At 53.3% G+C, this 53,687-nt stretch overlaps 2 protein-coding genes across 3 annotated transcripts; both read right to left on the reverse strand.

Moving 5' to 3' along the window:
* Positions 1-1,606: 1,606 nt before the first annotated feature.
* Positions 1,607-20,670, reverse strand: NT5C1A (5'-nucleotidase, cytosolic IA). Its single transcript, XM_056123718.1, has 6 exons — positions 20,441-20,670; positions 8,429-8,596; positions 7,862-7,991; positions 6,521-6,643; positions 3,447-3,631; positions 1,607-2,648 (listed from the first exon to the last, which is right to left on the reverse strand). The coding sequence occupies exons 1-6, from the start codon at positions 20,567-20,569 to the stop codon at positions 2,283-2,285; spliced, it is 1,101 nt and encodes a 366-aa protein (XP_055979693.1). The 5' UTR covers positions 20,570-20,670; the 3' UTR covers positions 1,607-2,282.
* Positions 20,671-26,894: 6,224 nt separating this feature from the next.
* Positions 26,895-36,206, reverse strand: HPCAL4 (hippocalcin like 4). Of its 2 annotated transcripts, none has more exons than XM_056122656.1 (4): positions 36,051-36,206; positions 30,693-30,862; positions 29,984-30,199; positions 26,895-28,612 (listed from the first exon to the last, which is right to left on the reverse strand). In XM_056122656.1, the coding sequence occupies exons 1-4, from the start codon at positions 36,196-36,198 to the stop codon at positions 28,415-28,417; spliced, it is 732 nt and encodes a 243-aa protein (XP_055978631.1). In that variant the 5' UTR covers positions 36,199-36,206; the 3' UTR covers positions 26,895-28,414. The 2 variants fall into 2 exon arrangements, with proteins under 2 accessions (XP_055978631.1, XP_055978632.1); XM_056122657.1 differs by having other exon boundaries at positions 35,847-36,180.
* Positions 36,207-53,687: the final 17,481 nt, after the last annotated feature.

Consider the following 53,687-nt stretch of genomic DNA (forward strand, 5'->3'; position numbering starts at 1 on the left):
GTGCTCAGGGACGATTCCTGGCTTAGTGTCAGTAGTGAGCCCTGGTGATGCCCTGCTGAGGACTAAATCAGGGTACGTACGAGGCAAGTACCTTTCTCCTGTTCTCTCTCTCCGGCCCTCTGTTCTTAAGTCCTGTAGCATCCCCCTCGCAACTGGGCTGGGGGCACAGGCAAGGGGCTCAACATCAGCCCTGTGCTGCCTGGTGGCCCAGGGATCCTGACGGTGCATGTATGTGACTTTATGCAGAGAAACTTCCTGACAGTGTTCCCCCAGGTACTCATCTGCCCCGGCCCCAGGAATGGACTCTCAGAGGCCCTGGATTTTTTTTTTTCTTTTTGGGTCACACCTGGTGATGCTTAGGGGTTACTCCTGGCTCATGCACTCAGGAATTGCTCCTGGCGGTGCTCAGGGGACCATATGGGGTGCTGGGAATCGAACCTGTGTCGGTCATGTTGGCTGCGTGCAAGGCAAACGCCCTACCTGCTGTGCTATCGCTCCAGCCCCAGAGGCCCTGGATCTTAACAACAAAAGTCCAGTCCAGCACTTTGCTTCTGCCCCAAACACTGCTCACCTGGAGAACCACCTCCTTGGTCTTCTCTCCTCTCCTCCACCCTGGATCATCCGCATCTACCATCCTGCAGGACACTGCCAGACCTGTCATGCCTATCATTGCTGAGTCCTCACGTCCAAGGTCAGGTCCCAGATGGCCTTTTTTCCTCCTTCCCTACCCCACATCCAGGCCGCTGCGGTCACTGCTTCCCAATATGGCATCTGTTCACCTTCCTGGGCTCTGGACACTCCTGCCTGCCCTTATTCTGCAGAGGGCCACAGCCGGGCATGGAAGGAGAAGGCAGACTCTGCCGGCTGTGTGAGCTCTCTGCAAGGGAGCAGAAGGCAACCCGCACAGGTGTATCTTAAGGCACTTCAGGGGGTCCCTGACATGGGACCTTGGGGATTAGAACTCGTGACTCCCTTGCCCCGGCTCATGACGGGAGAAGCTTGTGAGTGGGATGGCAGCTCTGTGCTCTCTGTCTGGTCTGCCCCACAGCCCTCTCCCACTCCTGCACACCCCTCACATTTGCCTCTGCGCTTTCTCCCCTGCATTAGTCCCACACAGTGCACACCACCCTCTGCCCCTTTCCCCCTAGATGAAGGAACATAGTAAAATAGAAAGGACAGAGTGAAGGTGGAGGAGTTGGCGGCAGAAGAAAAAGCGTGCCTCCCTGGGAAGTGCCTGCAGTGCCCCCAGCTGGCTAAAGGTAGGATTGCAGCTAAACGCTGAGGATAAAGATTCCAAACTCCCAGGTAGCAGTGAGGCAATCTTATCCAGGGGTTTCCACGGATGTGAAACTATAGCAGCTGTGGATGGTTGTACACTGCCTATACCCAACTGTTCGAACTGTGCACCCCACAGGGCCCTGGGTGCTCCCAAGGAAGGGTGGCTTGCTCCCTCACCCACTCCCCTACAGACAGCATCCTTTGTCATTGGCATGATGGTGCCGTGCACACCAGCAGCAGCCCTGGTGGCTCTAGAACGCTTCCTTCAAAGAAGGTAATCTGGGCTCGGAGGGATCAGATAGCAGTCAGGACTCATGCTATGTATGCGCCAGAACTGGGTTTAATCTTCAGCATCACACGACCTTCCGGGCACCACTGGCTGTAGCCCGGAAGCCCCCAAGCGCTGCTGGAGTGGCCTCGGTGGCCCTGGCACCACAGAGTCCATGCAGCACCATGCCCTGAACTACTGGCCCACTTGACCAAGCACTGCTCAGCAGCACCACCTGGAAGGCCCCAGACAGAAGCAAAACACACACACACACACCCCCCAAACTAAAGAGGGTGATCTTATAAAACTCAGCATCCTGGCGAAAGGAGAGTTTGAGAGCCACCTAAGAGACAGAAATGGCTCTGAAGGAGAGGGACTTCCTCTTGGGTGTAATTAATGCCAGGCCAGCCGAGAAGGCTCTTTCCTCAAGGCAGTGTTCTTGGAGACTGAGCTTGTGTTCCACACTGGCCTTTAAAACTCCCCACTTCATCTCCATTTTCCTCCCCTCATTCTTTCTACCTCTCCCCCAAATCCAGCTACACTGACGTCTTACTTTCCTGGCAAGATTGTGCCACTGTGTGTGCCCTCAGACGGGAAGGGGCAGGTGAGAAGGCTGAGCTGGTCTGCGCTATCTCCCACCCCGCTCCTCGGGGATGACAGAAGACATGCAGAGGGAAGGGCAACACGGAACCAGGAGGATCCGGTGCCAGGGGGCATCGAGAAAGCCTGGGCTCAGCTACTGTGCAGGTGGGGCCGGCTTCGTGGGCACAGTCCGCCGGGGCGCCTGGGCCACGCCGTAAGGCACATGGGCAGCCACAGTGCCCATCTCCTGGGCCCCAGCCACGTGGAACATCTGGTCATCGAAGAAGATGTGTGGGCGAATCTTCTCCAGGAGGGGGCCCTTGGGCGCGCCGGCGAGGAACAGCGCCTCATCCGTCTCCAGCCCCCAGCTCCGCAGGGTCTTGAGAGCCCGGGCCCCGGAGCTGGCGGCGCTGCGTGCCGTCACCAAGTATGTGCGGATCGGACACTCCAGCCGCAGACCCTTGGAGTAGAACTTTTTCTGCAGCCGCCCCAGAGCCTCCAGAAAGCCCTTTAAGGGGCCCTGAAAGAAGGAAAGAGAACACTGTGAGCTCCAGTGACTCCCCAGCATGTGTCCCTGCTCCAGTCAGAAGCCTGCCACGGTGCCAGCCCATGGGACCTGCCCACAGTGCCAGCCTGCAGCATCTACCCACAGTGCCAGCCCACTGCATCCACCCACAGTGCTTGCCTATGTGCCAGCTCACGGCATCTGCCCCCTGCTGTTTGGTGAGCGAATGGCTCAGGATTCCTGGATCTTTCCATTCTGCTGTACCTGCCTGGGCACCTGTGGGCATCTGTGGGGCTTTAGGGACCCGGACCAGGTCTGGTGCTCTCCACTGTGACTCAGGATGATCGTGTCAGTGTATTGGAGCAGGACAACTGTTGCTACGTATATCTATGCCTCTGCACCCCCAGGGAGCTGGGTGTCAGTCCTCATTCTGGGAGGGAGGTTTGTGCCCACACAGGGAGGCGATGAGAACTGATCACTGGCCTATGCGTCGGGGATCAGGATGGACTGTGGCTGTGATGGAGGCAGACTGGCCTGTGTAATTTCACGACATCACCCCACCCTGTGGGCATGCGGGTGGCCAGGGCTCCTGTCCTACTTACTAAGGCCAGGGACAGTGTCTACAGGGCCCAGAGCAAAGGCGCGTAATGAGGAGGGTAGGAGAATGAGTCGCTCTGCAGCTGGCAGGAAGCAAAGGCAACTCCTGCCATGGCTCAGGTTGGGTTCTAGGCTGAGCACTGAAGCCCAGTGCAGGTTCTGGGTAACCACCACCCACCATCTCCGTCCAGGGGCCCCGGGGTGTGTTCAGAGCACCTGGGCCAAAGGTTTGTTCTCATGTGCCTTCTCGTGTTCAAAGAAGCGGTCCAGCCCGTGAGCTTTGACGATGCGCTCGGACTCGTCGGAGAAGAGCACGGCATCGCCATCAAAGGCCACGCGCAGCTGGTTCTGGGACACAGTCACGTCTCTGCTGGGGCTGAAGATGGTGGCGGCCGCAATCCCTGGGCAGAGAGAGGAGGGCGGAGGGGTGTCTGTGCTCACGCAGGCCACAGAAGCCCCCGGCTTGGAGAGGAGAGGACTATGGGGGCAGGGGCTCTTCCCCTCCACACAGTCTCAGCCAGCGTCAGGGCTAGGCTGGTGAGGGACAATGTTTTGGGCACCTCAGTTCTGGGTAGGAGAGAACTGGGGCTTTGCTCTGTGTGGGGCTTCAAGGGTCTGACCAATGCCAGCTTTCCCCTTTCATTTACCTATTTTGTTTTGTTTTGAGCCACATCTGATAGAGCTCAGGGCTTGATCCTGGCTCTGCAATCAGGGATCACTCCTGGCAGACTTGGGCGACCTTATGGGGTCCTGGGAATTAAACCTAGGTTGGGCTACGTGCAAGGCAAACGTCTTAGCTGCTGTACTATCACTCCAGTCCCAGGGTTCCCTTGTTAGCTGCTACATTGTGAGGCGGGGTCCTGGAGCTAGGGGCCCCCAGAGGATAAGGGCCAGAGCCCTGCAATCAGCAGGAACAGGAGTGGGTCCCAGCAGCTCCAGGACTCGTGTGAGGACCTGCTGGACACCGGAAGAGAGGAGCTCCCGGCTCACAGGCCCCGGGCAGGAGACTGACTGCAAGTCCCTCCCCTCTAGGCCAGGGTCAGTTAGGATGTTTTGGGTGTAGCCAGAGTGACAGTACTGTGCAAGGGTGCTTGCCTTGCATGCGGCTGACGTTGGCTCCATCCCCAGCACCCCATAGAGCTCCCCGAGCCCCACCAGGAGTGATCCCTGAGCGCCGAGCCAGGAGTAAGTCCCAAGTACACCTGAAGCCTCCCCAGTAGTGTTGCAGGTCTTTGTGGGACTGTGAGGCGGCAGTCTGGGGTGTGGGTGATACCCGTCACTCTCATCTAGACCCCCAGGAACTGCTCCAGGCAGCTTGGGTCATTGAGGGAGCCAGTAACTGTAGGAGGCCACAGGCCATGTCAAATCGTGCCCAGAGACCTGCAGCCTGGGTATCTCCAGGGGAGTGGGGGGAGGGTGGGCAAGGACTCCTGCCGGAAGGAATGGGTGCTCAAACACTGCACAACTGAAACTCAGTCTTGAGCTACTGTGTAACTTTTTTGGGGGGGCATTCCTGGAGGTGCTCAGGGCTTACTCCTTTATCTGCATTTTGGGGATCACTCCTGTCAGGCTCCAGGGACCATATGGGATGCTGGGAATTGAACCCTGCTCAGTGGTGTGCAAGGCAAGTGCCCTATCCAATATACTATCTCTCCAGCCCCCCAAACTTTGCAACTTTATATCTCAATGTGGTTCAATACATTAAGGAGAGATAAAAAGACTCTCACCAGGAATCCAGGCCCTGAGCTCAGAGCTGCCCTGGATAGCTGAGATCCCAGCTGGGGCTCTGGGGGGTTGTGGGCCGTGGTTTCCTCCCTCCCTGTACTCCTGCCCCACAGGGCATGTTGGCCCGGATCCTGGGGAGTTAGGGTCAGGCTTCAGCAGCACCTGGGTCTAAGGAGCAGGGCTGAGGGTACCACAGGGGGCTCACGCTTTGGCCAGACACTTCGTCAGCTCTGAAGCACAGAGCCAAGATGACCCCCACCCAGTTGGGCCTCTTGGTGGACCCACCCCTGCTCCCAGCCTGAGCTGATGTCCGGGATATATAACTTCACTGGCAGGAGGGCAGACTCTGTGGGGATGAAGCAATGACTTCTCAGTTCAGGAGCCTCAGAGAGGCCCCAGGAAGCTGCCAGTCCAGCTTTCACTGGCCCTTCCTTCCTCCCAGGAGCAGGAACTTAAAAACCAGCACATGCCCAGGCTACAACTCTCCCTGGGAAGTTCAGAGGTGAAGGCACTTGTTACAAGATTCGATCCCTAGCACCACATATGGTTCCCCGAATACCTCCAGAAATGACCCCTGAACCCAGAGCCGGGAACAGTCCCTGAGCACTTCCAGGTGTGGCCCCAGATCCCCCAACCCCCACTCCAAATTTAATTTCATATTAAAATAATGATAGCACAGCGGGTAGGGCATTTGCCTTGCATGCAGCCAACATGGCCGACCCGAGTTCGATTCCTCTGCCCCTCTCAGAGAGTCCGGCAAGCTACCGAGAGTATCTCGCCCGCACCGCAGAGCCTGGCAAGCTCCCCGTGATGTATTCAATATGCCAAACACAGTAACAACAAGTCTCATGATGGAGACGTTACTGGGCCCGCTCGAGCAAATTGATGAACAACGGGAGGACTGTGACTGTGACCTATTAAAATAATGAAGAAAGTCTCATGGAGCCCCACAGCAGCTCCTCGGAGGGAGGCATTGTGGGAGAGCGGCTGGGCTTCAGGCATGAAAGAGGGAGAGAAAACGGATCAACTGGTGTATGAGGAAGACTCCTGCCACAGTGATCAACCCTGTCTCCTCTGTGGTCTGTTTTCGTCCACATGCAGCCAGGATCCAGCCCCTGTGAGAGGGCCAAGACTGGGCATGATCCACTCCCCCTGCAGAGTGATATGTAATAGGCAACTTTCTTTGTCAATATTTGCAGCTGGGGCTCCTTCACTGAGGAACTGTCCTGTCTAGCTGCAGAAACTGGCCATCGTGTCCCGGCCTGCTCGGAACTAGAGGGGCCACTGACCTGGAGGCATTTTAGAAGGGATTCTCTGGGCTAGAAGAAGGATTTCCATGGAAACACAAGGCTGGAGAACAGTGCAGGGTAAACATCCCTAATGAGGCTGGGCGGATGGTGAGACCAATGAACAGAGTGGATTAGTGGGGCCTTGTCCTCGGAGTTTGTGGGACAGGTGATAGAAATGTGGCTGCAATCCGCGGGGTCTGCTCAGGGCCAGGGCCAGGCCTTCCACCTCTGGGACCCCTTTGCCAGGCTCCCCTTTATCCTCCCCGTTCAACTCACCTTCATCAATGGCTTCCCGCACTTTGTCGGAGTCAGCGGACAGGTAGAGGTTGGTGTGATAAGCCTTGAGGTAGCAGATGGGGCTGTTCCCACCGGTCATGCAGAACCTCTCGATGAACAGGTCTGGGAAGAGGGAGAAAGGAGTAAGAGGAGGACTTAAGGCAATGCCCGTCCTACGGCCCAAGCAGCTTACATAGTTTGAATAGTACCCCTGCCCCCAGCAAAATGAAATCCAGATTTAAAAATGCCACTGGGACTGGGGACGTGGCTCAAGTGGCACATGTGAGGCCCTAGGTTCACTGCCTGGGTGCCACATGAGTCCCCTCCACCACAACCCCCTGCCCATCAACACACACACACACACACACACACACACACACACACACACAGAGCTCAATAGGAAATGGCCCCCACAAGAAACAAAAAGTCAAAGGGGCTCAGTTGGTTTCTCAGAAAAGGCACTTGAAAATGTAAACATTTGAGCCATAATCAGGAAGAGCCGAGAAACCTAGAGAGGGGGGTAGGAGTAGACTTTGAGCAACAGAAATCAGAGTCACGTAGCACAGCTGAGAATAAGACCCCTGGGAAGACGCCCAGTGCTTGGGCTGAGGCCTGTGTCAGCCCAATTTTGCTCCCTGTCCTGTGGTTTTGTTGTTTCTTGGGCCACACCCTGGTGTTCAGGGCTAGCTCCTGACTCTCTACGCTCTGGGACCATTCCTGGCAGGCTCAGGGGATCATATGTGGTGCCGGGGATCAATACATAAGGCAAGCACCTTACCTGCTGTACTACCTCCCGGCCCACTTCCTGCCATATGGTGCTCAGAGGCAACCCTTGGAACAGAACAGGAAATAGTCTCAATTTAATCTTGCCCTGGACATTATTAAGTTGCGCCAAAAGTTTGGACAGATGCTCAGACTCCTTGCTCTGACTACAGCATTCACTTCTCCCAGCAGTCATGTGAGGCTACTGGGCCCTGTGCAAGGAGAGAAACTGAGGCATGGAGGCAGCAAGTGCCTTGTCCGATCGCTAGGAAATAAGGCCTGCACAGGGTGTGCTGGAGCCGGCTCATTCTGGCCTGGAAAAGCTGAATGTCAAACACCCAGGGATGCCGTGAGCCAGTTAGACTGCCGAGCAGCCGTGGCAGGAATATTAACACCCAGAAAGTGGCACTGATACAAACAGGACTTTTGGGGTCATTTGTTGTGTTGAAGCAGCCAGTTGACCCACACGATGCTGGTCGTGGGGCTCTCGTCTTGCACCTTGCTTTGTAGAGATACAACCCCAGGCCTGGCAGGGGCTGTCCTGGCAGGAGCAGCCCCCAGCCAGCCCCTCGAGCTCACCATAGTGGTTGATGCTGTTGATGAGACGGACACCCACTTGGGCGTGGTTGTTGGTCATGAGGACAATGTCGAAGATGTCCTCACTATCGGGGTACAGCTCCCGCAGCCGTCTGTTCACAGCCTCCAGAGCCTGGATGGGAAAGGGGAGCCTCCAGCTCAGACCCCCGGCTCTGATTCCTGGAGGAGGGCACCAGGTTTGGGGACAGGGCGTGAGCCGGGAGCCAGGGGAGAGCAGAGGGGAGGTGAGATCAGGGTGCGGATCCCTCTCCCAGGGCCATTCTCTGTCCTGTGCCTGCTCAAGGGGTCTCTCTACAAGGGTGAGTAGGGGCTGGAGCCCACCCAGGCTCCATTCCCTCCCTGGTTCCTGGGTAATGGTGTACCCCTCCGAAGATGGGGCAGCCTTTTCCTCCCTGTGTGGCCAATGCCCCGGGCCAAGCCATGATCCTTGCAGGAACGAGGAACAGGAGGAAACACTAGCCCAGAGGGGGGCCCTTTTTGCCCTCCAATTCCCACTGGGTTGCTTCTTTCTCACCCCCATGAAGACAAGGCTGGCGAAAGTGGCCTCACCTTCACGAAGGGGAAGGCGGGGCCTGGGGTGAAGGGCTCATTCTCGTGGTCCAGCTGGTAGCGCACATACTCCTCCACGCCCTGCTCCGTGTAGATACGCTGCTCCTCGTCCATGCGGAACAGAGCCCGGGAGGACACGGCAATGGTGACCGCATTCTGTGGCTTGGGCTGCAGAGGTGCAGGAGAGGGGCCGTCACTGACTCGCCTGAGGCAGGTGTCACGGACAAGCCCCTCAGGGCGCTGGGAACAGGGACCCCCACTCTGCCTTGGGGCTCAGCAGACTGGGATGATAGCCTGAGGGTCTGGGGCACAGGCTTTGCATGGGGAAGTCCCAGGTTTGTCTCCAGCACCCCCAGAGCACCACACTCTACCCACCACCCCTGCCTCCCCCCCCCCAATAACTACTACAAACTGAAGAGGTCTAGCCTTGGGCAGGGACAGAGCTAGAGCCGCACTCTGTGCAGGGTGCAACTGGGGACCAAGGCAGGAGATGGTGAGGAGCCCTGTCCCCTAAGAGGTGTCACTCTCCAAGAGAGGCTCCCACTCTTGGCCACCAGCGCGATCAATGACACCAGTGTTCTGTGGCTGAGGCACAGCTGACACTTGAGAGGTGGAAGTCCCAAAGTTTTCTCTTTAGAAAGATGAGGTCATGGGACCCAGGGGCAGAAATTGCTTCTCTAGGTCTTTCTCCTGAACTCCAGACACCACAGGCCTAACTGCTAGTTGACTGATACACAGTCTCAAGGCTGATTTCCCACCCTCCTCTCCCCTTCCACACCAACCCCTTCCCCATCTGTGCTCAACATTTACTTCCCAGGCCAGAACCCCAGAAGACAACCCTCACCCTTGTCTTCCTCCATCCAGACAGCCATTACCAAATCTAGTCAACTCCACTGGAATCCATTCATCCATCCATCCATCCATCATCCATCCATCCATCCATCCATCCATCCATCATCCATCCATCCATCCATCCATCATCCATCCATCCATCCATCCATCCATCCATCCATCCATCTTCCATCCATTTCTTTTTGTTCCCTGCTAAAATCATCCACCATCACTGCCCCTCGCCCCTCCTACCTGTCCTCCAAATTATTGTTCAAGGGAGTTTCACAAGTTCAGGTGCACTCACTGCCACCCTTTCCCTTCAGCCTTCTGCACACAGCCTGGGGTATGGAGCAGGAAACTCCACAGCAGACCCCAATCTTCCTCGGTTCTCACCTCCACATTCCCCAGCCCGGCTCATCCTCACCGCCCCTCCCTCTCTCTGAGCTTTTGCGTGGCTGCTCCCTCTCTCGGTTTTGTTCCTTCCCTGACTTGAGGCCAAACTCTACCCATCCTTTGGCTTAGACACTTTGCTCTCTCTAGGAGCCTCCCTCCCTGGGGATGGGCTTATTATGTCCAATGTGGATTTTCTCATTAGCAAAAGATATTGTCAAATTATAGTGGCATATTTAATTGTTTCTTTTCTTTTTGGTTTTGGGACACATCTGGTGGTACTCAGAGTGTACTCCTGGCTCGATGCCCAGGGATCACTCCTGGTGGTTGGGGAACCATGTGCGGGGATTGAACTAGGGCCAGCCACATGAAACACAAGTGCCTGAACACCAGTACTATCTTCTAAACAGAGTTGTGGGGAGGCAGTAGGCGTCATGCATCAGCTCTGAGGGGGCAGGAACTATGGTCACCGTATTCATTGTTGTATCCCATGCCTACAACTCTACCTGGCACATAATGTACAGGTGCCCTATACATTTTTTTGTTTTGTTTGTTTGCCTGTTTGTTTCGGGGGAGGCATACATGATGCTGCTCAGGGGTTACTCTTGGCTCTGCACTCAGGAATCATTCCTGGCAGGCTCAGGGGACCAGGTGGGATGTCAGGGATTGAACCTACATTAGCCGTGTGCAATGCAAGTGTCCTACCCTCTATATTATCACTCTGACCCAAGCTCTACATTTTCAAGGTTTTTGAACTTTTTTTTTTTAATTTATTTATTTATTGAATCGCTGTGGGAAAAGTTACAAAGCTTTCAGGTTTAGGTCTCAGTCATGCAAATATCAATCACATTTCCCTTTACCAATACTTATTTTTCACCACGAAGAAACCCAATAAACCCCCCCCCACCACCACCCCCCAATGCCTGTGGGGCAGATGAATTCTAGTTAACACTCTATCTACTTTGACTAGCTTCATTGTTTCAATAAAAGTTGCACCATTATTATTTAGACTTTACCCCCCCCCCCAAATCAGCCATGCTGAAAAAGCACTGTGGAATGATTTGCTTTCTACAGCTGGGTTCAAGAATTAAAAGATGTTGTGCGGCCGCAATAGCGGCCGCGTGGTTTTGGATTTCTGCTATTTTATTTATTTACCCTGGAAGTATTTCTACTGAGGGTCAGATAATTAAGAAATTGGTTTCTGTGCTTCTGGGGCCGTAGCCGTGCCGGAGAGCCGCTCGTGGGGGGCAACTGGTGACTTCGGTAGGGCGTGAAGGACGGGCCGGAACGCCCCCCCCCCCCCCCGCCCTCCCATGAGGTTTCAGTCGCGCCCCCACCCCGGCTCATACCTGCTCTCCACAAGGCTCCCATGCGGCCGCCATCTTTCTTTCCAGAGAGGAGAGGGCGAATGGGGTTTTTGAACTTTTAAATAATCCAAAGCAGGTAGGTGATAAATAGGAGCTGGGGGTTGTGGAGCACCTTACCAATGAGTTCCTTGGATGTAATAAAACCAAGATGGGATTTGAAGAAATGATTCTGTCACTAGCCCTAAAGCAGCCAAAAGCATTCTTACTGGATCCACTTTGTGGACACTAGAAGAACTGATCCCCTCAGAGAGAAGCTGCAACAGGCACACAGAGGTGTGATAGGGACATGCAGGTGAGCACCAGAAGTTTCAGGCTCATAATTCTGTTTGTTTTGTTTGAGGACTACACCCAAAGGTGCTCAAGATATACTCCTGACTCTGTACTCAAGGATTGCTCCTGGTGGGCTTGGGGAACCATGTGAAATGTGGGATCGAATCAAGGCAAGTGCCCTACCCATCATACTATCACTCTGGCCCCTGGCTCCTCTTGACAGCCCATAACAGTAAACTCTTATCTAGGCAGAAAGCCCTGCGTGGCGGGTATGATGCCGCCAGCAGGTCAATTTGTACCTGTGAGGCGAGTGCATCAGCAGCCTGATGGCACCGTCAGGCTTTCGGACACCCCAAAATTGCTGCTGTGCCTTTGGCCAGACCCCAAAAACTTGGGGCAAAGTTTACCAAGAAAGTAAACGGCCAAAAGTTAGGTATGTGGGAGACACACCCACAAACCACTCCAGCTCAGCTACATAATTGGAGGCTTGGCCTCTCTGGTTCCTGATTGAACTGCTTAACGGCCATGATCCCAGAGACTCAGAAACAAATCTCGGAACCCAAAGGCTTTTGGCAGAAATGCATCTGGACCGCATACAAGGTGGCCGCCGCCTCAGAGCTTCTTGGAAAGCCAAGTATGAGCCAGTGGTGACGGGGCAACTGCAGTCTCATGGGAAGGGGGGCAGTACCGGCTCGTCCTTCACACCCTACTGAGGTCACGAGTTGCCCCCCACGAGCAGCTCTCCGGCACGGCCATGGCTCCAGAGGCAAAAGGACTTAATCCAGAGCCCGACAACTTGTGGCAGAAAAGTGAATGGACCATGCATTAAACTATGGTGCCATGCCTCCCCGGGAGGGAAAGGGTGTTGCTCCCTTCCATCTTCCCCCCACCCCCACACACAGCAAGGTGGCCGCTGCCTCAGAGCTTACTGGAAAGCTAGGTATGAGTCGGTGGTGACAGGGCAACTGCAGTCTCATGAGAAGGGGGACAGTACTGGCTCGTCCTTCACGCCCTACCAAGGTCACGAGTTGCCTCACATGAGCGGCTCTCCAGCACAGCCATGGCTCCAGAGGCAAAAGGATTTAATCCAGAGCCCAGCAGCTTGTGGCAGAAAAGTGAATGGACCATGCGTTAAACTACGGAGCCATGCCTCCCTGAGAGGGAAAGGGTGTTGCTCCCTTCTGCCTCTGCTCCCCCCACCCTGCCCCCCAGCAGCAAGGTGGAAACCACCTCAGAGCTTATTGGAAAGCAAGGTATGAGCCGGTGGTGACGGGGCAACTGCAGTCTCATGGGAAGGGGGGTGGTACTGGCTCGTCCTTTGCACCCTACCGAGGTCACGAGTTGCCCCCCATGAGCAGCTCTCCGGCACAGCCATAACGCCAGTCGCACAGAAACCAATCTCGTAATTATCGGGCTCTTTGCAGAAATCCAAAATTGTGAGGCAGCTATTGCGGCCAAGCTAGACTGTATGATTCTCATAACCAGCTATAGAAAACAAAGTAGTTCACAATTCCTTTTCAGCAATTCTGATTGTTGGGGGGGGGAATTCTAAACAATAATGGTGCATCTCTTGTCAAAACAATGAATGTAATCAATGTAGAGAAGAGTTAAGTGGGAATCATCTGCCTCACAGGCATTGGGAGGGGTGGGAGGGGGGGTATATTGGGGTTCTTGGTGGTGAAAAATGAGTACTGGTGAAGGGAGAGGTGTTTGATCATTGTACAACCGAGACTTAAACCTGAAAGCTTAGTAACTTTTCCCACAGTGATTCAATAAATAAATATAAGAAGAAAAATAAATAAAATTATGAAAAAAAAGGTAAGGTGGAGTTCATGCCCAATTCAATCAGCTAATCGGTGGCTGAATAAATAGCAGTACTCCTACATAAAAAAAAAAAAAAAAAGAAAGCCCTGCGTGGAGGCAGCTTGAGAGGAAACCGTTAAAGCCAACTCCACTAAAGCAAGTGCATGCCTCCCCATTCTGGGGGATGGCCCACATCTCCACCTGAGATGTGTACTCTAAACAAAACTGCTTTATTTCACTGTTCGACTCCTGAAATTCTTTTCTATGAGGGAATGGCAACGACCCTGGAAAACCTGGGTAAGGTCTAAGGCTTGCTTTCCTTTCCTGCAAAGAGCAATTCCCCGCGCCAGCCTGAGTCCACAACCGCCTGAGGGAGCAGGTGGGGGGATCATCTCCCAGATCGTGCAGAACTTGGGACTTCAAGTGCAGCTTGACAGCTGCCTCATGGGTCTGGTGAGACATGAGGCCTATGCCGTGCAGGGGTTCATTGCAGACTCTCATCCGTCCTAGGTTTCCCTGGGTATTTCCTGGGTGACCAAGGTGGGAAGAGAGGGAAGAGATAGATTCACCTCAACACTTCAGATAAGTCAACTGCAATAAATCCATTTCAGTGAGAAAGTGATCGATTTAAATATGGAACAGAGAGCTAGAGATAGCTAAGGGCTAAGGGCATGCTCTGCATTCAGGAGGCCGGGGGTTCAATTCCCGAGCACCACTGGGAGCAATCACTCCTGCTCCCCATCACAGAGCTGGGGGGAGTACCCAAGTGCCACCAAGTGTAACCTCCCAAACAAACAAACAAACAAACAAAAAATAATGCAACAGAAATTCCAGTGTGGAGGCCCCAATCTGCTCAGATTGCTTCATAATTGTAGGTGCCAGGGGAATATATTTTTGGTTGATGCCATTTGACAAACAGTACTCTGTGCCAGGCACCTGGGCTCTGCCTGGGTGGTCGTGGGAGGTACTGGGCTCCTGCCCAGAGCCCCAGGCTGGTAGGAGAGAAAACAGGTACACAGACCCAAAGGGACTGCAGTAAGTGATAGAACAAAGGCAGAGCCACCTCCCACCGGGGGTTCACAGGAAGCCGTGAAAGCAGAGGGGCCAGTGAGCACTGGGCAGGGGAGGGCAGGGAGGGCACGGAAGGCGGCACACAGGCACACACAGCATGTTCCCATGGGGAGCAGAGCCCAACTGGGGACTGGGGACTGATGACCTCGAGGAGCTAGACTGCAGAGTCTTCTCTCCGGCCCGGGAGTGACCCAGAACCCCTTCACAGGGAGAAGAGTTGCCACAGACCACAGCTCAGTCCTTCATTGTTCCTGGGATTGAGATTATGGATGCCCAAGACACCCCAGACTCCCCCATCACCTCGGTGACCTGATCAGTCCTGGGGTAATAACACTCACATGAGAGAGAAAGGCACAATCTGGGGGCCAGACTTAAACGGACCTCGAATTCTGGGCTGTTCCTCTTAACCCTGCGGGCAGGATCTGAAGACAACAGCCTCTCTCGGAAGCGGAGGCTCAGTCCCAAGCTGTGGATCACACTGAGTAATGACCACGTGACTTGTGCTGTGCCTGCTGCTGGGGTGGGGGATGCTTATCTCCATGGAGCTTCCACTAGACCGTGGCCCAGGGATTTGGGCTGTTCTTCCAAAGAGCTCTGTCCAACAGAACTACCCCACCCCCTCCCTCCCTCCCTCCCTCCCTCCCTCCCTCCCTTCCTTCCTTCCTTCCTTCCTTCCTTCCTTCTTTCCTTCCCTTTTTTCCTTCCTTCCTTCCTTCCTTCCTTCCTTCCTTCCCCTTCCTTCCTTCCTTCCTTCCTTCCTTCCCTTTTTTCCTTCCTTCCTTCTTTCCTTCCCTTTTTTCCTTCCTTCCTTCCTTCCTTCCTTCTTTCCTTCCCTTTTTTCCTTCCTTCCTTCCCCTTCCTTCCTTCCTTCCCCTTCCTTCCTTCCTTCCTTCCTTCCTTCCTTCCTTCCTTCCTTCCTACCCTCCTTCCTTCCTTCCCCTTCCTCCTTCCCTCCCTCCCTCCCTCCCTTCCTTCCTTCCTTCCTTCCTTCCTTCCTTCCTTCCTTCATCTTTCTCTCTGCCCATCTCTCTCTGTCTGTCTCTCTGTCTGTCTCTGTCTCTCTCTTTCTCTTTTTCTTGGACCACATCTAGTAGTGCTCAGGAGCCACTCCTACTTCAGTACTGAGGGATCACTCTTGGCAGTGTTAGAGGACCATGTGGTGTTAGGAATCAAACCCGGACCTCCCACATAGAAACCATCCACCCAAACCCATTAGCTTACTTCTCCAGCCCCCAACAGAACTTTCTTAGAGATGTCCAGTGTGGGACATAGTCTTCCTATGACAACAGAGCCATTAAAACGTGGCCAGTGAGACTGCAGATGTAAAATTTTTCATGGGGGGAGAGGGGACCACACCTGGCAGTTCTCAGAGTTTATGCCTGGCTCTCCGCTCAGGGATCACTCCTGGTGGGGCTTAGAGGAACATATGGGCTGCCAAGGACCGAATCCAGGTTGACAGTGTGCCAGGCACCATCCTTACCTGCTGTACTATCACTTCGGCCTATAGCATGTTTTTGTTTTTGTTTTCTAAGCAAAATGCTGGTGGCCAGTGAAGCTTTAAACCTCTTTGCAGGAATGGAAGCCTAAAGAGTTCCCTGAGTGTGTGGGGAGGACTTACATTCGCATTTGACACTGACTCCACCAAGATGATGCGTGGGACCAACCGAGTCAGTGTGAGGGGGTAGCAGGAGCCCCTCTCCCCACTCTTCTCCCCATTACCAACCCGTCTTGGGCCGAGGACCTCCCACCCCCTGACAGCTGTGAGCCCTCCAAAGAAAGAAGTAAAAGTGAAAAGACTAAAAAATAAATAAATGGATAAGGGGCTTGAGCACCTGCCTTGCAAGTAGGAGGCCTTGAGTTTGATCCCTGCTGCCTCCCACAAGCACAATCCAGCAGTTCTAGATCACTGGGCACTGCAACAGCGTGTGCATGCAAGCATCACTGAAGAAGTGCTGGACTTCCAGAGAGCACTGCAGGCGAGGGAGCATTAGTATATACCACCTCCTCCTTCCCCACCTGTCCCATGAGCACCACAGTAAGTATGTAAACACTATAGCAAGTGGTACAAACCTCTGTCATTGCAACAATAGAGGAAGAAGGGGTGAAGAGGGATGGTGGGATGGGAAGTGGGTGGCGGGGGTGAATCCAGGAACTCCCACATACCTAGGAAGCCCATCGGGCCCTGCTTGTTTGGGTTTCTGTCGCCAGAAACAGGCCCATCACCTCTTCAAGGACAGAGGGCCGGCTGCCCTCCCAGCCCCTGCAGGCAGGCTACCAACTGCCAGAGACCCGGCAGTCAGCCAAGACCGCACTCGCTCACTTTCGGCCCCACGGTCCCGAGTCTCAGGCAGACCTGGCTCCCCTCTGGCCGAGCTCTGCTTAGCCCATTCAAGAAAATGTTTGTCCTGACGACCTTTGCCCTGGGAGTTACTACTTCCCTTCTCAGCGGTTGGAGAAATGGGTTCAGAGATGAGCTAGTCATAATCTGGGATCCACAGCAAAGCCAGACAGAGCAAGGTCAGAGGCCGTGTTGCTGGCGTTTCGTGAGGGCCCCCGTTCTCACAGCAGTTCCTGATATGGTCCTTCTTAGTAACTCCCTGGAGACCCCAGACCCTGCTTTTACAGCCTCTTCCCAGAAGCACTCTTAGAACTTTCCGGATTTGAGAGAAATGGTGGGGCCCTTCGTGCCCTGGGACAGGGCTCTCTTTCTCTAGAGAATGGTCATCTCCAGGGCAGGACCCCGCCTCCCCTTTTAGCCAACTCTGCAAACACGGGGCCCTTTGCTGGGGACACTGCAAGTGAGGTGGCACCTCAGGGCCTCAATGGCACGTGCTGGGCCCCACGGTTTCCAGTCCGGACACGCGAGTGGCCTGCCAGACCGGCAGAGCTAAGGGAACAGGTGGACAGGGCTGTACATGGTGGGGAGAGGCCGGACCAGCAGCAGAGAGAGGCCATCAGCCGCGTGCCGGCAACTAGTGACAACTGCTGTGGAAATCAGAAAGAAGCTTAGGGTCCACAGAGGTCCATCCTGCTCCCCGATGAGGGACTCCGCCCGGGAACCCTGGCTCCAGGGAGCCTTCTCTCTGCCTTCCACTGAAGGACAGGCTGCCTCCTCTGGGGAGCCCCCTCCGCCCACCTAGCGGGGTAGAGAAGCAGTCCATCCCCCGGCCAGCCTGCCTGCAGAGTCCAGCCTTAGGCTGGCAGGAGTCTGCCACTGGGCCCCAGATGGGAATAGAGCCCTCAAGCTGTGACTGCTAGAAAGCTGCTGGGGGAGATGGTGACAGGCGAGTCTTGACTGAGATGGCCCTCTGACCCCTGAGCTGAGGCCCTCCTCGGGGCTCTCAGGGTTTAAATATTTGACTCAAGTTCCTAGGAATGAGAATTAGCCCAGGACAGGCCCTGATGGGACCCCTGAGGCCCAAAGTCCCCAAAAATAGCCCGTGGGAGGAGAGGCTACTACAGGAAGGAGTAGGGGGCCAGAAGGCCACCAGGCCCCGGACCTCACAGAGAACTGAGAGATTTGGGAGCTGACCAAGCAGTCACAGAGGCTAGCTGGGCTCAAGTCGCCTTGTTCCTTGAAGCGTGGGGAGGAAACGGGCTGAAGAGTTCCACTCACGTCTTTAGTCCCATGGTCTCTCCTCCCCACTCCCAGCCTGCTCCCCCTCAGGCACGGCCTACCGTCTCCTGGCCAGCCTGCCCCAATCATCCACCACGCTGGCCCCTGTGAAATCTCGCTGAAAGACCCACATTCTCACCCCGACGGTCATTATGGTTTTATTTTTGGAGGGAGAATTTTTTTGTTTGGTTTGTTTTGTTTTGTGACCACACCCAGCACTGTTCAGGGCTCCCTCCGAACTTAACTCCTTACTCCTAACTCCACTCAGGAATTATTTCTGGCAGAGCTCAGGGGACCATATAGAATGCCAGGAATCAAGCCCTGGTTGGTCATGTACAAGGTACTTGAGTGCCCTACCAACTGTACTATCACTCCAGTCTAGGGATCATTCCTGGCAGTACTCAGGGGACCAGATGGGGTGCCAGGGATGGAACCTGGGTTACATGTGTACAAGGCAAACACCCTACCTGCTGTCTTATCACTCCTGCTTCAGAGGAGGGAAGCTTTGGGGCCAAGCCCAGTGGTTTATGGAGGCTTGGATCTGACTTTGCTTGGGGGACACTCCAGGAAGTGCTCTTGGAACCATGCGGTGCCAGGCATCCAACAAGCACCTTAATTCCTGTGCTATCTCTCCAGCCCCTCTATGCATTTTAAAATGTGTTGTTTGACCTTTCTATCCAACAAATTCATGGGCAGAACCCCAATATGTAAATCAGTTATGGCCTTTGTTTTGTTTGGGGCCACATCAGCTGTGCTCAGGGCTTAACTTCTGTCTCTGCGCTCAGGGAACATCTCCTGGCAAGCTCAGGGGACCATATGGAGTGCTGGGGATCAAACCCAGGTCAGCCTTGTGCAAGGCAAGTGCCCTACCTGTGTACTATCTCTCTGGCCCCTGGTCTTCCTTTATTGATAAAACTGATTTTATAAGTTCAAATGTATTACACAACAGAGGGTATTTATTACACTGGCTTCAGACTGCTACTTGGGGGATGATACATTTGAAAGTAGAAATTAGGGTTCCTGTGCAGACATCAGCTTCATCATCCAGCTCACTTGTTTCTGGGTTTAGGGTGTTTTGCACAGAAATGAGAAAGTCCTGTGTCATAGCAAGAAGTGGCTGCACATGTCAAAAAGCTTTGGTTTTGTTTTCAGGTGTCAAACTAAAAGATCATCAGCAACAACAAACAAGAGGATCTGCTATCACACTGGTGCCAGGAAAGGCATGGTTTGGAGATCTGCCTCACAGTACCCAGCCTGCAGCACAAGTTACGTCCTGGCATCCCAGGTGCTGCGAGGCATACCACATTGCTGAAGCTGGTAGATTTGAGACGCATTTTAAAATCTTGTTTGAAACATGGTTTGACCTGTGTGCAGACCCTCTGAAATATGGGGCACCAGAGAACCTGGTTTTAAATCTAGAACTCACTAAGGCCTGGGCACTCAAGGCCCACCTCGGGGCACCAACTCTGACCAGCCTTCTCGCTTCCTTTACAGAGTCCTTTCAGGCCCTCTTCCCTCTCTCTCTAAGAAACCTGCCTCAGGAGACGGATGTTTAAGACCAGCTCCAGGGCCACAACCACAAAGCACCCCTTAGTCTGAGGTCCTCTTTCCCGCAGATCCCCGTATCAGAGCAGGAGGTTTTTCTCCCAGGTAGCTGGAGTGGAGGGTGGAGGGTCCCCCTGACACCTTCTGAGGCTCCGCGCTAACCTGATTCACCTCTCCACTCCCAGCTCTGAGCAGACCTGTCAGCAAGGGTCAATACTTGCAGACAGTATTGCAGACAGGGTTGATGGGGAACAACAGGACGTTCTCCATCTGTCTGAGAACTCTCTGGAAGAGGCCCCTGGCTTATCTCTACCCTGCTTCCCCCCCCCCTGCCCCCCCCCCCCCACAGATCGGTCAAGTTGGCGTTAGAAAGACCTAGACACCAACCTGAGCATCTTGAACTTGTCCAGTTGGGAGAGGAGCCGTGTCCTCTGAGCTTCGGAGGGCTGAGGCCTCCGTGGGGGGTCTTGGGGGCGTGCGGAAGCCCACCGCCTGGGCAGTAGAGCAGCGGCGCGGACCAGGCTGGGGGCTGGGCGCCAGGGGCGCAGAGCTCAGGGCGCAGAGCGCAGGGCGCAGGCTGATTCCCAGGCAGATGCTTTCGCCCCAGACGCTGCGAGCGCTGCGCTCAGAGCCCGGGACCCGTGGAAAAGATGGGGTACACGGCAAGGAACCGGTTTCCAGAGCCCCGGTGCGCGACCCGGGCTGCTGCGGACCCGCTTGGCCAACAAGTGCGTACCAGACCCCAAGCTGCCGCGGGCGGTGGGGGCGGGCAGGGGGTGCTGGGCAGCGCGCCCCGAGCGCGGAGCCCGGTGACAGCATGGGGGAGGGGGATCCTGGCGTGGAAGCCGAGTCCCGGGGTGAACGCACACCAGGGCAAAGCTCCCAAAATAGCCCCGAGCCCGCGCCAACCCCGGGCACATTCAAGGGGCGGAGGAGCCGCGTCCCCCTGTCCCCAGCTCCCGCGGGGGCCACCCCGGTCTCTCCAGCGGGGGCGGGGGGAATCCGACGCCCCCTCCCCCGGGAGACCCTTTCCCTGCCTCCTCCCCCCACCCCTACACACACACACACACGCACACACACACACGCACACACACACGCACGCACACCCTCTGCTTTTACCGATTTGGGTTTCTTCTTGGGCGCCAGGTTATCGTAAAAAGTCTTGGCTTCCTCCCAGCGCGGGGCCGGCGTGGTGGTCTCTGCCCCCGGCCCGGGCTCGCGGGGCTGCCGAGGCTCCCCGGCTTCCATGCTCCGGCTGCGACCCGGCCCGGCCCGAGCAGGCGGCGGCCCGACGCGGAGCTGGCGGGGCTGCGGGAGGGAGGCGCGTCCCGGGCGCGAGAAGGGGCGGGCGGCGGCGGCGGCGGGGCGGGGGCGCGCGCCAGCCGGGCAGCGCGGCGCGTGCGGGGCGGTGGGCGCTCTCCCGCCCAGGCCGCGGCCGCGGTGCAGTGCCGAGTTGTACGTGGTTGTAGGCACAGCCGAGCTCTCCCCCGTAACGGGGCGTCCTACACCCGGAGTGGTTGTGGCGGGGGGTGGCGGCTGCATTGGCCGCGAGCGCGGTGTGAGGGTTCCTGGGGATCGGGATGGCAGGGCATCGACAGAAGGGAGGCCTGGCGATTTTATTCCCCAGGATGACGACCCCCTAAAGGAGACAGAAAAGAAAAGCCAGCCGCCGGCCCTCTCCCTCCAGCCCCCAAATGTCACCCAACTCTCCTTTTCCTTCTATGAGGCTGTGACCCTGAGCCCTTGAATGGGACTCCCTAGTCCGTCTGCGGACGGGAAGGAGGACACGACGGACAGCTCTCGCCGGTAGCACCGTGGAGTCCTTGCCGGTCAAGGCGAAGGGCCCCTGACGTCCCTGGCGAGACCGGAGTCCGGCCAAGCCCGAGAGCGACTCTGAATACTTGCTGGTCCACTGAGGGCCACTAGGGGCCGCGCACGCCCAGAGCCCCCTGCTCGGGTTGGTTAGCCCAGGAAGGGCCTGCAGAGGAGGTTCAGAAGCAAAGACTTTGCCCCCTCACTTTGGACCGTCTAAGGCACTTTCCCCTGTTGAACTGCAACGTGCAGATACTGATGCCGTCCACCCCAAGGCGCAATCCAGGAAGCCAACAAGGGACATTTCTGTCTGAGTTTAGAAGTCTGCACTGGCAGGAGGGAGCACAGAAGAGTCCAGCTTAGGATAGAGGAGAGCGGCTGCCTGAACGGGGTTAGAGAACGGAGGGATTATAGAACACAGCCTCCACTGTGTCCGGGGAAGAGCCAACCAAACCTTGAGTGGGAGGGGAGAGAAAATGAGTTTTAGGATTTGGGGAAGTTTGTTTTCTCCTTTCCTTCTGTTGTTTTTGCAATGGCAGGAGCCACACATGGCTTGGATGTAGTGCTCACATCCTTGGTCCTTGGGGCCTGGGGACTATTTCTGGCTCTGTGCTGTGGGTTGCTTCTGACAGTATTTGGGAGACCATGCTGTGCTGAGGATCATCCTCTTTGCATGCAGAGCATGCACTTAGCCCTGGAACTATATCTCTGACCTCAGTGCTCATATCGTTGACCATGGTGCTCACTGGGGTTGCATGCCCTGAGTTTTGGTGTTTACTTAGGGTCAAAGTCGATCAGCTATAGTGCCCCTTACTCCAGGAATCACACCCTTTAGTGGTGGGGCTCACACCCACTAGGCTGTGGTGTGTCAGAGATTACACTCTTTGTTGCCGCAAGTAGAAGTCCCAAACAGCAGAGTCACTGACCAGCAAGTGTGGGTGACACAGGATCAAGGTAGGTATTATGCCCACTGAGCTGCCTCTGATTCCTAGGGGACGTATGCTTACACTTGCCCTTCCTGAGTCTTTGAGAGCATGCAGCGAGGCCTCCAAAGTCTCCCACATCTCTGCCCTATAGTAGTACGACTTTGACACCCCATCTATCCAGAGGTAAAGTTGAGGCTGGACAGCTGGAGCACACAGCCTTACATGCAGGAGCCCCCGGACTGTCCTGCTGCACACCCCTCCTCCAGCAGGTGTGACCTAAAAATAAAACCAGAGACAGCATTGACTCTGAGCTGACCCAGGGACTTGTGTTTGTGAGTCGGATGTGTAGAAGCAAAACTATGCATGGAGGTGATTGCAGATTCCATTTTTCTTCTTGGGAACCTGCTGCTAAGAAAGGAGTCTGTCTGGATTTTCATGGGGCAGGAGAGTGGCCATGGGAGGTCAGAGGAGAAAGTGGTTCCTCTGGTGACTGGAATGCTCAGCCACATGGGTGAGGCCATCTTGGCTGTTCCAGCCCTAGGTTATTGCACCTGTAGGATCTAGGTTTACTTCTTCTTCTTCTATTTTTTTTTTTGGCAGTGCCAGAGATCTAACTCATGCATACCAAGCAAGTGTTCGAATGCTGATTTGCATCCCCAGGCCCTCAGCTCCCAGAAAGACATCGCTGGATGGCACATAAAGCTGCAAATGTTCCAGCTGAGCCCAGCCCAACTCAGAACCACAAAGGGTACACAGCGTTATTTTAAGCTCTCGGTTTAGGGATGCTTTGTTTTGTAGCAAGAGAGACTGAAACTAAGAAGGGCTTGGGTACCTCAGGGAGGGGGGCACAGGAGAAGACTGTATTGAGAAAAATCTTGAGTGGAGATGGGGAGTTCCTGAGGTCCTATCTGAGGACAGCTTGACCCAGTCCCAAGCTGTCCAGTCACCTCTGACCTGTGTGGCCTGGGTTGGAAAGATGATCTGGGACCTGGGTCTGTCAGATCCCTATTTGGGGGGAATGGGACTTGGGAAGAGTGGGTGGGAGAGAGTCTACTGGTGCTACAGAGGATGCTGCGATGCCAGAGACTTCTTGGGGATGTGGGCCAGCCTTGCCACCAGCAGCCTAGTGACAATGGTTAAGAGGAAACAGAAGGCCTCTTGATTTCCCCTCTGGAGGGTGTCTGTGGTCTGGACACCCCGTTTTCTCAGTGGGGTCAGCAGCTCAAGATGGGGAAGAGGTAGGAGGCAGTGGACACCATGAAAGAAACCATGCTGCTACTGATCATGCGGGCCTCGAGCCCCAGTGAAGGTCTGCCTAGAGTGTCCTTCTCTAAGTTTCCAGAACATTCTTCAACAGATGCCTCCAAGAAATATCTGTTCCTTGTGGGCGTGGAATCCTGTGGGCAGCTGTTTGGTAGCTCGGGTAGGCCATTCACGTGGGGCTGGTCCTCTGAGGTGTGAGAGGCTTCATGGGGGTCACTGAGACTGGGAAGAGCCATGACTGGGGAGAGGCACAGGAGCCTGAGAGAAATGGAGGGAGGGATTCAGGGGGCTTAGGGCAGGGTCAAGAGGTGGCAGATCATGCCGGGCCAGAGGGATGTTGGAGGAACTTCCCAGTCAAATTAGGGGTGAAGAGGGTTGCTCTGCTTTCCTCCTGGTGGCAGTAGAAGGGACAGAAGAAAGCCTGTGAGTGGGAGGCAGAGGGCACCAGGTCCTGTTTGTCCCTGGCAGGTGGGAAATAGGACCCGTGCCCCCAGAGTGGCTTCAGCTGGAAAGAACAGACCCAAGGTCTCAGACTTCTGAGTCACCTCCTTGGGTTCTCACTTGCCCCCAGGCCAGGTCACCCTCCTTCCTCTGCTCTAATTGCTTCCTGCTGAGAAGCTGCCCCCTCCCGGCGCCCTTGAGAAAACCCTTAGGAGAGCGATGGAGCATTGCAGGAGGACGCTGCGCACCAAGCAGTGCCTCTCAGACCCCGGCCAGGTTTCCTGGAAGAAAAAGCCGCCACCAGATCCCATCCCCAGGCCTTTCGTGGAGGGGTCCAGGCCTCTGGGCTGGGCTCTCCTGCAGCTGACGGAGCTGGTCACGCACCTCTCCACCACCCCCGACAGTAGGGCAAGTGCAGGCTGAACTCCAGGCCACGATCTACTTCTCCCGCAATGCTACCCCGACCGGATGTGTTCAGGGTTGTGTTTCCCTAATTACCCAAAACACTGAATACTTATGAACCTGCTTCCGCTCAAAAGGGGCATTTTTTCCTCATCTGTACAAAGTTCCCCTCTAGATGCGTCATAACCCGGGTCTCCACCTCTCTCCAGCTTCTCTCTTGGGCTCTAAGGGATTGCATCCATTGCAAAGAGGGAAAACCCACATTCCATGTTTTCTGCCACATATTCCCCTCTGGGCAGACTGCTCTGTCCACCCAATTCCCCGTATCAGCATCATCAGGTATGGATCAAGGGCTTCCAGCAAAAGCTGAGCAGGACCAGTCAGATTTTTTGGCTTGAGAATTGAACCGAAGGGTCTCTGGTGAGTCAGGGTGCAGAGCTTCGGGGGCTGCTCAGTCCCTCGGTGCAGGCAAGCAAGGGACTCTGCATAGGGACCAGGGAGGCGCCCAGAGGCCAATACTGCCAAGGGGACAAGAGCGACCGAGGCCCAGAAAGAAGGCCATCCTGGAAAGCCCAGCACCCCCTCCCCTGCCAGGCCAGCCCTCTTGATTTCCCCTCTGGAGGGTACCTGTGGTCTGCACACCCCTTTCTTCTCAGAGCTCAAGTGTGGAACCCGGCTCACGCAGTCGTCAGCACCACGGTAGAGCCCGGGCCTCCCCAGTGTGAGCTCCCCTCACCTCTCCACCCCTGCCCCTCCCAGAGAAGAGCCCCCAGCACGTTCACACCTTTTATTCACTGTCAGAGGGTCACAGCACATAGTACAGGGGCAGACGTGAGGGCAGTCACTGGGGCACGGCCACAAGCTGGAGGGGACAGGGGGGCCCTCCTGAAGAATAAGCTGGGATGCCCCCCTGCACTCAACCCCTGCTTTCCTACCCCCTCCCACTTCCATAGCCTTACGCAGCAGCCAGAAAGACCATGGGCCCCTGGTAGGCCCAGATCCCCCCACATCTGGTGAAGGTCAAAGAAAAGGCTGGCCTTTTCCAAAAGAAAATCCCACCTTTGAGATGTCTCCGGGTCAGGAGCTGCTATTTTTCCAATGACCAAAATACGTAAGAAATGTCTTCCTGCCCACAGTGACCAGCACAGAATCAGCAGCAAGCCTCACCCAGAGTGGGTTTTCAGGAAATATCTTGGCTTTAATCAATTTCCGTGTAAAAATATTTAGAGTGTCCACTTACTCTCCTACCTACAGACCCATTTCTTTCCTTATTCTCTTTCCCGTTTCTCTCTGTAGCAGGACTGTTTGTGCCTAGCACCTTATGTCAGTGTTAGAAAAAAATCCACGTCCTTGGCTGTAGGGCTTCCTTTCCCTTAACTTTGGACTTCAAGATAAATTTATAGAACCCAGACTCCAACTGAAGAATGGTAATGGCCATGCTTCCCTTGGAGATGATTTTAGAGATAAGAAATCAGAGGCTGCTCTTAAGCCCAAAAGGATAAATGAGGACAGAAACGGATGAGAAGGAAGATTCTGGGACCCAGAAATTCAGAACATTAGTTACTGCGAGATCCGGAACTTCAAAGGAGTCTGGATCTGGACACAGCTGTGTGCTAACTGGCTGTGACTGTTCATTGTTGCTGCAAGGTAGATTCCAGCTCTGCTGACCTGACTCTGTGGCACATCTCTCCCGCCAGGGCAGAGATGTAAAGGTTGTCTCTTTTCTCAGGTGCACCACCACTCTGAGCACACGATCCCTGGTACCCCCAGGAGTATTTGGAAGCATTGACCCCCCCCCCCCACCCGGGGTTTCTCGAATCCACAAGGTGATGGTGCTGATGCCTAGCCTGGCATTATGGGTTCACACTATTGGACCATCTGAGAACCAGTCAAGATCATCCACGGGTATGTGTCCAGAGCTGAGAGTAAGCCAGTGTGCCCCATGTGGCAGAAAAGGTGTAAGAAGCCCCCAGAGTTCTGAGGCAGAGACTTTGGGGACAGCAGGGACCCATGAGCTGAAGTGACAGGAGGGTTGCCCCCACATGAGGAGGGCCAAAACGCTCCTGTTTCTGTTTGGAAGACCACAGCTCAGAAACTTCTCGGCAGGAAGCTTGCAGAAGCCAACTGGGACCCCAGACTCAGCCCTGCTACCTCTGAGCATCAGAGAGCCGGGTGGGTGGGGAAGAGACTCATAAGGGAAGCCTGAGTCTGGAGAAAGGGAATGAAAATCCCTACTTCCCTCAGCTTCGAGGGTCAAGTGTCTGAAAGCCAAGACATTCTGGGTGACAATGGTTAGATTCAGCCTTGGGGCAGGGAAGGCATCCCACTCTGTAGGAAGCCTTCCTGTGTTACTCTCTGGGTCTCAGTGGAGCTGGGCTGCTGAGTATCTGCGTGTCTATGACTGACAGCAAAAAGCCCTGTAAGAGCCGCTCCTGAGAGCAATGGAGCATCCTCTGAAGTGGTGCCTGTTAGAATCCTGCTGGTTACTGCCCTCAGGGCAATGTCCCCAGCTTACTAGGCAAAAAGAGAGAAAAAAGGGTGTCACCCAAGGGCTCTGCTACCTTCCAGGGCAGCAAAGAAGCAAAATCCAATGGAATTTAGGCCCAAAGGACGCACCCCCAGTTGCCTGCAGGGGTGCACCACCCCAGAGAGGCGAGCTGTGTGTCTTTCCTGCAGACACATCCGTGCACCCCACCTGGGCAGCCACTCCCTGCTTCCCCCCGCCCCCCACGGGCAGGCAACCACTGGGGATGAGACTGTTTTTCATGAGGATGTCCTCGCCAGGGCACAGCAAGCCACTGATCACGAGACAGGAGAGCAGCGCGGGAAGAGAGGCGACTCGCTTTTCTGGCGGCCAGAGCATGCAGCCGGGAGCATGTGGCTCCCAGGGGCAGAGCAGACACGGGGAAGCAAAAGTAGAGCACTTGAGAGATGAGGGATTGCCTGGCAGATTTAGGACAGGGGCATCAAAAAAGCCTTTCCCGTGAAGCTCGCCCAGTGCAGGGTGAGGCCGCGGGCTCATCACCGCCACCTATTCAGCCTAAACAGTGGCTAGGGGTCTTCGTCTTCCAGCTCCTTCTTCCTTTAGCAGCCAGAGAACAAGCCCCTCCTTGAACGAGACCAAACTCAGGGCCAAACCAGCAAGAGGCGGGCAAGGCACGGGTCTCACCCTGGTAGGCTTGCCTTTCTCCCTAAAGTCAGCACCCCTCCAGGGTAAGTGCACCCAGGAGCTGCGAGGCCTTGATATGCTCATGGAAAAGGAAGCGGCAGCAGAAAATGCTGACAACGGCAGCCCAGGCTCAGCCTGATAAGGAAACGTGTGAGCTGGCAAGTTTGGTGGCAAGTTTTCCCTCTTTTGTCCCCCAGCATTCTTTCTCCCTAAAATCAGCATTTTCTATATTTATGTAATCGTAAGAATCCAGTAAATATAAAGACTTCTTTCATCCTATACTAATAAAATGGGGAGCTCTTTTCAGGGGTGCTAAGAAAAATAATCACATGATTGCAATGTTTCTTAAAACATCCACCCTCGGGGTTCAGAGGCTTCTGAATCCTCTTTGCTTCATCCTCCTGCAGCTCTGCGGGGAGCTGGTGGGAAGGTTCAATAGTTCCCTTCCAAAGAACCAGCCTCACCACACCCTGGCTGAGATCCACCTCCCACCGTAGGCGCTCCCACAGGGCACTGCACACTCTTAGCACCTAGAGGGGCCTGGCATGGAACAGGCGACTTAATACATGTGAGCTGAGGAAAAGGCTGGATGCAGGCTCCCAAGTGGGGGCCGAGGGACCAGGTAGAATCCAGGGGGCAAGGCAGAGATCCACATTAAGGACTTGGGTCTTCAGCAAAAGACAGACCCAATTTGGCCCTTGAACTTGGGTTGGTGGGACCACATCCTAGAAAGTCTGATGCCAGGAACTACAGAATTCCACAGGGGGGAAAAAAAATCCCAGACCTTAAGCCTGTCTCTCGGAGCCAGAGCCAGCTCTCCGATAAGCCCAGGAGGTGCTGGGCTCTGGACCACAACTGGGTATGGGGCTGGAGGACAGGATACCTGAGGATCTGTCTCTTTTCCAGGGGGGAGGTGGTCCCTCAAGGATCATGGAGGGGGGGCGGACAAGGACTTGGGCAGAGGGGTGGGTTAGCCAGACAGTAAGACTGGTGTCCCCCTTTCCCTGGGGAAGGACCAGCCAGAGAGGTGACGGGTGGGAGGTGAGTGTGCTCCTCTGGGGGCCTGCCCCTCACCAGCCTCTACTTCTGCATGTCACACTGCAGCAGCAGCACGATGGACGGGTCACTCTTGGCCGCCTCTTTGAACTCTTCCAGCGTGATCTGGTCGTCCTTATCCCGGTCCATCTTCTTGAAGATTTTATCCACGCGCTGCTGGGGGGTGAGCCCATCCTGGTTCATGCGCATCATGATCACAGTGCCCACCATCTTGTAGATAGCCTGGGGCAGAGAGGGAGGACCAGGGTGAACAAAGGAAGGGGGGCCCACTGGGAGATGATTAAAATACTGGAAGGGGATGTTTAATCATTAAGGCAGAATATAGCGGAGCATCTCACAATTAACGATGTCTAAAACCCAGCTCTTGGTCTAGGGAAGTAAGTAGGGCAGTGGGTGAGACATTTGTCTTGCATGCATCTGGCCTGTGTTCAATCCCCAGGACCCATACGGTCCCACCAAGCCTCACCAGGGGAGACCCCTGAGCACAGAGCCAAGAGTAAACCCTGAGCACGGCAGGGTATGCCCTCCCCCAATTAATTAATTAATTGATAAACCCCAACTCTTCACCCTGCACCCCCCCTTCCCCCAGCATTTCCTGTCTCAGTAAACAGTATCTACCTTGGATGTATTTAAATCAAAACTTAGGTTCCATCTGGATCTCCCTCCTTCTCTCACACAGGATCTTTCAGCAAATCTTGCCTGCTCTAGTTCTGCAACCAATCCCAGGCCCAACCATTCCTGCCACTTCCTCTCCTCCTTCAGCTCTGGACTGAGACACGTGGAAGTCTCCCTGCTTCTGTGGCTTCCATCTGTTCTCCACGCTGAGAGCAGAGAGCCCTCTAGTGGCCGCTCTTCCCACTGGTAAAGCAGCCCAGGCATCAGGAGACACTGAGACTTGGGTGCTGGAAAGGAGACCACATTCCCACCTCTTGCCCTCCTTCCACCCTGGCTGCTCCTTGAGCATTACAACCCGATTTCCAGTAGCATCTCTGAACTTCTGGTACCCTCTGCCTACAACAATCTTTCCTAGACAGCGACACGGTTAGCTCTCACCTGGTGCTACTCACTCACATTTCACCTTGTAAACTCACTATTCCTCATCGTTCTCTCTTATGTTGCAGTTTGCCATCTTCAAAATACTTCACATGCCTAACGTTGCCTAGGCTGTTGCTCCTGCTGTCCGAATTTATTTTCACTAGAAGGACAGTCCCCAAAGCTGGAATGCCCGTGTAGTGCTCAGCATATGCCAGGCACTCGTTACCCGTTTGCCAAAAGAATGAACGAGAATTTCTCAGACCTGACTGTGAGGTCAGACTCTTAACCGCTGCCACCTGCTGGGTTTCCCCGGCTGTAAGATGGGGGTCCCTGCCCGCTCGGCCCGTTGGCTCATGCACTTGGCACAAGACCGAAGCTGCACTGAGCCTGATGCCAAGAAGCCACGGGAGCCCAGGAGCTGCGTGTGGGTGCTAGGAGGCTCCTGGCGCCCTACAGAAGGGTGGTGGGGGCAAGCTGGGTCCGGGGAGGCCTGCCGCAGTGAAGGAAGAGATGCTGCCTGCCCCGCCAACCCGGTGCCTAGGGTTCGCCCCAGCGCACCTCGATGATCTCTAGCATTTCCAGGCGCGTGATGCGCCCGTCGCCGTCCAGGTCGTACATCTCAAAGGCCCAGTTGAGCTTCTGCTCGAAGCTGCCGCGGGACGTGACCGAGAGGGCGCAGATGAACTCCCGGAAGTCGATGGTGCCGTCGCCATTCTTGTCAAAGGTGCGAAAAGCGTGCTGCGCGAACTTGGAGGCGTCGCCGTAGGGGAAGAACTAAAGGGGGAAGGGGCCATGGAGGCACGGCGGGGATGGGCGGCCCCAACGCGCCCCACCCTCGGCTCTGCCCGCCCCGCCCCCGCCCGCCCGGCCCGCCTCCAGGGCTGCCCGGCCCCGCCTCCATCGGCTCGGCCCCACCTCTATCAGCTTGGCCCCGCCTCCTGGGTTGCCTGGCCCCGCCCCCAGACACTCTGCCCCGCCCCCTGGGCTGCCTGGCCCCGCCCCCAGATACTTTGCCCCGCCCCCGGGCTGCATGGCTCCGCCCCCAGAGACTCTGCCCCGCCCCCGAGCTGCCTCCTCCTCCCCCTCCCCCTCCCACACACGCACATACACACGGGCTCCGCCCTGCCCCCCACCCATTTTGGCCCACCTCCTGTGCTACCTGGCTCCGCCCTAAATGCTCCGCCCACCCCCACCCTCCTCCGGTGACCGACCCTGCCTCTGCCCATTCGACTAGCCACCTAAGGTACCTGGCCCGCTCCCCACCCACCTTGATATAGAGCTGCTGGAACTCCTCCAGGTTAAGGATGCCGCTGGGGCAGTCCTTCAGGAAGCCCTTGTACCACTGCTTCAGTTCCTGCTCACTGAACTCCGTGTTCTGGACCAGATCCTCCAGCACCTCTGGGGCCAGTTTGCTGTTGGTCTTCCCCATGGCGGGGCCTGGGGACAGGGTCTCCACTTAGTGCATGGCCACACTTGAACGTCAACTGTGGATCCCCATATCCCCATGGAGGTTTTTCTTTTCCAAAACCGGGAACATTCCTTCAACAGCAGGGTGGACCCCCCTCTTCTCAGCAGCAACCCCCACAAGTCCCACTTTCCTAATCTGGGCTATAGTGTCCTGTAGGAGTCTTACCTTCCCACAGCAGTCCCTCCACCCCACACTACATGGGGGCGTCCCTTCCCATCACTATGCTGCCCATTACAGGGCTTCCTCTCTGAAGCAGGCTTTCTTCCCTCCAAACACCCAGAACCCCAAGCAGGCCCCACTCCTGTTCTCAGCACAGGTTTCTGTCCCCCAAGATCCCTGGCCTTCTAATCCCTCTCAAGAAAAGCACGTGCATACTATAGGCCACAAACTTCCCCCTCTGCCGGGGTTCCTTCCAGAGCACCCCTTAAGGCTTAAGGCTCCGCCAGCTTCTCTCTGGAGTTTCCACATACCGCCTCCACCTGTCTCCCAGACTCATCCCCTCCTAGGGACTCAGGCAGGTGCCCGAAAGCAGCTGCTCTCTCTTATTTCTCTGTATAAATAATATGTAGCTCTGATGACCCTTATTGCATTCTGCTCTGCACAAAATCATCCATTTTCTGAGCTGACTGTGTGCTTGGCCTGTGCCAGTGACGGGAGTGAGAGACCCACAGGCCCACTTTCAGCAACTAACACTGGGGTCAAAGAGGCAGATAGCTGACTGCAAAGAGTCTTCATCCATACCAAAGAGTTTGGCCTTTATGAAGAGGGGACAGAAACCCCTGGGATTTAAAAGCGTGGGCTAAAAAGAGAGCATTCAGTCTACAAAAACACTCAAAGAGAGACGCAGGTACTGAGCCAGTGATTGGGAACCCCGAAAACATACATGAGGGGCTAGAGGCATTTACAAATGCCTTACAGCAGATAAGGCATTTGCTTTGCATGCAGCTGACACGAGTTCAATCCCCGGAATCCCATATGGTCCCCCGAGCACCGCCAGGAGTAATTCCTGAGTGCAGAGCCAGGAGGAACCCCTGACTGGGTGTGACCCAAAAAGAAAAAAATTATGCAAGAAGAAGGAATATGTTTCATAAAGTTTTCTGTGGAGTCTGTGAGGAAGAGAACTGGGGTGGACGGGCAGTGAGGAATCTCTGCACAGGTTTGGTGCAAGGTGTGGAGAGGTGAGGATGAGCTGAGAGGTGATGGGAGAGGCCATTGGCAAGACATGGGGACTAACTGGATGTGGAGGTGACTGGAGCTGGGGCAGACCCTGAATTAGAGACACATGCATGGAACTAGTGTGGCTGGGAAGGAAGCTTGGGGCTGGTAAATTTTCACACCCCAGCCGGAGCACGGTCCTGGTCTGTGGGGCAGGTGAATGCTTCACAGGCCAGGTGGGTGCTCCTGTCTGACCTCCATGGGAGAAACTTCCCTTCAGAGCCTGAGTTTCCCAGAACACGACCTGGCAGTTGTCTGACCTGCTCAGAGTCTCTCGGGAAGGGTGCCAGACTCCTCAGAACTGCCTGTCATGAAGCTTCTCTGAGAAAGGAAGCCCTCAGGCTGGCAGAGGAATTTCACTTCCTTCTTTCTGCCCCTTACTTCTGAGCCTGTTCTAAACCAGACCTGAGCCTGGTCTGTTGCATCCCCTTGCTTGCTGACCTCTGGCTAGTGACCAGTTATTTCTGGGCCTCAGATTCCTCTACTGGGCCTTGAGGAAGTTGGCCGCCTCCTCTTCCTCCCACCACTCCCAAGGATCAGGCCCCAAGAGAAGCCTGGCATGGGGCAGCCATGCTATTCTCGGGACCCTGCAGCTGCAAACCCACTATAACTACAGGAACCGGAGTCAAGGATGCCTCGGGGACCCTGACAAGTGGAGGATGGTAGGCTGAGCCCCTCTCATTCTCACTGGGCCCCTCATCCACCAAATCCAAAGGAAGCTGCTGGAGGAGGAGGTGTCTAATGGCGGAGGCAGAACCTCTCCTGCTGTCACCTGTGGAAAGTGCTGTGTGTCTGCGTGCATGCTGTGTGTAGGGGGAGCGTGTCAGCATCTGAGGCTGCAAGGCTGCCAAAGAGCACACGTCTGGGTGTGTCCCGGTGTTGCTGTGGCCCCTGCCTTCTGCCGCTCTTCTCTCTCACTCTCACTTGTGCCTGGACCCCTCTGGGCCTCCTGAAGGCCAGACCTCCTTCAGATCTCCTCATTTCTTCTTCTGTTCTTAGGCTGGCAAATAAAAACTGGCAATGCCCTTTTAAATCACGGCCTTCATTTAGTAAAAAAACAGAAGCCTGGGGCTGGAGCGATAGCACAGCAGGTAGGGCGTTTGCCTTGCACGCAGCCGACCTGGGTTCGATTCCCAGCATCCCATATGGTCCCCTGAGCACTGCCAGGACTGATTCCTGAGTGAAGAGCCAGGAGTAACCCCTGTGCATCGCCGGGTGTGACCCAAAAAAAGAAAAACAAAAACAAAAACAAAAAACCAGAAGCCTACCACGAGGAGAAAACGGGCCCTGAATCACAAGGCGGCTCAGTGCCAGGGCACAGGGGAGCACCAGACTGACCCTGTGCCATGTGGCAGGACCATTCTCTCCAGTCACAGCTACTCTTGTTGGGTAAAGGACCTCTCCCACCCTCACCTGCCTTTCAGGGAACCTCTGACCTTCCTTTTGGCCTCGAGAGATGCCGACTGTGATAGGAGATAACCCAGCCCTCCAGGCCACCACCAGCAGAGCTGACGTAGAACATCTTCGACCAGACTTGCCCTCAGCGGGGAATACACCTTTTCTCTCCATGTTCCCTTCTTCTCCTCACTTGTCCCAGGGGGAAATGGCCATCACTGTTATCTTTGCTTTTCCCAGCTGCTTTTACTCGAGGTCCACCTTGCCAAGTCATGCTGTTCCTTCCTTTGAAGTGCTCCTGAAACTTTAACCATGTCCTTCCCCCTCGTACTCGGAGCCAAGGTCATAGCCAGGGATCTGCAGTTCAGCTGGGGTGTGGCTTGCCAAGCCGTACCAAGGCTCGGCTGCCTCACCAGGACCTTCTCTTCTGAATCCTCTATTCCCAGGAAACTTCTCTCCTAGCTTTGTCCAGAAGACCAGTATAGGCAATGCCCTATGATCATGTCTATAGAGGTCCCCAGAATCTTCTCAACTCTGGAGCCTATTCCCTCCCACCTCTTCACGGTGTTGTTTTTCCCCCAGCCAGCCCTGCCTTACCTGTTTGCCTGGCTGCTCCCCTCTCTCCTAATACCCTCTTTTCTCTTCTGCGCTGCCGCAACTATGAGCAATCATGGGGCTCAGTGGAAGTCCACTCTCAGAAGATCAGCCTCTCCCAACCGGGACAAGCAGACTGTCAGCAGCAGGAACTGAGCACTGGGGGCCTGACAGAGCTGGCGAGCCTGGGAAGTTGAGTCCCCACAGGTATGCAGGACTGTCTGACCCACATCTAGAATTCTAGAATGCAGCCTGATGAGGGATGAGCTCTTTGCATGAAGCCCTGGCCTGAGCTACAGAAATTCTCCAGTGCAGAGAAGAATCCAGAGTCCTGTCTGGATGTCATGGTCAACGAATATCTCCGGGTGGGTTACAGGAGAGGGGCACAACTCCCTTCCGCCCCTCCCTGACATCCTATCATGAAGTTCAGTCATCGTTTCTCCCCTTCCCTTGCACCCACCTCAGGGACAATAACTCCCAGAGCCAGAGAAAGGGAGGGTGTACCCAAGGCTGACAAGCCCCACAGCAGAGAAGCAAGGATAGAAACCCTCTGCAGGCATGTTCTGGTGGCCCTGTAGTCAGTGGCACCCAGGAAGGCTCCTCAGCTGTCCGCAGGCAGGCTTCCCTCTGGCTGGAAACAGCTCACACTGCCCCTTGGCGCTCAGAGGCCAGCCAGGCTTAGGACGGTGGGCTTCCAGTGGGGAGGTGACAGGGAGAGTGGGAGGGACCAAGGGAAGCAATAATCCCACACCCTCACTCAGCTTCAGAGGAGCTGGTGCTGAGACAGTTGCCATGGCGACAATAGCTCCATGGTCAGGAGATTTTTCTCTTTCCTTTCCTCCCTTTGCTCTTCTCCAAGAAGCAGTCCGGTCTTCTGCCCTCTTTCTTAACAAGAGACAGTGAGTGGCCTTGCTGACCATATCCACATCAGAACTGGTCTCGGAGGAAGTCCAAATAGTCACAGGGTCCAGCCCAAAGGATGTGCAGGGACAGTGCCCATCCCTCTGCCTGGGGGAGATGCACTGACCCCTGGAGAGGGCAGAAGCCTCCTCGGCCTCCTCTCTGAGACACACTGTTGCTTCTCTCAGAGAACCAGAACGAGGCAAGGGGACCGGCCAAGACCATCCTTCCTGTCACCCCTGGCCTGCCCACAGCAGGGAAAGGAGGGCACTGGGGCCCTGTGGAGCAGCAGAGAGAAGGGTGCAAGGGAGTGATGGAGCACAGAAGACCAGTGGAACCAGGAGGGACACCTGAGAGGCAAGAGGCTTCAACTTTGGCTGCAAAGACTGGCAAGTTATGGTGGCTGGCTGGGCAGAATGACCTGGGTTTATCCTCCAGCCTGGGTGGAAGAGGTCAAATTTGGGGTCGCACACGAGGTCAAGGCAGCTGAGAGAGCTGCAAAGGCCCCTTGTAGGGTGGGGGCTTTCTCCCTCCCCCAGGTCTGCTAAGAGGCTTCCAGTTCGAAGAGTGGGAGTCTGGGGTGCCAATCAGGCCAGTGAGGGCTGGGAGTGGATTCCCACGGAGGGGACAGACTTGGGACGCCTTGTGAAGTGCCCCGGCTGAATGGGGCACGGTACCTGGGTGGGGTTTCCCTGGGGAGGTGGGAGAGACCAGGGGCTTGGGTCCAAGGGAGAGGGGGATGGAGCCTCTAGAACCAGCACCACCAAATCCCCGCGTGGGGGTGGTGGGGGTAGGGTGAAGGGTGGGGTGGGGGTGGGTGTTGGAGGTTAGAGCAGCGGTTGATCTTACCTGAGCTGGAAGTTAAGTGTCGGCCCCTTCTCCCTGGGAAGGTGAGGCCGGGACCGGGTCGGGGTTCCCTGCCCAGGGTCTCTTCCTCCAGCTGCTGCCACGTAGGGCGGAATCGGGGTCAGGGAGACGAATCAGGGGCCGAGGATGGGGAATGGACAGTGGAGGGGGAGGGGACGGGGCCTCGGCCGGTCCCGCCCGCGTTACCTGGGGCCGCTCGCCGGCTCGCCGGATGCCTCGGGCCGCGGGGACCGGGGCTGGCTCGCGGCTGGTGCCCGGGCGCTCCCAGGTCCGCGCCGGAGCCGCCTCCCCGCTCTTGTATCACTATGTCTCTCGGAGGCGACACGATTTGCATAAGCCCCGCCTCCTCCCGGGCCCAGGGGGCGCTGATTGGCTCCGCCGGAGCGGAGTGGCAGGCGGGGTTTCAGGTGGGGACCCGGTGGCCAGTGAGGCCCGGCTGCAGGCGCGCGCCCCGCCCGCCCGTCCGGGCTGACCTTCCTCGGCTCTCGGGGAAGGAGGTGGGCAGTATCCCGAGCCGTCCCCCACGCCGAGGCTCGGACCCCGGGCCCAAGTCTGGGGTGAAAAGTGTCGTTGCCTGAAGAGGATTCGCAAAACAACCGCACGGTTGCTATGGGAACGGGAGAGCCACAGCCGAGGCTCTAAGCCTTCCTTTCCCGGGCCCCAGCGGGGGTGGGGATGGGAGAGGAGATGAGTCACAAGATGTGACCCCCCCCCCCCCATATCCCACCCGAAATTGCAGGAAGGCGGGAAGATGCCGAGTGGGGGGAAGGAAAAGACGGGGTGGTCAGCACCCTACGTCTTCGCATCCTACACGCTCACTCCCATCGGGTAGGTGGGCACCGCGACCACAGGGCCCAGCCGCACCGCGACCCGGGTTCCCGGATTCGGATTGCTCCCCAGACCGGCCTTTCCTACTTAGTGAGGACCCCAAGAGGCCTCTCGGGAATCCCTCCAGAAGGAGCATGTGGGCTGCTCCGTGGACCCCTCTTATCCCCACCCTCCAGTGCTCCTTAGACCGAGCGGACCCCCAGCGGCCGCCTGTCTCCGGCCTCGGAAGCTGACACAAAACCAAGGCGGTTTACACGGAGCAGGTCTGGGAGGTTTCAGGGCCAGGAACACGTCCTCCCCGCATCGGGGTCTCTCCCGAAGCACCGGGACGGTGGGAAGGAACCCTTTCACTCCGAACAGGGGCCGGGAGGGGAGCTGACCACCTCGGGCCGGGCCACGTGCGGGGGACGGAACTGGAGGCATCTGTCAAAAGTGGGGCGGGGCATCTGGGGCTTGGTCGAATGGGAGCGGGGCTGGGGCGACTTACCCGGGGCGGGGGGGTTGCGGGATGGGGAGAGGGGAGAAGCGAGCTTCTACCCAGGGAAAATCGCTGAGGTGGGCAGGGTGTGGACTGGCGTCTTCCGCTGTCCCAGAAACTTCCTGGCAGGCTCACTGGGGAATGATCCGTGAACATCTGCCTCTTCTTTTTTTTTTTTTTAGGAAACGTGGCTTCCTTCTTGAGCTTGTTTTGCTGCCCCATTCTCCCAGCTGCAGGCTCTCTTTTCTTTGGCACCCCAACTGGAGAGCAATATCTGGCGCCCCTTAGCAAGCACATGTGACCCCTTTGGTGACTCCCCAGAGTCAGGTATTTAAGAGCCCTGACACTGTCACTTCCCTGGCACCTTCTCTGCTTTCCAGAGAGAGGCAGGAACTCCTCCCTTTGAACTATGATCTAAACTCCCACCAAGAGAGGCTGGAACTCCTGAGTGATATTCTACAAGGACATCACAAATGACCAGGGCCGTGGGGGTGGGCAGGAAGCCCTTCTCTCTCTGAACCTCCCAGTCTGTAAAAATGCTGGAACTGAGACAGCTGGGGATGGTGGTTCTAGTAGAAGAGCACTGGCCTTGCAGATACGAGGCTTGGGAAGGATGTGATGGTGGGGTAGATGGAATCAAACAGGTAGGAGGTCCAGGAAAGCAGGGGAAGAATTTCAACTGGGAGGGATGAATTATGCTGGCATGGATCTGACTCACACACATTCACAGTCCTGTGAGCTTCCCAGCAGTAGTTAATACTGCCAGGCACTGCCCTAACACTTTATATGCCTCGCCTAATTTAGTCCTCTCAAGAACTCGGAGGCAGGTACCATTATTGTTCTCTCCATATACATGAGACATTGAAGCACAGAGCAGTCAAGTGACCTACCCACGTTCCTGGAGCTAAGTCAAGCTGAAGAGCTGGGATTTGAACCCAAGCTATCTGGCTCCAAGAGCTCACATACCTAACCAGGACACAATGCTGCCTCTCCTTAAGTTTCTCCAGGTGCTTAAGAAGAGGGTCCTTGGATTAGGATATTTTTTTCATTCCCTCTGGCATCAGAAAGGCAAGCCCAAGTAAGTGGGAGCAGCTTCTTCGTCTTAAAGGGACAAAGCAATGTCCGTTGTCTTGCTGGGGGAGGTAGGTCCACAGGGGAAGAAAAGCAGTGCGTAGTAAAGCAGATATATTGGTCCTGCACTGACTTTATTTATTTGGGTGAGGTCACCCCAGCAGTGCTCAGGATAATTCCCCTCTGGTCCTTTAAGGAACATGAAGTGGTGGGACCAAACCCTGGGCTCCCATGCATATAAAACCTGTGCTCAACCCTTTGAGCTGGCTCTGGTTCTTTAAGCCAGGCAACACTATGGACCATCTTGGGGCTCTCGGACTCTTCCTGAGCTCCCTGTCAGAACCCATCTTCACCTGCTGCTGGTACAGGAGACCTTGCTCTTGATCCTGCCTCTGCTCTTTTCAGTTTGATGTTTAAAGCAGTAACAGCTGACCCTGAACGAGTGGCTTCATGATGTACCAGACTCTCTGCCAAGTCCCTTATCTGCATCCTCTCACTCAATCCCAACAATGACCATTGCCAAGGGGAGATTAAAAATATCTAACAACCTGTTCAGGCATAAGCATTATCAATCAGAACATCACCAATCAGAATGAAGACTAACCTTGGTGCAGGATCAAGGGCTTAGTAGCTCTCCTCCTAAGACATGACACTTTAGTTACTGGAGAAAGGGAAGCAAGAGGAAAAACTCAGGAGGTGGAAGCCAAATGGGGTACTAGTATCAATTCAGCAATTTGAAAGTATTTTGATGCTCTTAAGAGCCTATTCAACTGATGGGTGCAGAGGGATTGAATTGCAGTCCTGGCATCACTACATTATTTCATGACAGAGGCTCAGAGAGGTTAAACAACTTGTGCATTGTAACACAGCTCATTAGTGACAGGCTTCGGATTCCAACCTAGGCCTCACTTCAGAGCCCACACTCTTCCCCACTGACCGACCTGTGTTCCTGGGAAAGGAGAGTATCCGAGGATGAGTTGGGGTTTCTACTGTTCTGGAAAGCCTGAGCCACATAAGAACGTAAAGTTCTGGAGGTCTGTATGGCCTGCTTGACTTGACCTTGGAGCCTTCACACCACCTGTCACACATTCTTGGAGGAGAGGGACTTGCAGAGTGAATAAGGCAGAGCAGAGACTGCCTGGAAGAAATATGTGGTTGTGGAGGGCCCTTTGCTAGCAGGATTTGAGTGATGGCAGGACCCACTTGCGTAAGCAGCAGCCACTTGCATCTTCCTTCCGGAAGGGTTGGTGATCCCCACTCACTATTGCCCTGTCAGTTGATGGATAGAGTCACTGCCCTGGGTTTCTTTCCTCAGTCGGACCTAGACAGCCCAGTGATGGCTGGAATCCTCCTGGGTCCTAATATTTCAGTCTCCTGAGTTTCTGGATTCAGAAAGTGAGATCCCCAGCGCTGAGTTCCTTCCCTTGCCCCTAGTGGCCACAGAGGATTTAGTTATGCATTTATTTACTGTTTTGGGGCCACACGTGGCTGTGCTCAGGGCTTATTTCTGGCTCTGAACTCTGCAATCATTGCCGGCAGGCTTGGGTGACCACATGGGGTGCTGGAAATCAAACCTAGATCAGTCCAGTGCAAGGCAAGTGCCTTACCCACTTTACTATTTCTCTGGATTTTTAAAAAAATTTCCAAAGTAGAATTCCACAATATTTTTTTTTCCTTTTGGCTTATTGATACACAGTGGTTAAAAATCATGATACAGAGAGAATGAAAGTTCCTCCATCAAGCTCACCGCGAGCCATGATTTCAGGAAACTTATATTTTTGCCTGTCTTCACTCTCCTCCTTCCTGCTGAAGAAGCTCTTTGGTGCGGTGGATTAAGTGCATGGATTCAGCAGCAAAGTTGGCTGGGTGTACAGCCCAGCTCTATCACTTACCAGCTGGGTGACCACAGGCAAGTGATGGTCTATGTCTCAGAATAAATACTTGGAATCCTCTGATTCCCAGGTACCATTCCCCTATTTGTGTCTCTCATTGGCCAAATCCAACTGGAAGACAGAGGGGATGGAGTGATAGTATGTGGTAAGGAACTTGCCTTACACGTGGATTCTAACCCTCGCACCCAATGTGGTCCCCTGAGCCTTCTAGGAGTAACACCTGAGTGCAGAACCAAGAGTAATCCCTGAGCACCACCTAGTGTGGCCAAAACAAATGAACAAAACCAACCAGAAGAGAGAGAGCAAAGAAATTCAGCTGAGGTAGGCACAGAGGGTGGAGTGGAGGCACGCCGAGAATCAAGTTACTGGGAATAGATATATCCATATATTCACATCCATTAGATGTCTACATAGATCTGTTTCTATCTGCATATAAGCTTTCGAGAAAGACAGCAAATAGATGAGTTACTTAACCTCTTTGAAGTTGAATTTCCTTGTCTGAAAAGGAATGATAATAGGATGTATTGTGTGAAGATGCCACAGGGACAAAGTACTGAGAATGCCTGGTATAAGCAAGCATCATTTATTTTGTTACCACACCTGGCAGTGCTCAGGTCTTACCCCTGGTTCTGTGCTCATGTGTTCTAGGATCATTCCTGGCAGGGCTTGGGAAAACACATGGGGTGCTAGGGATCAAATTTAGGTTGGCACATGCAAGGCAAGTGCCCTGCCTACTATACTCTCTCTCTCCAAGTAAGCATCTTTTCCATATAAATGTCCAAGTGAGCATCCTTTTCATACAAATACATAAATCATGGTGGTTTTATTAGTTGGAGCAAAAAATAAGTGGCTATAGTAAATCAATCCAAACATGCAATAACTCAGATCACCAGAAGTTTCTCTTGTTGCCTACCATCCAAGGTTGGTGTGTGGCTCTCCTTACAGGGATTTGGGGCTAGAACTCTGTCAACACTTGTTTCTACTATCCTCGAGGGTGTCCAGTCACTGAGAAGGGCAAGAGTGGAGAAAGCATAACTCTGCTTAGAAAGTGGCTCGTATCACTTCCTCTCACATTCCAGGGACAACAAAAACCATCCTAGAGGTTCCAAGAAGAAATCTAATACCCAAGACTGGATACAAAAGCGTTAGAAAGACTAGAGGAACAAAAAGGCAGGCAGTAAGGTTACCTAGAGCAGACAGGCACAACTACTCAAGGCTGGAAGGGCAAAGGGGGAATGATATACCTGGACTTCAAGGTTGTTGCATTGTGAAACTGGGACCCCCCCCACCCAATGTGCTCTCGCTCTCTCTCTCTTTCTCCATGCCAGAATTAACCCAAGAGCCTCTCTCTCTCTCTTTCTCTCTCTCTCTCTTTCTGACATACACACACACACACACACACACACACACACACACACACACACACACACACACACTCTGCTGCGGCCACTAGAACTACCACCCCACCACTACCCCCACCACTGCTGCCAGCAGGCACCAGGAGCTCACACTTACTGATGCAGCGTCCGAGAGGGTGAAGTCACTCACCGTTACTATTGCTGCTGGAGCAAATGTTTGTAAGCACTGTGCTGCTGAGGCTTCCTGAGTTGCCTGCACAGCCACCTCTGGGAGCAGGCTGCTGGAGGAGTGAGGGGGACCCAGGCCTTGTTTTTGTTGCGGTGGCAACTGCTGCTCCTCCCACAGCTGGAAAAAGAAGAAAAGCCTTTCCCTCTGCTTCCAAAACTCCCACCAGTGCCTCTCATTGGCAAAACCGAACGGAAAGTCAGTTGATACAGGAATCTGAGAAATGCAGTTTAAGGGCTTCCAGCCCCTTGTCAGACTGTGAGGGAGAGTACAATAGGATGAGGCTAGTCCCAGAGAAGTATCCGGTACTACAAAGTCAGGGTTCAGAAGGGTCCTCTGCAGGGTGCTCTGCAGCGTGGGCTGAGAGAGATCCACGCCAGAATTAGCCCAAGAGCCTTTCTGTTTACCCATGATTTTTTCTGCAGAGGACCCAGATAAGACAAATACTGTGATTATCAAGGGAAACACTCCTCTTTGCATTGGTTGTTGAGGATGTATTCAAATGTTTCCCTTCCCCAAAGATATCGGAGGGGTACCCTAAGGAATTAGCTCTTAAAGTTCAGGGGTGCCCTCAGGAAGCAGAACCTGACTCTTCCTTCTCTCAGCTGACTCATCATTACATTGATCTACCTTAGTGCTTGGCAGGGTAATGTGGTGAAAGCTCTAGGGAAAGAAGGGAGGTGGTGATGCCAGGTGGGGAGAGGAGAAGGTCTGTACCCTCAATGGTCACGTCCTGAGAGTCCGAGGAGACAGACACTACAATACAATGCTGGCCGACAAAATTTTGATGACTATGAAAATGTCCCATGTCTACAGTAGTCAATATGGTAGCCACTAGTGACATGTGGCTACTGAGTATTGAAATGTGGCTAGCTGAACTTCAATGTTCAGTCTCAGGGTAATTAACTGTAATGATCTCATTTAGACTGTGCCGCTGAAATTTGAGAGCACAGTTATAGGTCTGATGGTGGAGTAAGAGGCAAGGTAACACTGAGAGCTGGAGGCTGGCTGGAACCACAACAGAGACACACTGTTGCTAACGGGGATTGCCAGGGAATGGAGCTGCGTTGCAAGAGGCCAACAATATCAGAGAGACCAAGGACACTGCCCATCGAGTGCCTCAGCAGCAGAGCTTTGAGAGATCTCACCGGTGACTCTGAGCTCACATAGGATTGATGCATGGTGGCCATGCTGAAATTCAACCAGATCAACTATCCTAATTGGTAAAATATTGAAACTTTTCCATAGCCATTGGCAAATAGCCACTTCTTCCAGGTGACTGCCTCTGGTCACCCTAAGTCCCTGTTTCCATCCCTAGAGTTTCCTGGACTCTTTCTTTGGTCATACCCAGCAGTGCTCAGGGGTTACAACTGGAGGTGCAACCATTTGTGCCAGGATTCGAACCAGAGCTGCAGCCCCAGCCACATGTTAGGTCTTAACCCCTATGTTGTCTCTTTAGTTCCTTCCTGGACTTTGGAGTCCAGTGGAGCAACACTCTGGGCCAGGACAGGGGGGAGCTGAGCTCTCAGGGGCCTGCTCCAGGGACTAGCTAGTGATGGTTCTGTGGGGTTGCGCCTGACTTTCTGATTGTATATGTGGAACATCACCACTCCTATTGGACACTGAAAGCACAGCTATTGCTCTGTTACATTGAAGGGGAGTAGCAGTTATGACCCACTGGCAGAGGCCTGCCCCAACTCACCATGGGCACCTGTGAATACACACTCATACACCACACACACATGCACTCACAGTCACATCTACACCTATCCCACAGTTATACGTTCTTACATACTTACACATATACATATACACTTACATACCTATACTCAGTCACTCTCTTATATAACTCACATCAAAAACACACATGCACATATACTCATTGTTACACCCTCACTCACACAGACTCACTCACATACTATCTTAACATACTCAGACATATGCTCACTCATATTCTTACATACATATACAAACACACAAGTCACACTCACATAGTCACACACACTCTTACATACACAAACACACTAACATACTCACACATGCACATTCACACATGCATACTCACCCATACACACACTCTCTCTCACACACAAACACATACAAACACACTCACACTCTGGCATGTCTGACTAACTCTGAAGACATCCAAGGTCAGGGCTGGAGAAATAGAACAATGGGTAAGATGCTTGCCTTGCATGCTGCTGAGCTAGGTTTAATCCCAGGCATCCCATATGTTTCTCTAAGCCTCACTAGGAGTGATGCCTGAGTGTAAGAGTAAGCTGTGAGCACCACTGGATGTGCCATCCCTGCTTCCCCCCCCCCCCCCTCCATACACAAAAGGCCTTCTGAGGTCCTTTTGGTGTATAAGAGCAGAGGGAGTCATCCAGGAGCCAGTCTGGGCAATTGGAGGAAGAGAGTTACCACCAGTCCCATGGCTTCAGCCAGTGCTTAGGTAAATGCCTGGCTCAAATTGGACCAGTCAGATGTGGTCTCCTGGGAATTCTAAATGGGAGGCACAAAATCCCAGTGTCCTGTGAGCAGAGGCATACAGATGGCAGTGCTCTGGGAAGGAAGACTGGTGAGTTGCTGTGACTGTTCTAGGCCTGTGACAATTTCTTGTTGTTCAACTCAGAATCCCATTACCATACTATGTGATCATCCCCTACTCCCATGTTCCCCTTAACTTAGCCAGAGCTAGTTTTTATGACTTGCAGTCAAGTCTGTGAAAGGTCAGAGACAGAGGGTGCAGTGAGAGGCAGTCAGCAGGTGAGGTGTGATAGATTCACATGGAAGGGGCCTTGCTTGGAGTGATTCCAAAGGTTCTGGAGGCCTTTAAGGGAAGATGAGTGGAGGATAAGGTGGTGGGAAGAAGGTTCTTCCCGTGCAGTATTTCAGCCTAGCAAAGGAAGGAGGCCATGCTGGAATACCGGAGGCAAATCAGGCCCTTGTACCTATCAGCTTTGTTGTTGTGTGACCCGACCTTGAACCAGTAGCTCCACCTCTCTGGTTTCATTTGTAAAACTAAGATAACACTAAAATCTTTCTGAGGCCAGATAGTGTAGGGTAAAGCGCTTGTTTTGTACCCAGCTGACCTGGCTTCAATCCCGGCCACTCTGTAAAGTCCCCCAACCCCTTCCAGAGTGATCTCTGAGCAGAGACAGGAGTAAGCCCTGAGCACCACCATGTATGATGCCCTCCTGCCCTGCACCACCACCACCACCCGTCCCCCGCAAACAAACAAACTAACAAAACCCAAAAACTAGGACCTCCTTTATCAGGTTCTAAATGCAGCAAGAATCTTAGGTTTGCGAATGCCGACGTATATATTGAATACAGGGGTAGAGTCAGAAAAATGACAAATGGCATCAAAAGAAGGGCTACATAGTGGTCCAGTAACTCCAAGGAGCAGGGATGCTATGGGCAGGGTGGGGTACAGAGGCAATGGTCAGGGAAAGGTAGAAGGAAGATAAGAGGGCAAAGATTGGCTGAAACCTCTGCAAAGGGAATAAGTTCTTCTCTGCAGTGATGGGAGAGGAAATTAGGACACGCACTGGCAAATCGGGGTCAGGTGTGGAAGCCGAGCACCGCCTCCCACAGGAGTCGAGTCTGTGCGAGGTAGGTTGTGTGCTCAGTGTGTGTGTGTGGGGGGGGTGGGCAAGGGGGTTGGGGAGTTTCAGTTCTCACTTTCATGACACTGGGCCTTTTTAACATGTGAGTCCTATATCTGTCTTCTTTAACCTTACCTTCATCACTCAATACAGTTATTAGATGCTTTGTTTAATAAGTACTAAGTTCTGCGGGATGTACAAGACATTGTAAGTCTGGATTCTCAAGGGAAACAGAACCAATGGTAGGGGGTGGGGGGAGCTAGTACAGCAGGTGATTATCTTGCATGCAACCAACCCGGGCTTGATCCCCAGCACTCCATATGGTTCCCCAAGACTGCCAGGAGCAAGCCCTGAGTACTGTCAAGTGTGACCCCAAAACACAAACAAAAGAACCAATAAGGAATGGCTTACACAATTATGGAGTCTTGAGATCTGTAGCCAGCAAGATGGAGAACGCAGGAGAACTGGTGGTATAAGTGCTAGCTTAATGGAAGTCCCATGGCAGGAAGAGACCAATAGTCTTTGGTCTATGGTATCAGATAAACCCAGGTAGAGAGATTGAATTCTCCATAAGCATTTTGTGCTTTTCTGGCTTTAATGGGTTAGAGGAAGCCTACGCCTCATTTGAAAGGGCAATTTGGATGACTGAGTCCACTGATTCAAATGCCAGTCACATCTAGAAACACCCTCACACACACCCAGAATAGTGTTCTCGTTGCCCTATGCAGTCAAGTTGATGTGTGAAATTAGCCATCATAAAGACCAGTACGACAACTCCTCCCAGGGGCTGTAGGGTCAAACAGAAGCAACAGACACAAAAATCAAGCTAATAACTTTAATAACATATAGTTATCCCAGTATGCTATAAAGAAAATAAACATGCAATGTGATCAAATAGGTAAAAGGTAAAGGTAAAGGCCCTCCCGTTGATCATCGATTTGCTCGAGCGGGCCCAGTAACGTCTCCATGGGAGACTTTGTTGTTACTGTGTTTTGCATATCGAATACGTCACGGGGAGCTTGCCAGGCTCTGCCGTGTGGGCGAGATACTCTCGGTAGCTTGTCGGGCTCTCCGAGAGGGGCGGAGGAATCGAACTCGGGTCGGCCATGTAAGGGAGTGATAATTTTAAGACCAGATTGGAGGTGTTCTAGATGACGACTTATAAAAGACTGTGAGTGGTGATCTGGGGGCAAGAAGAAAGTGGGCATTCTCGGTCAAAGGACAGCTTGGGAGGAAGATGGGCTCATCCCAGGAAATCAAGAAAGCCCCTGACGGCTGGAGAAAACCAGAGTTGCCAAGAGAACAGTGGTGGGAGTTTGGATTCTATCCTAAGTGCCATCAGACTGTTTGTGGCCGGGGTGGACCACAGAAATGACCTGAATCATGCTAAAGATGACTCAGGCTCCGGGTGGAGAGTGGGCTGGAGGGAGCTGAGAGTGGAGGTGGGAGCACTGGAGTGATTTCAGGAGATGGAGAAGGGTGAGTAGGTAAGATCCGTTGCAAAGAGACTAGACCTCTTCCCATCCCGAGAGCGGGGAAGTTGACGGGGAGCCTGGCTCCATCCTGGATATTGGGGCATCTTCGTGTTGAGTACCAAGATGCTGGGAAGGTGATGCCTGATGGTAGCTTACCTGGTGAGAGGGAAGCTCTGCGTTTAACCATTTGCCCTATACATAGTGGGTGGTTAGAGGGGCTTCTAGGGTCAATCCCAGTTCCTGCTACTGGGTAAGCTTGTAGGAAGGGAAGCTGCCAGATTTGCCCTATACATAGTGGGTGATTAGAGGGGTATGTAGGGTCAATCCACGTTCTGTTCAAACCCCAGCTCTGCCCTCCAACCCCACTGGACTGCTGATCACTGAAGCTGATTTTTTTTTTTTTTTCCTATTGGAGGCAGGAAGAATAGCATCTTGAGCTCAGGATTTGTGCTCAGGATTAGATGAGAGTGTGAAAAAACACCTAGTGCTGTGCCTGCACAGAGCAAAGTTTCTGCTGACAAAGTGCCATAGAGAAAGCTTTCATTTCCGGGTGAGAAGAAGGGAAGCTCTAGGGCTTGGTGATCTGGGCTGGATCTCTGCTCTCATGCAGCACCCTTGTGCCCCACCCTCCGTACAGACTGGTTACTTTGGGAGTCTGCCTTATGGAGGGGGGCTGGAGAACAAGGGCTCACGATCTGGAAGATGGAGAGTTAACTGGGGCCAGAGAAGGCTGAAGTTCCAGGTGACCTGAAGAATATTATACTGTTTCAACATTGGAAATGCAGGGTCACCCCTGGGAAACTGCATTCTGAATGTACTAACAGTCTTATCAGGGTTCAGGGAAACTGGAGGTCAAAGGAAAAGGAAAAGAAAGGTACGGATAAGCTCCGGTGTAGAGCACTGAGTGGCAAGAAAAGGCCCGAGTCCCATCTAGATGTATAAAACCAGTGGATACGTAAGATAAATGTCCTAACCCAAGAGAACAAATGTGCACTTCCGTCATTTAAATTCAAAAAAGAGCTTTTGAGTTGGGGAAAGACCGCCAACAAAATCACCCTGTTCTGTTCTTCCTTTCCCCCAGCCCCCTTCCCACTGCACCAGGCTCTGCTCATACCCCCGGGAAACAGGTCCAGACCACGCAGAGTGCTCCCGGGGGTGAAATATTGGGATACGAACCTTCTTGATAGCAAATGGCAGACAGTAAGTGCAATCTATGGCTCAATATAGGAACATAAGCTATGCTAGAAACTCATTCGCTCACTGGCTGCCATCTTCAGCCCTGATAAATGGGTCTCCTAAAATAGCCACTCTGAGCTGCACGGCTGCACTCTGCGCCACCGCCCCCGTCTCGGAGGGCCCCCCGGTGAATTGCTCAATCTTAGCTAGCGCTCTGGACCCAGTTTATCTTTATCCTCCAATTACTCACTTGTTAGTGCTTCTAAATAGTTTACCCTTTCCTTTGTTTTTATTGTTGGTGCGTTCTAATGCTTACATAAGTAGTAAGTGTGCAAGGTGTTGTTTTCTGAGAGGAGCCCGGACTTAGGGGGAGGAAATTGAATGACAAAACCCAGGACGGAGACCACAGCTGAGGTACTTCTCTTGCCTATTAGAAATAACCCGCTGAAACTGGGGGAGAACCTTCTTTTGTAAGAAGGATGTTCGTAATTGCTAGTGAAGTATATGTGGGATGAGAAGGTGCCCAACATTTACTAAGCTTTGAAGGTGTTCAGCTTGTCTGGCACTTGTCCCATTCAGAGTGACAATTATGTGCCTTTGACGCTTGCGGTTTGTATCCTTCAGGGGTGGGATCAGACAAGAGGGAACACAGTGAATTATGCGACAATCTGAAGGGATGCGATTGTAAGGCACATGCGTTCCAGGGAAAGGTGGGGGAGGCACTTCTCTGCTCCTCGTCGTCTGAGGCCACAATTGGGAACATTTAGCAGCTGAAGAACAAAGTCACCTACAGGCACCGTCACACAGGCCAGGGGCTAGAGACCGGCTGCCAGTGGGGGCTCAGCTAGAGGGGCTGGAGTGAGGACATGTGGCTGCGATCTGGCCCACCAAAAGTGAGTGGGAGGTAACCCTTCCCCACCTGACCCCCAAACCTCCCGGGCCTGAGTCCTTCTCTTCTTCTCTCAGCTGAATGAAAAGAACTTCAAGGCCTTCCACTTTTCTAAGGTGGAAGAATGACCAGATCCCTGTCCAGCTTTTGCCTGTCCAGGCTGCTGCCAGGCTCCTACTGCAGAGAGGTACAAATCAATAGCCAGAGGAGGAGACATGTAGGATGAGGTATTGGAAAGAGCACAGAGGTTCCACGGCCTCTCAAGGTGTCCCACACCTCATTTCTCCACAGACTTTCAGGCCCACAAGTTCCCTCCACCCTGGGTTCTTCTTTTTTTTTTTTTATGGAGGTTTCATGACACAGTCATGGTTGATTAAATTATTGGCCATTGGCATTTATTCAGCAGTTCCAGTCCCTCTCCCCTTCCCCGGGGCCTGAGGGGGTAGAACTGAAGTTATAACTCCCTAATCACATGATTGGTTCTACTAGCAACTAACCTGCCATCCTGAGGTGCTTCCAAAAGTCACTTCACTTCACTCATGTGACAAGACATCTTCAATATTGCCAGTAGGTAGGGAATTCTGAGCTTTCTGGCAATGGTGCTGGTCGCTGGAAATGAGAACCAAATATATATGAGAAATATATTTCAGTCATCTGAATGATCAACTATCGATTTCTTTTAAATTATATAATCTCCAAATCACAGGAACAGCTGAATAGAAAAGAAGGACTTTATTACCAAGATTACATGTTATAAGTTGGGTGGTTGGCGTGTTCTAGCTTGTTCTAGCGTGTTCTAGCAGTGGGCTGGGTGTGGGTTCAAGGGCTGTCGTGCATGATTCGCATGGAGGAGTCTTGGGTTTACTCCCTAACACCACCTGATCTTCCCAACCAGCACAGAGTGGCCCAAAAACTTAAAAAGAAAAGGCAAAAAATAAAGAAGAAGAAAACAAGCTTCAGAAAGGAGAAGGCTTGGTTTCATGCCAAGTAGAGTTAGGGTGACATAAGTGTCTGTGCATATTTAGTAGTTTTCCAGGAAAATCATGCACATTGATGAGGGGAAATAGTGAGCATATGCAGTTAGGCAATATATGATGTGCATATTGCATATACAGAAAATGGTAGGGATATATCACTGGGGGTGCTTTGTGTTTGGGGTAGTTAAGAAAGGTTACATTCATGGTCTCCAGTGACCATTTCTGTCCAGTTAAGATCTGGGGTCTATTAGACACAAAGGTGTTTGTGAGGTCCTTTCTTGAGCCAAAGCCAAAAGAATCTAACAATGGAACCACTCCTGAGAGGGCTTGTCACATTACCCAAATTGTCTCATCCAATGTATATTACTTTCTTCACCCAGAGAGTCCATTTCCATTTAACTTTTTGGGTTTTTTGTCTTGTCTTGTTTTGTGTTTTTTTTTGGGGGGGGGGGCACAGTCAGTGCTATTCAGGTTTAATTCCTGGCTTTGCTCTTAGGGATCACTCCTGGAGGGCTCAGGGGACTATATATGGTTATGGGGATTGAATCTAGCTTGGCTGCATGCAAGGCAAGTGCCCTACCCACTGTACTCTCTCTCTCCAGCCCCCATTTAACTTTGATGAGAGGGAAAAGGTACATAGTGTTCTATAAAGTCTTTTCCATAAAGCTTTGATTATTTACAGTATCACAGAGCTCTCACTAACCTGCATCAGACTGTGAAATAAATAAGAAATTGCTTCCCAGTAAGTTACACCTTTTACATTGTGGAGTAGTTTATTGTAGCAGTTAATATTAACTATCCTAATAACCATCTTTGGTCATCTATTGATGTAAGGTATGACTAGATGTCTTATTTAATTAACTTTCAATTAACACCTAGCAGTGCTCAGGGCTTACTCTTGGCTCTGTGCTGTGTGGTACCGGGGATTCAAACCAGGGATGGCCACATGCAAGGCAAGTGCCTTTCCTGCCTCTCTAACCCATGACTAGACATTTTTACTCAGCATCGCGAACAATCATGCTGATTACTCTTACCATCACAACCATTCCATAGCACTGCACTGTAGAACCGTCCTCCCGTTGTTCATCAATTTGCTTGAGCGGGTACTAGTAACGTCTCACAACAAATTGTGAGACTTATTGACACTGTTTTTTTTTTTTTTTTTTTTTTTTTTTTTTTTTTTAAATTTATTTATTGAATCACTGTGGGAAAGGTTACAAAGCTTTCAGGTTTATGTCTCAGTCATGCAAATATCAAACACATTTCCCTTTACCAATACTTATTTTTTACCATGAAGAACCCCAATAAAACCCCACCCCCCACCCCTCCCCGTCCCTGTGAAGCAGATGAATTCTAGTTAACACTCTATCTGCTTTGATTAGATTCATTGTTTCAATAAAAGATTCACCACTATTATTTAGAGTTTACCCCCCCCCCCCCAAATCAGACATGCTGAAAAAGCATTGTGAAGTGATTTGCTTTCTACGGCTGGGTTCAAGAATTAAATGTTGGTTTTGGATTTCTGCTCTTTTACCTATTGACCCTGGAAGTATTTCTACTGAAAGTCAGATAGTTAAGAAATTGGTTTCTGTGTTCTGGAGTCCTGGCCGTGCTGGAGAGCCGCTCGCGGGGGGCAACCGGTGGCCTCGGTAGGGCGTGAAGGGCGGACCGAAACGCCCCCCTTCCCATGAGGTTTTAGTCGCCCCCACACTCCCGGCTCATACCTGCTGTCCACAAGGCTCCCATGTGGCCGCCATCTTTCTTTCCAGAGAGGAGAGGGCGAATGGGGCAACACCCTTTCCCCTCCGGCAGACTTGATGGCCTGGATCAATGCATAGTCCATTCACTTTTCTGCTCCAAGCTGCTGGGTTCTGCATTAAGCCCTTGTGCTTCTGGGGCTGTGGCCGTGCTGGAGAGCCGCTCGTGGGGGGCAACTGGTGACCTCGGTAGGGCGTGAAGGACGGACCAGAACGCCCCCCTTCCCATGAGGTTTTAGTCGCCCCCACACTCCCGGCTCATACCTGCTGTCCACAAGGCTCCCATGTGGCCGCCATCTTTCTTTCCAGAGAGGAGAGGGCGAGTGGGGCAACACCCTTTCCCCTCCGGCAGACTTGATGGCCTGGATCAATGCAGAGTCCGTTCACTTTTCTGCTCCAAGCTGCTGGGTTCTGCATTAAGTCCTTGTGCTTCTGGGGCCGTGGCCATGCTGGAGAGCCGCTCGTGGGGGGCAACTGGTGACCTCGGTAGGGCGTTATTGACACTGTTTTTGGCATATGTCACGGGGAGCTTGCCAGGCTGTACCGTGAGGGCAAGATACTCTTGGTAGCTAACCATTCCATAAGCCCCTTTTAAAAAAAAACAAAAACAATTATTTTATTGAACCACCGTGAGATGCAGTTACAAAGCTTTCATGTTTGAGATTCAGCCATACAATGATCGAACACCCATCTCTCCACCAGTGTGAACTTTCCACCACCAAGATCCCCATTATTCTGCAGCCCCACCATCCCAGTCCTCACCCTGCCTCTATGGCAGACAATTTCTCATATGCTCTCTCTCTACTTTTGAGCATTATATTTTGCTCGAATTTTCCCACCACCATTCAAGCCTGCCTTCCAGGGCAGATGCTAGATCATTTATTTTCCATTGCTCAGTTTGCATAGCATGAAACCTCAAGCGACCACTTTTGTGGCCGGGCGCTTCTGGAATTCTAAAATTATAAATGGTTGGGTTCCAGAGACATCTTTGTAGGGAGCTAATTCATTTTGGGATTCAACTGGGAGTTTCTGGCCCTGGCATAAACCCTTTCTGTGGTCAAGATGTTCAGGGTTGCTCTTGTAGCTGACATTACCTGCAACGCGTCTGATGAAATTTTGGTCATCTAAAATGCCTTTTAGTTTGTTTGTTTGTTTGTTTGTTTGATGAGTGGTCACAACTCATGAAGTTATCTTATTGATGTTTTGGTAAGGGGAAAAAGGGACTTCTAATTGTCTTTCAATCATCAAGTTTACAAACCATCCATGCTGTATCCGTCCCTCCCGCCCCCATGAGGATGGAAAAGTGCATATCTCTGTCCAAAGTCCAGAGAATAGATGTCTTTCACCTTACCAAATCCAATAATCACGGCCCTCCTAATCCTCTTTCCAGGTTGAATGCAATTGAGTAGATGCCCCCTTGGGGCATTTTCTTCCATGGCCCTCTACAACACACCTTTTTTTTTTTTTTAATAACCCATTGGGCTCACCTTTGCCACTTTTATAGGTTCTTCAGTTAGAGATCTAATGAGATCTAATCAGATCTAATAACTCACATTCAATAAACCCAGATGAGAACTTTTGATCACCCTTTCCAAATCTGTGCCCCTCATGGGCATCACCTATTGGGAGCTCAGCCACTCGCTTAGGAAATCATTCTCTACCCTCAACCCTCTCACCCCCAGACTAATCTATCCAAACCTTACAACTCTAGCCTCCAGTGATGTACACTGACATCAATAGCTTTCTCTCCACCTCTGCTTTGTGTACTTCTGTTCCAGCCACCACCACCTCTTGCCAGGCAAACTGTGGTAACTCTGCTTACTTCTGGTGGGCTTGGGGGACTACAGGGGATGCCAAGGATGCCTGGTTGGCCGCATGCAAGGCAAATGCCCTCTCTGCTGTACTGTAGCTCCAGCCCCAACCCTGGTAACTCTAGAATTGGTTTGCCATCCCCTACGCCCATTCCTCTAGAATCTATTCCCTACACATAAACAGAGTGATCCCTTGTTTTTCTCTCTTCCCTTCCCTCAGCCAATGTCATTCTTTTTTTCCCTTCTTATATTTATTTATTGAATCACTGTGGGAAAA

Source organism: Sorex fumeus, unplaced genomic scaffold (assembly GCF_029834395.1).
Source record: "Sorex fumeus unplaced genomic scaffold, SorFum_2.1 ptg000047l, whole genome shotgun sequence".
NCBI classification, from domain to species: domain Eukaryota; kingdom Metazoa; phylum Chordata; class Mammalia; order Eulipotyphla; family Soricidae; genus Sorex; species Sorex fumeus.

Excerpts from the sequence above, each read along its gene's own strand:
- NT5C1A (XM_056123718.1), bottom strand. The coding sequence starts at position 20,569 with ATGGAAGCCGGGGAGCCTCGGCAGCCCCGCGAGCCCGGGCCGGGGGCA. Across the intron at positions 8,597-20,440 it reads CCAAGAAGAAACCCAAATCG|CCCAAGCCACAGAATGCGGT; the intron begins GTAAAAGCAGAG and ends GCACCTCTGCAG. Across the intron at positions 7,992-8,428 it reads CCGCCTTCCCCTTCGTGAAG|GCTCTGGAGGCTGTGAACAG; the intron begins GTGAGGCCACTT and ends TTTCCCATCCAG.
- HPCAL4 (XM_056122656.1), bottom strand. The coding sequence starts at position 36,198 with ATGCAAATCGTGTCGCCTCCGAGAGACATAGTGATACAAGAGCGGGGA. Across the intron at positions 30,200-30,692 it reads TCCAGCAGCTCTATATCAAG|TTCTTCCCCTACGGCGACGC; the intron begins GTGGGTGGGGAG and ends TTCCCCCTTTAG. Across the intron at positions 28,613-29,983 it reads AAATGCTAGAGATCATCGAG|GCTATCTACAAGATGGTGGG; the intron begins GTGCGCTGGGGC and ends TCTCTGCCCCAG.